This window comes from Leptosomus discolor, chromosome Z, assembly GCF_034619465.1.
Source record: "Leptosomus discolor isolate bLepDis1 chromosome Z, bLepDis1.hap2, whole genome shotgun sequence".
In the NCBI taxonomy this organism is placed as follows: Eukaryota; Metazoa; Chordata; class Aves; order Leptosomiformes; family Leptosomidae; genus Leptosomus; species Leptosomus discolor.
In genome coordinates this window covers 37824933-37897021 of record NC_141419.1, presented here as the reverse complement: position 1 = coordinate 37897021, position 72089 = coordinate 37824933, and positions in this window count along the sequence as shown.

Here is a 72089-nt window from a genome sequence, read left to right as displayed (position 1 = left end):
TGGCTGCAGTGATAATTAGAATTCTGAGTATTTCTATTGTCCTATGACTTCCAAACCCTTTTTAGACTTAGAAATTGTTGGCAAAATTGTGTATACCACTGTATTCAAAAATATGCATTAATTTTTTAACTGCAAATTGTTATGTTTTCTTGAATTATCTCTTGTTCTTGAGCTATGCAATAGGGAACTGAATGTCATCTACTATTTCTCCTCTAGCCTTTACCATTTTTAAAATTTTTATCCTGTTTTTTCTTATTCATTTCCTTTCTAAAATTAAAAAAAAAATCCTTTTTCAGTCTCTCTATAGTGGTCGCCCTTAACAGACTTCTCTTCATAATAATTTCCTTTGTCTTTCACTTTTAACTTTTGGAATATCCTTCACTTTTAACTTTTGGAATATCCTTTTTGAGATGGAGAGACCTATATTGCAAGAGCATTGGAATTTTTAGTTAAGAACCCTACTGCTAATTTTTTACAGTGGTAACATACTATCTGTATCATCCTCTTTACAGGATTTAAAACTCTTTAAAGAAAAAAGCCGGGTAGCAAGTGAAGGTTTTCCTTGGACTGTCCCTTCCTTAACAGTGGGTTTACATAGTATGATCAGATAGCTCTGAAGTTTCTCACAGTCCTTAGAAACACCTAAGTAGTTGGAACGGTGATATTTCAGTAATCACATTTGCTTTTGACTGTATATGTGCTTAAAGCATTACGCAGGACCTCAGTGTGAAATCCCAAGGTGCTGTGCTATCAACCCTTGTTGCCAGGCCTTGTGTGCTTTCTTTTGGCTGATATTGATCCATGATGATATACTGGGTTTCAAATCATAACTGTTTAATTTCTATAACAGCCCTTTTATATAACTTCTCTCCAATGTTTTTGCAGGTCTCACTAAATTATAACTAGCCAATCTTCTCTTTCCAATACTTTACTGAACTGTCCAAGCAATTCAAATAAAGGACACGTAATTTTTATTTGCATAAAAAATCGTATGCATAAAAATCCACTATCAGAGGACAATTTTCCAAGTGTTTTCATTACAAGTTTTCGTATACAGGAACATAAGACATGATGGTGAGGGTAGGGGAGTGTCACAGAATGGGACTTCACAACAAACAGCAGAGATTTTAAGTACTTGGCTGACTCAAGCAACCAATAGGAAGTGTTTCTGATAAAGTGGTTACGAGTCTCATCCTTCCGTGGCTGTTACTCCCTGGCAGTGGGCTTTTGTAGCACTAAATCCTCTTTCAAAAGGTAACACCTAAACTCCTGATTTCAAGGATCAGGAAAGGTCAAATGTCTCTAACAAAAGTTGGAGAAAGAAGTGCTTCTCTACTCAATTGTTTTTTATTGAATAGCTTAGGAAATGTGCCAGCTGAATGAGGTCTGGAGAAACGCTCTGGTGGCACATAGCAAAGAGCCTAGCCTGAACGAGCAAGAGGACCTACCTGGTAGCACCTAGTCATGTAATTCAGGAGACCTAGCACACTTCTTCTGGTGCACTCAGACATTGAGTGCCACCAGCCTTAAGCAGCAGGTAAGCTCCAAGTCAAATTAGCAGGTTTTGTGGTCTTGGAGCTTCAGCCTGGAAGGCGCAGCTTAGTAACAGACAGAAAATGTCTAGCAGACCAGGGAACCAAACTGAGACCATCAGGGTATCTTCCCATTAGAATCCCTTCAGTACATTAAATGCTTTTATACCTTGTCTTTTAGGAGTGTAAAAATGTGACTGTTTCTCTACAAATAGTTTCAGGAAATTCCTGTGGCTTTGTAGCTAACATTTATTTTAACAGATCTTCCAGGTTTTTCTGATTATTTATAATAATGTTATTCTGGATCTAGATGAGGGATATGACCAGAAGAAGCTCAGAGAGCACTCCAATGAGGCTGCAATTTTAAATGGCTTGTGAAATGTCTAAGAGAACAAAAAGGGGGAAAACAACTTCATCCGAACAAAGCTCAGCTCCATTCCATGACTTTCCTGCTGTACTAACTTTTGCTATGTAGTCAGCTTTCTAGTTAATACAAATATTGCTTCAGGATTTGAAAGCAGATAAGGCTGACATTGGAGAACAATGCAGGAAGGAAGCACACAGGTATCCCAGAGACATTTTGCTTTGTGAATAATGATGATGATGATAATTAATAAGTATTCTGTGCCACTGGAGAATTCCACTAATTGGTAATCTCCTGCTTTAAAAGTCCTAATATTTTATTTCTGCTTACTGCTAACTACCAAGTAGAATGCTAGTGGAAATGTGGACGACTGATATTTTAATAATCATAACTGTAATCACATGAACTCTTATAAAGCTAACCTTTAATTACAGTACTAGAAGTAGAAAACTGGTTGCAGTCAAAAACTGCAAGTTATGGTGGGAAATATTTTTCAGTATAAAACCTGAGCCTCTAACATTTTGAAAAGAATAGGTAGAACAGATTTTATGTTGAATAAGAATTAAATCCTTGGGATTTTAAGATGGTTGGTGCCATATTAATGCAAGGGGTAGGGTTGGTAGTGCACGAGTGAAAGACAACAAAAGTAAATTATTACATTTACAGAAGTACACAATCCAGTAAACAATTAACCGGCTAGTCTTATTGCGTGATTTAAATAGCAATAGTTAAATCAAATAGGTGCTTTTGAAAATTTTACTCAGGTAATTTGCTAAGTCAATTTCCTACTCAATTTCACTTAGGGTCAAGTCTTCAAATGGAGATCACATATTAGGATGTGAAAGTCCTTTTGTCTTATCTGCTTTAGGACTAGTTTAGTCTGGTTGAAGACTTCAGTTGGTTCTGAAACAGCTAATATTTGTGTCCTTACAGCAGAGTGTTTGGAAATTAAAGAAAGATTTTGTTTTTCTTACAAAGTTGTCATGTGCATTGAGTCTGTTACATAAATATTACAGTAAGATTTCAGGGTTTGTATTTATTAAAATTTCTTGGCAACTTTCAGGTACTTGGTAGCAACTGGCTGTGTCTTGTTTCTGAATCAGCATGGTTAGGAGTGTGTGTCAATCCTTGTGAAATCACATACCTTGTTGTATATGGTGTTATCAATTAAAAGCCTCTCACTAAGTGCCGTAATGAAACAGGACAGAGTGGAAGTTAGGAAAGAATTGGAAAATTAGAAAAACACAAGTACTTGTGACCTCATAAACGAAATTTAGGGCATAGGATAAAACTGGATGGAAATTTTGGAAACAGTGGCATCTTCACAAAGTCGCAAGTTGTGCAAGTCACTTACAAGCATGTATGAGGTTTTAATATTCCTGCTTTCTTCACTTACATTGTCTCATTTTGAGGCAGGTCTTTATTTTTACCCTGGAGATCATGCTGAAATAAACTGCCAAACATCCCTTACACCTCCATGCCATCTAATTATAGCCTGTAACATTCGAGAATGCTGACAGTGCTGAGCTATTGACTCTTGACACTCTAAAGCACTTAATTATCTTTTCACACAAGCCCCTTTCAGACCTGTCAACTTCTTTGTATTGTTTATGAAAAAAGTTGCATATTAAGATTTCAGGATTACGCACCTGAAGTCAAACTTGCGCATACACATGGACCATTAAAAGCAGAATTTAATAAATGACAGGAGGAGAGACGAAAGAATTTGACCTGATAAGACTTCTCAAATAAGTAAAAGCAGAACAATTTGACCCTTTACAAAGATTCCTGGGATAAATGGAAAGAAATTGAGGCTTTTGATTAATTTTACCAAAGACTAAAAGGAAAAAAAACACCAACAGGTAAGTGGTTTGTATTACTTATTCTTATTCCATGAGATTAGGATCCAGACTTGGAACTTGGTCTCTTCCTAATGAAAACTGCATTTAAGCATCCCAGGCAAAAAGGGAAGAAGAAGCTAAATTTATCAAGATGATCTGTGTTCCCTGGAACCCAGATTAAATATTTGTGGGTAATATATTCAAAATTATGTAAGTGATATAAGTGATTTTAGGCATTTTGGAAGCTTTTCTATGAAGCTGTTGAGGTTATCCCTTAAGTGCCGTTGGGAAACAACATGTCAATCATGACGCCTAAACTCACGTGAAACACTAATTGTCCCCATATATTGTGGTCACTTACACAGGATTTAAACTAAGACAGCCTTTAACTATAACTGCTTGAGGACTAGGTGTATGGAAGACAGATTTTGCAATATTTGTGATTTCCTATGAAATTTGAAGATTTAAATTCAGTCGTGTGATTCAGTATGATTCTACATGAATATGTAGAACTGACTTAGTGTGATGCCTTTGTATAGTATGTTATTTCAAAGAAAGTTACATGCATGTCACATTTAGTAAGTCATGTACACACCAAGCTAGCAAGTTAATTAATCTAGCAGTGACAGGACGCTGAGTCTGAACATCAAACATGTCTGCAAGACTTATTAACTGTCATTTGTTCTCTTATAGTAAAGTAATTTTGAATAGTTAGCATACTTGTACAGAAGCAGCAAGCTCACAAACATTTTCCAAATGACAAAACCAAAAATCTCCCTAAACAATCACATTTTTAGATGCAGGTAGTTCTTTGGAATATAAGCACTAATAATGAAAACAAAAAAAAATAATTTGGGGGTCAAAAAGAAGAAAATTCTCTAGTTGGTTAGTATTTTCTTAGGTATAAATGAACAACTGATCTATTGGAAATAGAACATCCTCGAGAAGCTATGGCCTACCTTACTATGCACATATCAGCTTCCTTTCTTTATCATAAGACTTACTAATCATTCTAACTGTGTATGGGTGAAATACTGTCTTATGACTGAAAGTGGAGCACTTGAAAGTTGGCATTGAGAAGATTAACAGAAATAGCAGCTGCATACCTCAGATGTAGGAGGTACCAGGGCAGCAAGGTTATCCTGCGGTAGCAAAGTGACTAAATGTGTATGCAAACAATCAGGGAGTCAAGCTCATTAAGATTTTTGCTATGTGACACCAAATAGTACATCCTAAACAGGAAGAGGTGGACATTAGCTAAAAAGATTTTCTTCGGGTTTTTTGCACTAGCTTAAATTCCATATGTGTCAAGCAATCCCTTTTACTAAGTACATTTGGAAAGCAAGCTACATGAAAACAAATAAAGTTATTAACTTCAAACACTGAACGCCAGAAAGGGGGAATCCAACGAACTTGAAGCGTCAGTATACTATTTCTAAGCCAAATACTTCTCTACATACTTCAGTTTAGCGCTTCTTCTCAGTTTATTTGCACTAAACGTGAGGCAAAAAGACAGAAGTATATAAGAAGCAATTTTATTAGGATGTTCTAATTATACAACAAAATTGAATATGACATCTACAGCACCATCAGTAATTATAGTTTCTGCCTTTATAGCTATTTTAATGGTGTTTTGATGTCGTGACTTAATGGAATAACATGTGCTCCATAATTTTGTTCCATTGTTACATTTTACAGCTGCCTTATTCTTGATCATGAACTCTTACAGAAACTGTCTGTCTTTCCAGTCTACTTTTTCCTCACATTTTCTGCAATCACTTCTTAAACTGCTTTGGTGACTTGGAAGGCTGCCTCTCTTACGGCTCTGGTGATTACTCTTTTGCACTGTTTCAGAGATTTACTCTACTGCTCCAGTGATTTTTTTTTCCCCTTTAGCATCATTACTGTGGCTTTACCTTTTGCTTTAGCATCAGCAATTGCTTGAAACGTGTGCAGTAGCACACCACTGAACTATAAGATTTGCTTTACCTGGTTTGTCAGTCAGGAGGTGATATTTTGTCAATCAGAGGACCTGAATTTCTGGACATTCCAAGGTTATAAAAAGCAGCAGCCTGTACAGGGCATGGATATATGTGTTATAGGGAATGGACATGCTTGTTGCTTTCTTCAGAACTTTATCTCATCCAGCTGAAACTTGCTACCTGCTCAAATAAACATAGAAACTAGGAGGGACAGAAGGGGTCAGAAAAGCTTCACCCAGTGTACCAGGAGAGGTTTTACTTAAAAAATTTAATTGAAGTGTAATTATATGGTTCCTAGAGTTCCCTATAATTGAATTATAATATGTCTCTTATTTGTAGACAAGCTGGGGCAGGGCAGGAGGTAGGACGGAAAGCTTAGCTTTGTTTTATGGTTCTCCAACCATTCGCTAGGGTCTATATATCATAATTCAATTATAAGCAAGAACCACAGAATTACATATCACAAACATTTATTTTTGAGGGCTATAAGTTCTCCATAAATATTTGCTGTTGGTCAAACTTAGAATATTCCCTCTAATTATTTTGCTTCAGTAATTGTCACATAAATTCATCCTGAATGTGAGCCTTAAAGAAAAAAAAGAGTTGGTTACCTCTTTTCCTGTACTTTGAAAAGACATTTAAGATATCTTTCCTCCATAATTAAATTATCCCCTTTTTACTTTTCCATACTCTAAGTCCCTCTAATCCTATTCATAGAGTAAGCTGAAAGAGCAGTTAGTGACAATGTTCTTCCTCTTTGAGAGAGAAGCAGATTGCATTTGAGGCTATTCCTGGTTTTAGTAGTTCAAATTAGACATCTCAGTCTTCTCTAAAAGAACAAAAAGCTCCTTTCAACAGCATTTCATGTAAAATTTGTTGATTTTTTTCTTGTGGTCATTTCAAAACAAAAACTCTGAATGCGATAAATGTTCCCCAAGCCTGAAAGGCACGCTAATGTATTATAGCTATCTCAGTAGGATTCTTACTATGCATTTAGTAAAATGAAGGCAGAAGCACAAATTCTCATCAATATTTCTAATGTTAATTCATAAAGAGAAATACATTCTTACGGACGTAAATCTTATCCTGTGCTGTATAGCAGAAAAGAGACAGAGGAGAAAGAATAACCAATGAAAATTGTCTGCACATCTGTGTAAGTATTGCATAAGTTTAAAGGCAAGATTATGTTAGAACAGCAACAGCAAATTATCAGCTTTACCCATTTTTCTTAAACTTTGAAACACTATCTCTCACTCATTTCTAAGATAAACTCAACATTGTAGGCAAAGTAAACATTAAAAAAAGGACCACTTTGCCCTTACATCCAACTAAGATTTAACCAAAGCCATCATGAGGAAGCACTTGTCTTCCCTGCAGTTGTCTAAAAGCAACACTTCATCCTACAACATGCTTACTCTCACTTTTCTGCTGTCTCAGCCCTTTTCTCCACAGCTGTAACCAATCTGGTGTATGACAAGAAACACTGCACTCTTGTGTCAGTCTTAATGCCTCAATTTGATCTGCAAACAGTGTCCTGTTTTTACTCTCTGCCATCCTCTGTCAGCCTGTTGAGCTCTTTATACTTCAAAAACGAAACAAACAAATAAACAAACAAACAAAACAAAACAAAAAAATTGTATTGGCAAACTGGAAACAATTAAAAGGAATACAAGAGAGTGATGAACTTAGGAATATGTGTCTCACAGTAAAAGATTAGAGCTCAATCAATTTAAGTTCATTACAAGCAGAAGTGACAATTCAGCTCTAAGTGATCAGTGAGAAAAAATGTCAATATTTTGAAAAAATAACAGCCAAAAGCATAACAGGAAGTGGAAATTGGAAGTTAAACTACTACAGAAATAACATTTATATAGTCGAAGTAATTAAACAGTAGAATATTTTACATTCTTTGTCAGCTGATATCTTTATGTCAAGCCTTAATGCGTCTTCTAAAAGCCGTGTGCTGGTCCAACAGAAAACTACAAACTTGAAAGAGAAACGACTTCATAAATTCTGCAGTTTATCACTGTAGAATCTTCTAGCCTTGAACTCTATTACCTTACTTGCCATCTACTTCTCTTAACTACATTATGCTGCTATGTTTGGGACAGTTGAACAATGCTTTGTATGAAAAGATAGTATTAGCAATGTATCAGATGTGTTACATATAGTTTGATATAACCACGGGGAAAAGGAAAGGAGTTCGCAAGTCTTGAACAAGTTCCTCATAGCTCATGAAAGAGGATGCCCTCAGGTGTTGCAATAGTCAATGTGCAGTAAGTATAACTGCGCAGTGGAGTTTAGCAGAAATGATAGAGGATATAGATAGAGATGCTTGAGATCTGTTTGTAGAATATTTCATACTCTGCATGGTTGCTACGCAGAGGCATGTGGCCCTCAGCTGTTTCTGCAGTACATCTATCTCACAATAGAAAACAAATGTCATGAGAAACTTTGGTTTCCCAAATTAGGTTTCCTTAGACCACTGACAGCGAGGACCTAGTCTGACATAAATTTAAAAAAATGAAAGAGAAAACCCATAGTATCCTTGCATGAATAGTAAGTCTCTATGTTTCTCTTATGTATTTTATTGCATTTTTCTTCCTTGTATAATATTATTCCTTTGATTCACTTAAGCATTCAAAACAGCCCAAGAAAAACAAACAAAGATGAATACTAAAAGAAAGAAGACGAAGACCAGACTCTAAGCATGGCCTTGGTTTGCAGTTTAATGAACTTACGAGGAGGATAATTGTCTATTTCATCTGGGGTCTGTTGCCTTTATGTAATATTTGAATTAATTACATATGGAAATATTGGTACTCCAAGACACAACTGCGATTTTCCTAGAACAAAGCTTAATAGAAACAACTTTGTTAGTACAGACGTGGGGACAAATTTTTTGCAGCTTTTCCTCATTTTTACTCCAAATATTGGCCACAGAGAAGAAACATAATTCAGTTTCTATCAGACAAAAGAAAGTCATCGGAGAAGCTATTTGAATGTCAAGTTTCAAAAACATGCATTTCACTCATTCTTATATTAAAACAAAGAAAAGAGGAACACAGTCATTTAAGTTTTTGTTTGCTTAAGCAAATGTATGTTAACATTATTTTGTAGCTTACACTGCAAATTTTTTCTTTTCATTCCTTAAGAATGTATTTTTTCTAAACTTTGAATCAGTACCTACCACATTCATTGATGTACTTACATCAGGATAGAAAAAATTTAAAAATTATAATAATAAAAATAATTAAATCAAATCCCAGACAAGGAAAGCTAGAATTTTGTTGAATGAGAAGAGATTCCTGTCCCAATTCCAAATATAAAATCTTTCATAAACCTACCTTTCCCTCTCTGGACTTGACTTTTCTTTAATAAGTGTCTATAAAGTACTTACCATTTTACCTATTCTTACTCTTCAAACGAATGACATCATTACAAAATACAGAAATAGGACTCAAAAAATTGGGAGGTTGGCTTTTCCAATAAAAATTAAATATGGGTTAGCACATGCGTCAAGTGGTATATTTAATATATAGTTTTGTGGCTGTGGTCTTTGAAAATTAGGTGGGAGGTGGTGTAAACTTTAACAAGGTAGTCATGCAATCTGAGTGCAAAAAAAAACCAACCAAAAATTGTCCTTGTCCTTGCATCGATTGTTAATTCTAGATTTGACATAATTCAAGTTGAAATACGTAAAGAGTGTCTGTTAACTGCTTTTAATGCCAGTATGTTTTGAAATGTCATGCTTGAAATGGAATTTATAAAAGTAGGGAATGTTAGAATGCATATAACTATTTTTTTTCTTCTTTATAAACCAGGCATTCTGGAAATACTCCAGGAAAGACTACTCCCAGTATGCATTTCTTTATGTGCAAAAGTCTATCACTAAACTGAAATTTGAATTAAGCCTTAAAAATAGACTACAACGAGATAGAAGCACTGTGACCTGCTTTGTGCAAGTAAGTCAAACTCTTGGGTGTGTACATGCACTTGTATTGCTTTTTAAAGTTTGATTTTCCTTATTTTTGTCTAATCAATCCCAGTCTAGCAGGAAGATGAACTCACCATGCTTTCTAGAATTCACTGCTTCAATTCTTTTAATTAGGTAATGACACTGCATAGGTGTGTCCTAATCGTAATACAAAAAAGAGAAACTTAAGTTTTTGGTTTAGTACGGACTAAGCAAGAATTCCTAGCATAGAGATATCGGCAAAGAATGAAATATTGGATAATGTTACATGCAACAATGATTTTCAAGGGGATTAAACATACAGTACGCTGATAGCATTCAGGTAAGTGAAGATCATTGTTGCATATCTTTTCTGTCACTATATATATGTTTATGTTACTTCCAGTGAAACTGTGATTAAAAAACTGAGAGAAGAAGTGTATTAACTGGAGAGTACGCTTACTATTCTATGATTTACTAGGATATATTAGTTTCAGTTATGCTAATTCTTAATAGCACCTAAGCATTCAGCATTTCTCTCTTGTTACTCTGCACCAGATCTGATATTCCAAAAATTCGGTGGTTATGCATCAAAACAGGTTCTTCAAAGGGTCCAGAACAAACAAATTAAGATATTTCTAAAATCTCACCGTTCATTTAAGAGATAAAGAGCCTCATTTTTCAAAAAAATACCTCAAATTTTGAATACACTTGTCGATTCTTAACAAAATGTTCTTAACATAGTAAGCGTGATAAATTGGAAGATAGACTGTTATTAATACCATACGTGGTTGGTATTAATAATGACAATTCACATAATCTTTTCAATACCATGACCCAACAAAAACAAATGGAAACCTCTACACATAAGTAGTTTTGTTACAAATCACCACAAATATGTCAATTTAACATCATCTGTCATTGAAACTACTTTACATCAATTGTAAATTATTTATTGCCTTTAAATACCGTATTTAAGTTCAGACACTTCAGAAATACATACCTATAGATCATAAAGCCATCTTGTATGGTCACTTTCTATAGAAGAACCAAGAATGCATTCACAGACAGCTCTTTCATTCATAAGGTATATGGTGCAATTACGCTGAAATACATGCCATACAAAATAAGATTTTTTTAAAGCAGTGTTATTTAAAATACATTTATTGGAGAAGTATTTAATAATATATAACATATATATTAATATATGTTAATATATTAATATATATTATTTTAATATATATACGTTAATATATATTAATATAATAATAAAATATATTATATATATTATATAATAATATATATAAAAATCAGTTTCACATTTTATTCTAGTTGGGTAATTTATACATATAAGTGCTGTGGATTAAGACAGAAGAATATTTTTTAATTACAAATTTTGCGACATGGGTGAAAACTCCTGCAGCAAATTGGTATTACCATTAAGGCAGCCTGATTCTTATTTATGATGTCAGTAATTAATTAGTCTTTCATCATGTCAAATTAAAACATATACATACAAAACCAACATAAGGAAACCTCTTTGGCAACTTTGATGTAAATTATATATTATATACAACTTCAGTGACCTGAAGTAGTTACATCATATTTAGAATCACTTGCAGAGCTGTCCATTTCTTTTTTCAAAATGAGAAACTGAAATTTTTTCCGCATTTCACTTTACCATCTTGCACGCTAAGATGACAAAGTCTTTCCTTCTCTTTATTACATGATGACAATCCACAGCTAATATTAATCTTGGCTTCTGCATTTGAAAGTATGTGATTGCTGTGTGAGAATTTGATTAGAACTACTGTCAACCAACACCCATTTTTTTAAAATACTTGCCTCATAATACCATGACTGGTTTGTTCAGTTGTGTCTTCCACCCTATCACCCCCAAAAGCCATCTGGTCTCTGGTTTCTATGACCTTGTTGCATTTAAAGCACAAAAAAAAATGGCACAAAATACTCTGGTACTACTCTTACTTCTCCATCTGTGTTCAGTGGATATATACTGCTACTATGAGAAATTTGCTACTTGATTTCAAAGTGCAAGGCATGTAATATGAATTAAATAGTTCTTGAAAATGGTGATCCATAAGCAGAACACACAATAGGCTGATTTTTGATATGTAATTTATGCTCACTTATTCCAAATGACCTTTGTAACTCAATCACTCTGCCACTCATGAATTATGGAGTCATTAAAGCTTATGTAAATAAGATATTTTACATGCTACTGTTATATATAGATTCAAATGGCAACACTGGATTTAAATAGCAAGGTCTGGATTCAAATTTCAGCACTTCCCTTGCTCGTTAATTTCTTTGACCATGATTTTTGCAAGTGAAATTTATGAATTTCAGTTCACAGTTTGTACATTAACCAATGCTTTTTTCCACCCTGCCCATTCAGTCAAGATTTTTAAAATCGGGATTTATCAACATGCACATGCTTAGATGTGTGCAGAGATGCATTCATAAGTAAATCTGCTTTTAAAACAGAAAAAAAATATCCTTCAATCCTTTGGTCTGCATTGTTTGTATCTCCCCAGTATTTGCAAACCTGACACTAGGAGTTCCACAAGACCTCTGTAATGAATAGACGAGAGGTCACTTCCTTGATCTGTCTTTAGACCTTTTGACTTTCAAGATTGTGGGGCTCAAGACCTAATACATCACATGTTTCAGTTACTAAAAGCATATCTGTGTTTCTTAAATTCTAGGGTTTTTTTAGTCTTAAAACAGATATACTGCTACTATGAGAAATATGCTGTTTGATTTCAAAGTGCAAGGCATGTAGTATGAATTAACAATTCTTTAATATGCTGATCCATAAACAGTGGGCATACACCCACTAAGTGGGCTTGGTGTTTTTTCTTCTGACTTCTGACTTGTATGTGTTCATGGAAATAATCATCTATACAGCAGTGAGTGAGAGCAGCAAGTAAACATTTAAATATCCATTTGTTTAGCTAAATTACTCACAGATTGTCTGAGAAATAGTAAAAGGACTTCTTTGTATTTATGATACCATTTCCTGTTACTGTGCACATGCACCTAGATGGTTCCATGATGATTGCAGAAAAGGACCTTGAACAGTTTGTACTGATTATATTATGTGAGAGAAGCAATTTATTATAACAAGAGTCCTCCAAGAGTTGCTCTAGATCTTGTTGTATTGATCAATATATGAATGAGCTTGATTTATACGGAGAGGACATGTCTTTTTAAGGCTAACCCTCAAAGCTCATTCCATTGCTATCCCTAAGAAGGTACCCAAGGTCATGCAGTTGGGTACTACAAAATTAATTTGTAATACAAAACATTATTTTGCTGTGTGTTTCATCCTATTTGTGTTATTTTAGCTCCCAGTTCTATAATAGCAACATAAGCAAAAAACATGTATGTAATTTTTGCATATATGGCTTTAAGTCCATGGTTCGTTTTCATTTTAAACCACAATTCAATAAAATATGCCAGCAAGAAGCAGATAGTTATCCCTTAAAACAGATCTTTAATTTATTCTACTTTGATCTTGGACAAAAAAAAAAAAAAAAAAAAAGTCCAGAAATCATATAACTGTAAGGCTGCTAGCAAAAGTATCTTGCTATATAAAGTCCATAATTAGAAGGAAAGGTTGAAAGGCATCCATCTATGGACTTTTCTGAGGAAGGAGCCCTGGGTATGTTCAAAAAAAAAAAAAAAAGGCAGGAGGGAGAAAACAAAAACATCAAAGGAGAAAATCTCATGCAAATTAACACTCTGGGGATTTGAGACCTTATTTATAAGAGTTAGTCTTCGAGTGAGCACAGGAGAGGAAAAACATCCTGGTTTCTTTAGATAATTTCAGGAAGGTTTTGCAGTGTGATAAAGTCACTATCTTGGTTTCCTCTGGCAGGTGAAAAGTGGTTTACTGCACCTGCCAAAAGTTCCACTTCTTCCAGGACTTTAAAAAAAAAATACAAAACAAGTAATACAATTCATTAAATTCATACTTGAGTAAATTCAGCTTTAAAATTAGCTTGTTTCCAAACATTTTTGCCAAATTATGGCAATATCCCATTTAAAAGCTATGTCAAAAAATATTTTCTAGTGCAACTATGCCAGAAAATAGTTATAAAGAGGGTGGAATTGCTGGAAGCTTCTCAAGTTGAAGTATTTACATTTCACATTGAGCATGGCATAGGTATGACTTTCTTCACAAAACATAGATGTGTTCAGGATGATTTTTGAATTGCTCTTACTAAGTAGTTAACAAAAGAAGACTTCAGTGCTATGGACCCAATTTTATACCATAACTATGAGAAAATATTTTCAGTGGAAAGAAGTCTGAAAGGTTCTCTAAGCCAAATTTATTTATACAGACGATGTGTTTAAAGCATGTGGACATACCTGATAAATAGCATGGACTAAGCACAGTAGTTAGTTCAGTCCTGCACACTCAAAGACATGTTCTTTTGACCCCACTTTTATTTTGATAAAAAGAAACGTGTATCTGAAAAATCAAATACAAAAGCCAGCTTCATTTCTAACCTCCCCAGATCTGTGAATTTTTTCTTACTTGATCAGGAGGAAACAAGTGATCACTATTGATCAATCACTGCAGTTGAAATGGATTTTGAGAATGTCACCAGAGAAATGAAATTGTTGGTGCCTCTTTGCTGTCCAGTATAGAAGTTGGGTACGTATCATTTATGCAACTACTGCTATGTATCTGGGCAACTTGTAATGCATGACAAAACAGTGAGATTAGCTTTAAACAGGTAAAATTCCCTGATCATTTCTTTCCTATGTGAGGGCTGTTTGAGGAATTGTAAGAGCTATCTTAAGAAGAAGAACGGTGGAATAGCAGTGATTACACAGAGATGCTGTGTAGAAACATCTTCACGTGACCTATTGCATACGGAAAACAAATCTTGTTTTAAAGAGCAGGAAATAAAACTGTGTTGGTTCAAATTACAGAATGCAAGTCTTTACAGAACAAAATATGCAGGTGTGATAACTTTCACTTCAGCTTATGCTTGGCGTATCTTATTCTTTCTGGCGGGAGCTCATGGCCAGCTTCATAATTTATAATCAAGTGCTCAGATTTGAAGAGCCAAGCAGAAGTAGCTAGTTGGGACTCACGTGAAGTGGTCACTCAAGACTGTCACGTATGAGGAGTGATCAGTTCATAAGGCACAGTAGGACAGCATGGATGCTGTGTGTATGTGATCATGAATGAACTTTTGCTAAATGCAGGGGTTTAGGTTGTGATTTCACAGATAAAAAGAAAAACAGGTTTTTAAATGCTTATTCAGCGAAAATGTTTAATCATTTACTTTTAAGTGCAAGAGCCTCCCAAAGACCATTGGTAGATGCTGGCAACAGACAGAATGGAAAAAAAACCCAACAGCAAGTAACTTTAATTAAGCCTTCCATCAGCTTGAAACTGTGGCATGCTTTGAGACCTTCTTCCTTGTTTAATATTTTATCATTGTTCAAGAAGATAAATAGTATTATGTCATAAATACATATAATATAAATTACATAATACACAATCTGCAAGAGCTTGTTTACCAAGTTTTCCTGATCTCTCACAAATTTATCAGGATTCATAAAGAAATGTTGGACAAGCCAATTAATTTCAGCACAATGTTTGCAAACCACCTTCTTGCAATCATAGTCTTGAGATGTCTTTTAAAAATAAGCAGAAATGGACACTTCCTCCTTACAAATTTTCACTAAGATTCTTCCTTAACAAACCTTCAGTAATGGTTCATAATCCAGTCAAAGCCTCTTTTTCAGTGTTCATGCATGGCAGTGGGACCTACAGCCCACCAAAGAACACTTGTGGTTGTAATCACCACACACACACAAAAAGCTTGTTTGAGAGGCTCAATAACAATCAGCCATCCACACACCTGCAGACAGACTCTCTAGATTTCTAAGGACCACCAAGCAAATTCATCATGCAGTCCTATCTTTCCATCTATCTGCCACCAGGTCCCTTGTATTTGGAAGTATCTCAACAACTGCTATGTTTAGACTGGTGTACCATCCATCAACTGTTCAGTTGAGGAAGTAAGTGGAGCAACATTCTAGAGATGTCAGGAAATAATTTATTTACCTGTGTATATTTATTATTTTATGATGGGTGAGTAAATGCAGCTGTTTTCTGTGAATTCACCTTTCATCATTATACTGGTTTTATACACGTGTGTTTCTTCTCAATTGCAAAAAAAAAATTAAAAAAATCATTCCTGGGATGTGCCACTTTGCTGAGGAAGAAAATTAGCATTTATCATTAAAAGCAAAGGGTAAATGTTGAATGGAACAAATAGTGATAGAAAAAGTAAAAATATTTTTTGTATTGGCTACATATAGGAAACTCTTCTAATTTATACCAGCTTATAGATCAAGCTGCAACTGACGTGTAAGGACAGCACTGCCTCCACAATTCTATTGATTTTACTATGAAGACTGACAACAGTAATCCTCATGTGGCTACAGCAGAATTTATCTTGGAAGAACTGTATGGTCTAATTGTTTTCACGTCATTCACTAGACTATATGAAAATCTGCAGCAATGACTACATAAAGATCATAGTCCAGGCTTAGAGATAAGACTAGAAAACACTTTTTTAATAATAAATAGAAATTATTCTCAGAAAATATAGTTTATCCCAATGGCTTTTGACTTAAAACGCACATAGTAAATCCACTTTTATTCTCTTCTCAATTCGTTACTGAGAAGCCCAAAGTAATGTAAGAAATGCCAGAACATAAGAGAACACAGGAGAATACAAAAAATACATGTCTTTATCAACTCTGCTATCTTGTTTCACATTTCTAGAATAAAATCTGATCTATGGAAAACCTAAGCAGATCTGATTAAATACTTTTTCAGTGATGGAGCCACAAAGTTTAAAGACTGGTTAGAAATGCTTAGAGACTAGGCAGAAGACTAGGTTCAGAAAACGTACACTCACGTAACTGAGTTTGAATCAACTAAAAATAAATCTGAAGCAGACATATGAGGTCATACGTTTCAAACAGTAAGAAAAGGTGCAGAAGAAAAGCAGTTTTCCTATGTCATGAAGGTGAGACGAAACTATATGGTCCCTCCTTTTCTGAATAGACCACGTGGAGGAAGAAATGAGCAACTAGGACTCTTTTGTCCAGGGACAAATGATTCTGTATCTTCAGACCTGAGCAGAACTTCAGTTTCATTTCATTCAATAATATTTTTGTGAGTTGCTTGAGAGAAATTGCACCCTTCTCTTGATTTCTCTTGAACATCTACCTCTATTCTTGCATTGTTATGTCTGTGTATGGAGAATAGATACGTGCACAACTCTGTGAGGAAGAATTCTTTAAAATAGCTTCCTATTTTTCTGTATGCCAAATTGCCATTAAATGAGCTAATAGGTTGTTGTGAGTTAAAGATGTCATTCTTAATCCATTATGTTTACTTTGATTGCAGACTTCGTTGTTTTACACAGTAAAGATAAAACCCTAAAGAAAGCAGCATCAGTGATGCAAAGCGGTAAACCAGAGCTGCTCTAAGTTTGAATTGTTTCCATTGAATTGAAACAAAAATTAAATCAAAAGATTTTCACTGAGCTACCTCTTCAGCTAAGATACAATGGGCAGAATGCTTATGCGAGTCCTACAGACACATATACTTGACCTAATTGGATCAACACACTAGATTGCCTAAAATATTGAGTTTCTAACTTTCTTGTCAATTTAAGATTCGAAATCCCCCATAAGAAGTCTTAATACAAATCTATATAAAATAATCTCAACTTCACAGCATGATGTGTTAATTTCAATTTGCTTATTTAACTACTTTGAAAGTTTTTTATTTATTGATTCAATTTTTAATTGTGGCTTTTCATTCTGTAGATTAATCATATCTGTATTTAATTGTCTACTTGCTTTTTAATAAATTCCTGGAAAACACACACACAGGCTTACTCCACCAAACTGCAACATGTATTACGAACTCTGAAGACAAAAATTCACTCAGATATTTATATTCTTTTAGGCCCTGTTTCCAAATCAATACCAAAGTGCAACTGCAACTAATTTAAGGACAATTCAGGCAAAAGCACTGCTGGATAAACTGGAAGACCATCATTACATTTTCCTTCCATATCCAGTAGAAAGAGATGTTAAAATTTTAGACACTCATATCAGCTCTGGGAACCTGAGACGACTTCTCATCCTAGAGAAAGACATGTGAGGTTAGATTTACACTTGGAGACCTTGTCTACTCTTGTAGTACTGCAATGAGTCTTTCCAGTGGTCTGACTGTTGAACTTTGCTTAGTCTTGCGAAAAGCACCAGGACAGATTTGCTTTGAGGTTTAGTTATCTCTGGAAAACATTGTGCTTTCAGATGGAAAGTGGGACAAGTAGTGGTGGGTCCACTCAGTTTCCTCATCTCAGAGCACCAGCTGACTTTGACGACAGAAAAAAAAGCAAATTTAGAAATTTTTAGAGATATTAAGAGATCCTTATGTCAAACAAGACAGTCCCAGTACTCCTCAACCCTATGCTTCTCTTCCCAAAGCTGCTGCTGCCCAGCTATTTATGCTTAAGGAGGAAAGTAGCGATGATGAATCCCATCAACAGCTGCTGCTTGTGACATGTGCCAGGCCAGAGTGTCAAGAGCCTCTGCCACCTTCACAGCGCCAGCCCAGCATCAGTCCTGGTCTCTGGCCAGCACTGCTAGAGAGAGAGGTCTTTGATTTTAAATCCAATCACCAAATGTCACCTCTGGCTCATTTTGACTCTGGGAAATTAGGTTATGGAACAAGGCCTAGCTCCAGCTTTTGCTGCCATGCCATTTATTTAAACTGATTGTACCTGAGATAAGAGGCTAAGGAAGAACTTTACAAAAACTTGTGTCTTTGGACATTATTTCTTTCCTCCTTCCTTTCTCTTGTTATAGAGTCAAGCAGACACAAAATTAAAAAAGAAAAAATAAATTAAACAATTCAGGGTCTGTTCTTAGAAGATAAAAGGGAGCAGCAGAATTTCTGAGCACTCTAGTAAGTTCTAGAACCAGGGTAAAGCAAAGGGCCTGAACACGATGAAAGGTATTACAGAATTGCTGACAGTAGCTGTAGGTAGCCAAAGCTTTGTCTTTTTCCCTTTGCCTTCTGATCCTAGACCAACGGAGAGCTGCATGCTCCTCAGCTGCACCAGGGAGGAAGATTGTGTTGCAAAGTGCTGCCTGTGGCAACTTCTGCATGGCAGTCATTTCCGCTAAGTCCATCAATATCCTCGATGATGACAAGTCTGAGACAGGCAATGCCAAACACCTTTGGCCACAGTGGAGCTTTGGAGAAGCTGCCTTTTGGCTCAGGTTCCCTCTTTTTAATGTTTCTTTCTCCATTTTGAAAGCTGATGGAAAACTGCTTAAAAATGGACAGATCTCTGAAGAAGCACTGATTTGCAACCTGCTGCCACTCAACCTGAAATGGTGCTGTGTCTTGTGAAACAGTCTATCTTGATTATCTAAAGCCATTAAGAGGAAAAAAAGTCTGCCATATGATTAAATGTACCAACAACTGCTGCCTTCTTAGGTCAACTGTAAGAAAAGTCTAGGAAAGTAAGAAAGAAAATGAAGAAAAATGAAAGAACTGAAGAAGTAAGATATTTGTTGTAATTTCATAATTTACCATATCTGGAATATGGTAATATCCACAACGTTGGAGTGGTAGAGTGTATCTTCAGGATGTTCTTCAGAGGAGAGGAGAAAAGACATTCAGGACCTATTTTAATTCTATTTAAGTATTTATGTGTAGATTTTGGGAAACTGCCTGACTTTTAATAGATTCCAACTACCCTCCACTTGCAACAAGTTCAAAATTTCTCAACAAGCTTTCAGGTTGGAAGCTTATTGAAGGGATAGAAGGTGATGTTTCTGGGGTTGGAAAACCTTCTATTAAGAGTAATTAAGTTCCTTACGTACAGATTGAAAGAAACACTGAAAAGATTTTGTCTTTCCAGACCTACATATATCTTTTAAAAAACTTACCTGTATTCTATCCAATGTGAAGGTATGTTTGTAGATTTTCTTACGCATCTTCCCAAGCATATACCTCTTTAAAAATAAGCATTTTGACATAATATCAGCATCAACTAGCGGTTTATTTTTTGGTTTTTTCCTTAAAGAGGAACTCTATTAACTCATTAACATCCAATACATTTAAAAGTTCTTTCTTTTTAGAGAGAAATTAAAATCCCAGTCCACTCACTTTTGCACATTTACAACAAACACTTTTAAAGTGAACTGTTGAGTGCAGTAAATCCTAAAGACTAATGACACATTAGGATCAGAATTTGCAGTAAATCTCTGTTGTCTTCTTTCATAATGACATCAAAAAACATTCTTCTTTCCTCTCATTTTTCCACATTTGTTTGTGCATACACTTGCACACCCAGACTAATCTCTCTGCAGTGATGGAATTCTAAAACAGAGAAGATAGTTACAAGGTCAAGAGCTTCTACATAAGATCTGCCAACTCTTGGACTAAAGTTCCACCTAGCTTAGCATCCTGTCTCTGTTGGTAACCAGGAGCAGACACAGAGGGAAAAATAAAACAAAGAAAATATGCATAATGTGAATCTTTTCCCTGTCATATCTTCACTGCATTGGGTGACTATGGTTGACAGACTTTCTGGTTCCTGTGTCTAATAGCTGTGTTGGACTTATCCTTCACAAATTTCTCTATTGTTTTTTGATAAGCATGTATGTTCTTAGCCTCTATCAGAATCTGCAGTGTTGAATTCTACAGAATATTCTTTATCTCCATTAGTTTAATCATTATTTAATTAAAACTTTCCAATTCATGTTTTTCAGAACTTCTATTTGCTAATAAAAGGTGATTAAAATGTTTTACATTTGTTCTTTTATGTCATCATCTTGTCATAAAACTACTCCCCCAATAGCACCGCTCAATCCCATGAGCTCATTATTTTGTTGTATAGACTTCTGGGATAAAGTTAGAAACAGACACAACATTTGGACTCAGAGATAAGTAAACCCTACAATTTTCATTTTCAACAATGTCAGGACTTTCACTTAGACCTATCTTTGCTGAACTGTTCCTCAGTATACTACTGAGCAATAACGTCATCTGACATACTGGACTAGTATCTCATTTTGAAATATGCTGGTATCTCCCACCACACAGAGATATTGGAACTTCCTAAACTGTTGCCCTTACTTTGATTTGATTTCTTTCTACCAAGAATTATTGTCATCACAGGGTCTTGAGAAGAAATGATGACTCAGCATCTAGAGTTACAGTATCTACTGCTTGGACTCAGATTGAAGACTAGCTAAGGATTAAACCAGGAGACAAACAAAGTTGCTGAGCTAACTTGAAACCTTCTGAAGCCCCAAATATATATTTAACAATGCAATATGAGTCATAATTAAGATTTTTTGAAGGGACAAAAGGAAAGAATACTCCAAATCATGTATTTAACAAATCGATTCAGGTGGGTTTTTTTTCTTTTGTGAATTATGAAGAACTACCAAAACTATTGTAGTTTTAGAAATATTATTTTGTCTGGAAACTTTGCAGGAAACACAAAAAGAAAACCCACACCTTTAGAACCACAGAAATTAGAAGATGTCTAAAAAGATGTTATTTACTTATTACTTCAGAGACCTTTCAGACTACTGTATTATTAATTGCATAGGCACTGTAAAGAATCCTTTTTATTATTCTTTCAAAAGCCTGTAACAACACTGACTAAGACATTTCAGTTTATTGGGTCAAGGCTTGTACTGAACATCTTTAGCTTCTGGATCACTGATTTGGCAGACGGTAATAGCTTCAGCCTAACAGGTCAAAGTCAATGTATCAAGCCTCTTTATATCCACCTCTAGGGGAAAAAAAACACCACTATGCCTAGGAACAGAAATGTGAGCCAACAGTGTGCACTTGCAGCCCAGAAAGCCAACTATATCCTGGGTTGCATCAAGAGAAATGTGGCCAGCAGGTCAAGGGAGGTGATTCTGCCCCTTTACTCTGCCCTCAAGAGACCCCACCTGAAGTGCTGTGTCCAGCTCTGGAGCCCCCAACACAAGAAAGACATGGAGCTGTTGGAGTGAGTCCAGAGGAGGGCTACCAAGATGGTCAAAGAGTTGGAGCACCTTTCCTACGAGCACAGGCTGAGAGAGTTGAGGTTGTTCAGCCTGGAAAAGAGAAGGCTCCGGGGAGGCGTTCTAGCAGCCTTCCAGTACCTGAAGGGGGCCTACAGGAAAGATGGGGAGGGATTTTTTACAAGGGCATGCAGTGACAGGGCGAGGGGTAATGGCTGGAAGCTGGGAGAGGGCAGGTTTAGACTAGATACAAGGAAGAAGTTCTTCACCCTGAGGGTGGTGAGACACTGGAGCAGGTTGCCCAGAGAAGCTGTGGCTGCCCCCTCCCTGACAGTGTTCAAGGCCAGGCTGGATGGAGCCTTGAGCAACTTGGTCTAGTGGGAGGTGTCCCTGCCCACGGCAGGGGAGTTGGAACTAGATGATCTTTGAGGTCCCTTCCAACCCAAACCATTCTATGATTATATGATTCTATGTCCTTCAAGTATTTAAGCCATATTTCAGCCTGGAATTATATCATTTCATTAGGTGACGGTTCACCAGTAAGATGTTTTATAAGAGGAAAATTCAAATATGGCATCACAGTGCCATTATATTAATGTCAGTACAAGGACAATGATTTATTCATATAAGCAAAGCCAAACAAATATGTTGCCTTTAAAAGAATAGATACAAGGTTCTGCTTACTTAAAGTTGTACAAAGTTTTCCTGTTTATTTTTGTATAAGTAATCAAATATGATTTGGCCTTATAAATTACTTGGTGATAAATTACCTAATAGTCACAGAATACATATACTACCTTCCACTATAGACATGCTTGGTATTCCCATTTGCTAAATGCAACAGTAATACAGCCCTTTTTCTAGGATAATGGCAAATATTTACCCACATGAACCTTCTGTAGTGCTATACCAGGACAGTTACCTAATATAAGACCTTTACATAGCTTTCTCCTTCCTCTCTCTTGGGCTGTCACAAATAACTTGGTGCAAAACATGATTTTTAAAAGAACCTCTGATACCTTCTGCCAGCCAAATCTGCCTAGCAAAGAATCATCTTTGCAGAGTATAGCCTTGCTCCTCAGCCCTACAAATATTAGGACAGCTTTCAGCCCCTTGTTAAGCATCACAAACGAACTGGCCTAGAAAACACGCATGCATACCCATTATATATTTGTCCTCTAAGCACAAATATGTATATAGCTGCATCTTCTGTGGATTCCAGAGCTTGGTGTTGCCTGTATTTCTTTCCAATTTCCCTACCTGCATGAGATAATTTCTCAGTACCAGTATTTAAAGAAAAAAAACCCAAATAATAAATTAAGCAAGATCATAAATCATTCAGCAAACACCCCAACTCTATTCATAGCCATACATATGTTGCCAGTAATACAGATAAATATAGAGTCATAGAAATGTACACACAGACTTTGAGAAAATATGCCTCTAGACAGAAGCATATTGTGCATATGCAAATAACTGTCTGGCACTGAAGCTTTGCCCTTTAGCATTCACTTAACTGTATCTCTTTCCTATGCCTGCTCCCTCCCATTTTTCCATCTGTTTATTTTTTTCAAACCTTCACTTAAGAATAGAGTACAACCTCTCAAAAATCAAGAAGTATGGTCCTGCAAATATAACTGCCAGGTATAGCATACAATATTGCTTGTGAGAAGGAAAAAAGATATAGAGGAGGCTACATTCAAGTTTTCCTGCAAAGGTTAGGGGAAATGGGTTTTATCCATTGCATCCAAACGATGTTGATTCCTGGTTAGATTTCAGGTCTGGTTGCTACAGTTTGAAGAAATTGTATAATCCAGGCCTTGTGATCAGCTTTCTTAATTTATTTCCCTGAAATGACAGGCCTGGCAAAGGCAGGCTGGCCTCTTAGATGTCTGGATTACACTGTAGCTATGGAAACAGGTGTTAAAGTGCTATGAATTTCAAGTTACGCTGATATTCTGCACATCACGTTCTGTACTGATGACAGGTTATTTTACATGTGACCAATACAACAGCATCCATCTTACTGATTTATAGAAGTCTATCAGGTAAGAGAGTCTCCACGATGAACTTGTGGAGCTTTCCTTATGTTTCACACTCAGTGTGCTCCTGTGCACATACAGGCTAACACATATGCATATGCAGGAGCAGTACCTGCTACCACACTCTCCAAAGTCTTCAGGCCAAGAGGTAGAGGTGCCTGAATTTGACTTACAATAGCTTTTCCAGCTTAACAAGTATTTACATTTTTTTTCTTTTTCGAGGGAAACTAGCTTGTAGTCCATCCTCACATGAGCACTACCTCAGGGCTGAAGCCCTCCAGTCCTTTCCACAGGTTTGCATGAGGCCGTATAAGAAAAACAAAGCTGGGAGTGGGGGAGGGGAACATAATCAAATAAGTGCCTTTTGCTTTGGTACAAAGTTGCCTGCGCTAACAGTGATCGCCCTCCCTGCCCCCCTCTGTGACTTCTGTAGCAGCAGCAGTGTGAGGGACCAGGCAGAAGCCTACTGCTATGTCCTGTTGCCCTGCAGAAAATTCAACTCAGGAAAGTAGCACATTGCGCTATTACTCTTCCTCAGCACAAACATGAAGTCAAGAAATAGTTTCTGTACAATTTTGCATCCAGGCAAATAGCTACAGAAATAAAAAATTTTCGGAGAAACATTCCTGGTCTCCCCCATGCTTAATCTCACTGTCTTTTGTTATGATACACCCCATGTTGTCATTTACCTTCTCCCTTGCAGTCATGTTGTTTTGGTGAGAGATTTATGCTGCTCATGTGTATAGACTTTCCCCAAACAGCTCAACACCTGCTTCCTCCTTTGTGACACGCAGTCAGTCCAGTCCCTGCTGAACCTGCCTCCACTGTCAGCGGGGCCTTTTTCTTCTTTCCTGTTACGTATTTCTTTTTGATGTCTCTTATCAATAACAATGCAAACACTGATGAAGTCAGATTTGGTGTATCTTTCCTCCTCGAGGTTTTGTAAACTGAAAAGCTTTTTTTTCTCTCCTAAGAGCTGGAAAACCTCTTTAGAACTAAGATTGTGTAGGTTGAAAATGTACACTATATTTCACATATAAAACAATCTCATCAAAGTTTAGTCTTCGGTTATTTTCTAAGGTATGATGAAGCAATAATCACCTTTAGGTGATTTAGGAAACGTGAAGGTTTTGCTATATAGTTATAAAATTGCTATATAAAAATATCAGGGAGAAAATATAACTGAAATTGATCCAAAAGAAATAAAGTGTATTAGAAACAAGGTAGCAAAACATGTAAACTACATTACCAATGATGATATGAGCTGCAGTCTGAAATCCCCTATCCAAAACCACAAATAGAATACATAGCCTGTAGAGCTGTGAATGGTCATACCACCTCATAACAGTTCCAAGACATCGTATTTCTTTTGCGCAACACACCCTTGGAACAGCTCAGTTATCTATTTTATATAAACACAAATGAAATAGCATAGAGGTAATTTTTTCTAAGATGGGTGCCTCTTCACAGAGAATTGAAGTAAGGCAAAAGACTTTTGTACATGGCATAGCCTGACTATTATACAAACAGATTTCCAGGCATTTGTAGTCTTGAACTGATTTCAGGGTAGAGGAAAAAGTCTCTGCACACTAATAGAGAATGTCAAAGTTATTCAATTCTCTGAATAAAATATTCTATAAACGAAAAGCAGAAAGGATTGTTTCCAAGACTTTTAAATATAGAATCATAGAATACCAGGTCAGAAGGGACCTCAAGGATCATCTAGTCCAACCTTTCAAGGTAAAAATTTAGTTTAAATGATATGGCCTAGCACCCTGTCGAGCTGAGTCTTAAAACTGTCCAATATAGGGGAATCCACCACTTCCCTTGGGAGATTGTTCCGATGTCTAATTATCCTCATGGTGAAAAAGTTTCTTCTGGAGTCCAATCAGAATCTCCCCAAGAGTAACTTGTATCCATTGTCCCTTGTCTTTTCCATGTGACTGCTTGTAGAAAGGGAGTCTCCGCCTTCTTGACAGCCACCCTTTATGTACTGGTACACGGTAATAAGGTCTCCCCTAAGCCTTCTCTTCTCAAGTCTGAACCAACCCAGTTTTCTCAGCCTTTCTTCATATGGCAGGTCTTCCAGTAGAGTGGTATAATGACTTCTTTATGTCTGTTGGTGATGCAACCCAGCATCCTGTTGGCTTTCTTTGCTGCTGCGGCACCCTGTTCACTCATGTTGAGCTTGTCATCCACCAAGACTCCCAGGTCCCTTTCCACAGGGCTGCTCTCCAGCCAGGTGGATCCCAGTCTGAGCTGCATTCCTGGGTTATGTATTCCCAGGTTCAAGACCTTAGAGTTGTCCACGTTGAATTTCATAAGATTCCTGCTAGCCCACTCCTGCAGCCTGTCCAGGTCTTCCTGGAGGGTGGCTCTTCCTTCTGGAGTGTCAACTACCCCACTCATTTTGGTGTCATCTGCAAACTTCATCAGGGTGCTCTTGATCCCAACATCAAAATCACTTATGAAGATATTAAACAGCACTGGGCCCAATATCAATCCCTGGGGGACCCCATTTGTGACTGGTTGCCAGTTTGAGAAAGATTTACTGTCACCCTCTGGGTGGAAAATATGTGTGCTGGGAAGTCGAAGCTAAGGTGAGGATAGTTATTGTGTTTGCTCCTGTAATTTCAATCAAGAAGGATAACACGACAATTAAAAACAGGATGAGAGAAAACTTGGTCCCTATTGCTCATGTAGGCAATATCATGCAAGCAAACTGAAGACATAATTATTAAATTTAAACACTGTTTATATTCAGATTTACATTATTAGATGAAAGGTGTTTGAAGGCCTTTCTTGTTTCACTTCTTTTTTAAACCCACTCTGGTTTTACACCAGCTGGGGCGTTCACTTATTATAACAGAAAGAGTATGCAAGACTTCCTTACTGTATTAACTAAAAATAAGCTAGTGAAACACAAGTTTTCAGTAGTCACAGCCTTGTCTGGTGATATCTGTGACCTCTCTAAGCTAATGATACTGGTTCTCCCTCAGCTATTCAGATTTTCGAAGCATTACCCACATGACACAGCAGGGTCTGCTTTGACTGGTCATGGCAGGAACAAGCATTTAAAGGCCAGTTCAATTTTCAGATTCTTTTCCCCATCCAAAGTCTTAAGAGCTGATGTTTAAAAAGGTTTCTGCATACAGACAAAAGATCTTAGATCTGCTGCCTCTATGGCAACTCAAGTCCTAGAGAGAGCTCATTCCTTCTAGGCATAATCCATCTGAATGACACTTTTTGCATTATTATATCAAATCAGGCTCTTCCCTAAGGAAAATCTGATTCTGTTATGTCCAGTCAAAATAACCACACCACATGACACGTGGTTTACTCCAATAATTCTCCATTAATCACTCTACCTTGGTTTTAGGTACAGGTCCCAGACATTAATGAATGGATCATTAAATCTACTGTGCAATCAGTCCCCCAGAATACGCCCGTTCTTTGCCACATCACTTGTTTAAGGAACCATTCTGCTTAATGGAAAAGGCAGAAATTATAAACTTTGGAGCAGATGATGCAAACAAATAATCTACTTTTTTAAAATCTTCTCTGCAAGTATTCGGCAAAAAGAAGAGGCAGGTGAGAAAAAAGTCAGGGAAGAATGATTTTGAAAGGTTATCATAAACAGGTTTAACTTTTTTCTTTTTTTTTTAAAGACAGTTATTTGATCTCCCTCAAACACTCACACCCATTCCCTGTAGGAAACTGGAGATGCCTGTCTGGGTTGTAAGAGATCTAACACACACATGTAGTGTTAAGTATCACTGGCTCCTGCACAGAGAATGTCATCTTTCCCACCTCCCAGTTTGCATCTTTAAATAGTTCACTTTATTTATGGTGTACATAGTGTTAATGTCCTTCAGTTGCTCTGTTTTCAAGGATGGAAAAGCAGTTGCTAAGCATTTCTAAATGACAGCCCCAGGGTTCATTAAAAATATGGCAAACATTTGCTAAGCTCATTAAGTGCAATTTTTGTGCGTGTGTGTATCAGATTCCTCCTCTGCATGTTATGCGTGACCAAACATCTATTAACCCTAATCCCATTGATGAGTCTGATACATTCAAACCAGCAATTAGACAAAACAAAGGGGATATTTATTGAGAGACTCATAAATGGGCTTTCATATTGGTCTAAGCTGTTGCAAAATGACAGTTCAATTCCCTTCTGTTAATCCCCACCTACTAGAGTACTCCCTTTGTTTGATTATAGGTTGTCAGATTTAGGGATTCTGATTGAATCAAAATTTGAAGTAAACTAGAAACACACAATAATTACACTTGCTAAGCGCTGCTGTCTACTGTATAAGCAGAGTAAACACAACACAAGTTTAAAAAAATCAAAGAAAAAAGGATTTCAAGAATTAACTATTTACAAAAATAAACGTGTGTATATCCTCTATTTAAATACAGGAAAAAAATTACATCTATTTTCCTGTAGTATAAGACCCTTTGATGCTATTACCTGCTAAACACAATTTTTCTAGAACCAAGGCTATTCCTCCACAGCCACAGGGGAGGCATCTCACCTTTCTTCAACAGAACGACCTTTCTAGCCCTCAGGCATGCCCTTCTCACATGTCTTTTCAACCATTGTGAAGCACAGACATTACTATGAACTCCGCAAAATATTTGCAGAATAAACTGTCAGGCAGAGAGCCCTGTATGGAAGAACTCAGAAATATTTGTTAAGAAAACATCTGCCTGTTTATTAAGTGGTCCTTACAACACTATTGCAAGACTTGTCGGTAACACTTAAGGATGCAGGAGCTGGTGCTGATCCACAAAGCACAAACTAGGCCGCTGCGAGTTAGTAAGGAGGGAATATAATTTATGCTGTGACAAACTACTATGAAGTTTTCACAGCACAGTGACAGTCCTTTGCAAGTGAAAACTTCTGAGCTTTACATAGCATAAAACAAAAAAAAAGCAGGAAAACTCAATCAGTAACTGTTTCTTAAATATTTTGTCAAGAAAAACTTGTTTTCTACAGAAGGGATTTTTTTTTAAGGGAAAAAAGTCATGGCTGAATTTTATGCCTACAAAAAGAAAGATCATTAATAATGTGAAGTCATTCTCAAATAATCTCTTGTTTTCCAGGAATCCCACTTCTTACTAATCAAAGCCTTATGAAAAATGATCATACAGGCAACCTTCAGAGGGAAATACACTCAGCAAAGATTTTTAGTGAATTATTTTAAGTACTATTAAAACAGGAGGAAAAGAGTTCCTCATCTCAGTGAACTGTAATAATTATCTACAGAGAAAATGCTTGTCTGTATATATAAATAAACACAGAGGTGGTGTCAAAGAAGCATTTTCAATTGTGTTTTATAACAACATTTTTTCCCCAAAAGCTTCAATGAAAAGGAAAATAATTTGCTTTCCTTTAGAAGATGCTGCTTCTACAAGATTCAAAGCTATAAAGTAGTCCTTTCAATCTATTAGAGTGTACTACTGACCTAAATCTTCTATTTAGCTATTCAAAAGACGTCAAACAGAAAAACACTACCTGACATTTCTATAACCCACTCTATATTTTCAAACCCATCGATTTATCCCCTCTCCAATGCTGATAATTCAGTGATTCCAACAAATCACCTGTACAGGAACACTTTCCATGTAAGTCACCAGGTTCTCTTTTCCTCAATACAAACAGTATCTTACTATTTCATAAGCACATTTTCAGAAAAAAAAAAAAAAACCAACAAAACTTTACTACATAAGAAAGGCAGTGGAAAGGTCCACAGTGCAAAGGGACTCCCTGGTGCTGAAGTGTGTATGCTTGAATATGTTTCAGCCTTAAAAAAATTCTAGATTCGGGTTGCCATACTTCATAACTCAACAGGAAGGAAAACAAATCATCATGGATTTTTTAATAACCTAAAATCAATAAGATGCAGTGAGCATTAATGACTTAACATTTACTGCATTAAGTAGTAGCTTTTGTGGCATAAGAGCACAAATGTGCATTTATAGAGCCTTATGATGAAACAGTGACAAGTAAACAGCTCTTTAAACCCAAAAGCAACAAATCTTTAAGTCCCACAATTTTGAAAACTCTGAATTATTTTTTCATTAATTAAGCATTTTTATTAATAACTTGCTTACTCTTCCTTGCCTAAAGGTTTAAAAATTGTCTGGGTGTGCTTTGCCTTAACAGATACTAAGCTATACACAAAAGCAAACACGTGGTTTTTAGGGCTGGAGAGTATATTTGGAAACATTTGGGTTTGAAGATGATGAAGCTGATGCCATTTTCTATTCTTGCAATGGTATGTGCTATGGCTCCAAATTCACTGCTCAGAAAAGTTTGTCTTTGACATAACTCCCAGCACAGAAGAAGAGAGTCCAACCGCTCCTGAGGAAAAGAGGTGCCAAGGGTGATCAATGCCTCAAAGGCCATGAAATCCTTTTTTCTGGTACTTTTGGTTTTCCTTGAGTTTTAAAACAAAATGAGAACCAGAAACTTCACTGGATATTCTTTACATTCTTTACTAATCCTTTATCTGTATTTCATCTTAAATAGAAGTTTCAAGCCAAGAGAAGTTATTTACAAAGTGGATTATTGCAAGGTAATAGAGGTATGTACAAGTAAGGTCATGTCAGTAACACTGAGAACAGGATGCGTAATTGCTGTTAAGAGTTCAGATTACAGTTCAAATGTCTTCTATTGCCAGTTTAACTAGTCTTACCCACATCTCTTTTACTTTCTTATTTTTTAGTTTTTTCTTTTTTATGACTTGAAGGAGGTGGGCAAAAATGAAAGAAGCCTTCAATCATACAAAATTACCTAAATGCGAAGTTCAAATGACATAACAGTATCTGTGTTTGTTTAAACAACGAATTTTTCAAATTGTTTACTGATACAACTCAATGTTTGAGTTACTAGGCACCAAGGGGCAAGCAAAGCTTCCAAATGCTACACACTTCATCTGACAGAAAAGAAATTATGAGATTTTAAAAGCAAAAACAAGAGAAGGCAATTTTTGCATACAGCACTTTTGTTTCAACTTACTCTTTAGCCACAAGCAAAATGTTCCAGTAAGAAAAATGAAAAGCAGATTCTGTGTCCATCTTTACCTTAAGACATCTTACATCCTTGGTTGTCTGTTCTGCCAAAAGCATACAGAACAGAGGATGACACAGTGCCAATGTAGTAATTACCTCGCTCACTTTCTGGATGTAGTAAATAATGAATTGGCCTAAATTAACTTACCATGAGATTGTCCCACAAGGAGGTGGAATATATAATAAAGTTCAACAGAAAAAAATGGATAAAATGCTTTCACTAATTTTCATTTCCTCTTCCTAATATTTATCTTAAAAATAAACTTGTGAGGATGTAGAAAGATTGAATCGTAAGCTTACTGTCTCCTGGAGTCCGGAAAATTATTTATAACATATAATCTTAAGAAAACTTATTTATGGACACACTTTCTCTTGTTACGCTACTTTAACAGTAAGAAAAACAGGTTTTGGTGGTTTCTAATGTCAGTGCTGGTTGTCAGTGCTCTCACGTCTCGCTGTTTCATTTTTCTTCTTTGTTTTTCTTTGGTTTAGAACATTTTTGTGAAGTATTTGCCATGGGCATGACTGACTCATAGTACTACTACATTAGACGTTCCTTTCCACTGAGGCTGTCCTTAGACTCTCATAAAATTGTCAACATATATTTTTATGGGCATCATCAAAATGTAAATCATAAAGATACATCACTGCAGATAGTTTCTCAGAACTAAATATTTGAAAATGTGTGAGTTAGTGTGTTGGATGTCCCCTCCCTTCCTACTAAAGATTCTGTTTATTACCAAAACTTTTGTGAACTGGCTTTCAAATATTTATAAAGTATATATTCAAATATTTATAAAATATCTGAGGCACCATTCCTAATCTTCTAACAGAAACAGGATTCAAAAAATGAGCAAGTATGTATTCTAATGGTTTTCACACATATGGAGGTATAAGAAGCACCACTGAGGACAGACAAGAACTGTTCTTGAATTCTACAATTGGTTTGAAAACCAGTTTCTGTGCCTTTCTTGGCCAAGAGAATAGTGTTCACTAGGCTATTATACAGCTTTCTCACGAAAATCTTCGCATTTCATGTAATGTTGTGTTTGACGCTATAACTCACTTTCATCTCAGTAACAGAAGCTTTTAAACAGGATTTTTAAACTCTTCTGAGTCGGCTTGGGAACACTACAAGGGTAAGAAGAGTATACACATACATATATGCATACATAACTCACCTGTTCAGCAAGTGGTGAATTTTGAACTGCCTTCTGTTTCCCTTCTTCCCAGATGTATCTGGGCATATTATCTGAAAGTAAGGGATTTTATTATTGTAATGAATGAGTGCCTCACATTTAATTGGGAAATTTTCAGCCTTCCTGTGCATATCTCTGCATTAGAAGTAGAGCTGTATTAGAAGTGTTTCTGTAATAGATTTTTTGAGGGTCAGTTTCATGTACTACTGGAATCACTTTTCAAAACAATTCACAAAATGTAAATGTTAGAAAAAACACAGCAGAAAGTAAAAGATCCACCTCCAGATCATTTGTTTCAAAAGAGCAACATACTGTGATGTGGGGAAGTCCCCCTTTGTATCTCCGTACTGATGTGTCTGCAAACCACTATGTGAAGTCTGGCTATTAAGAATAACTTTTTTTTTTTGCCCCCGCTCCACCCCACCCCCATGGTTATAGTGCAGTTTCCTAGCAAAATATAGAAAAACAATTTTTTTTTTTCCTAATAGCAACAAAAAAGTTGCATTGCTTTAAAACAGCAAAGGAATGCCTAAACAATATTTGCATGCATTTATTAAAATAACGAAACATAATTTTACTTTCTGCAATATCTTATATTAAGATGCGTATAAGTTTTCCTTCTAAGAATGGTTTCTGTAATTGTTCCTCAACGAGGTAGCTTCCACAGAGACCTTTGAAATTCTCCTTGACATTAATATGATATAAGCTGTTCTTTCACAGCACCTCTCACACAGTGCTACTAGTCTTGAGGCACTTTACAATCTCAGAGTAAAAAAATTAAAATCTATTTCACTAGTTTACTAAGATTCTTGAAGCATTCTGGGCATGTCTGGCTTCAATTACATAACAGACTTAAGAGATTTGCTTTTTTTCCTCTTTCCTAAGAAAAATGCATTTTAAAGGAAAAAAAAAATTAAAAAAAAAACTTCTGGAAAATTCAAGTTTAGGCACTGAATAAAAAGATAAAACAAGTAGCATTTCAAGAGCTAAGCTGCAAATGGAAATCTACCTTTTTTATCTATGATAAAACATTAACAACAAAACCAAACAAAACCAGCCAAACAAACAAACCCCAAATAAAACAGCACTGAGACAGGTGTCGTCAAAGAAACATTAAGCTTTAAACCCAAACTTTGGAAATAACATCTTTCTAAAATCATAAGTGTGGAAATACTATGTTAGAAAGGAAGGAAGGAAAAATAATAGGATTTATTTGCAATGTTTTACTGCTAGTGGTGTGTCAGAAACGAAATATCTACGTTAAATACATGGCGTTCTTTGCCAGCCTGCATCCAGCCTCTAAGCCCTTCAGGCCGAGCCATTCAGGCAGGGTTTGCAGATTTTCCCCTGGATTACTGAAAATGATGCTAACATGAGTACCCTTCAGCTCACAGAGCTCCAATTTAAATGCATATCCTATTACAATGGAACAGCAAGTTTCTAGATCTAGACCATGTTGGCATTTGCTCCAGAGAAAGACAGAACAAAATGGTCCACAAAGGTCCCATTCATGTTAAAGCAGCTTCTGCTAAAACCACAAGTGGCTTGTTAGTCACTGAGTTACGCAGCAGGAAGCACAGTCAATGAGCTTAGGCTGCACCAGTGTGTGTCAAGACCACACTGTTAAATCTTCAGCTAGGTGCTTGAGAAGCCTCAGCTAACCTAGGCAACTTAATAAAATAAAGAAAGATAAAAAGCTAAAATTAGATACAGTAGCAGAACAGGACATGAATACAGTTGCTGTTTAGATACAAATGTAACATTTCAGACAGACACATCGCAGGTTAAATTTTTCTCAGAAACGTGGACGTGGAGGGTTAAACATCAACAACCAGTCCCAGTTACTCTAATGTGATTTGTGCACCCTGCTTTGAAAATGTAGCCCTTTAGGCCGCTGTTAGCACACCAAGTAGCTGCTACAAATGGCCAGGAAGACGGAATATGCAATTAAATAGCTGCGTTTTCTGAATCAATATGAATTGATTGAAAAACAAACGCTTGAGCTTAATCTATTATTGTCATATAAAATTGGCCTTCTTCCTAAGTGGCATTATGAAATTTGGCCTGACCTCTTATGTCTATGTAGATGTCTTTCAAAGAAACGAAAATCTGCAAACTCTGTATCCTCCAGAGTAGAATAACAACAAAAATTGCATCATATGACTGAATTCAGGGCTTTATTACTCAGCATATTGCCTCTATTTGTGGACTTCAATTAACTGTGAGCCACCACACTGTTTCACCAGGAACAGCATATTATGTCTACAAGCCCATCGGGCCAAAAACCCCCTACTGTATGAAATTTCTATAGCCCATGGTCTATTCATATGATGTTCAAACCTATCCTACAGAACCAATGGACATGCACTTAAAAAATCAACGATTTCTTCACAAGTTTGAGAACGGAGTAGATTTCTGCTCTGTATAGGAGATTCCAAAGCAGAGTAGTGATCTGTTATATTTATTGTGCTTACCTCTTTCAAATCGGCTGACAGGCCTTAATGGCTTCATTACTTCTTTGACTTCACAAACTCATATCTGCAAAGGCAGTTTTAGAAAGCATAATAAATGCTTATTAACATTCATACAGTTTTAATATAACATCTGACTTTGGATGAGTGGCTAAAAATAGAGTGAAAAGAAATACAAGTGAGGATAAGAAGTAGCTGTTTTTCAGGTCCCATAGCGAGATTTTCATGTATTTATGCTAGTTATACAGGGAGTCAACCCTCAACATTTACCGTATAAAACCAGGCTATTTTTTCCACTCCCAATGAAAACCGTGCCTCCCTTCTTGTTTGCACTTAAATATTACAGAGAGGCCTTATATTATATAAAGAGATACTTGTATAAGTATAAACTCTTATTGTATAAATGCAAGGCTTGAGTACAATTTCCTCTTAATTGTTCCTCCACAACAGTTCCTTCACAGCCATTGACAAGCTTTCCCCATGGACTGCGAGGATGTGAACAGGGACAAGTACCAGCATGCATGCAATAAAATATAACGGATGAAATGCCTGCAAACCCTTGCACTCCTCTACAAGCAAAGCTCCTGCAGTCCTTATTCAGATGCATTCCCACTGAAGCCAATTTGCATTTCGCAGGTCAGAGACACTGCTGTCCTGGGGTTAAAACAGAAAGTAAGCAGCTTGTGTGTCCACTCTGAGGCTCCCAGACAGGAACTTTACCCTTAGTATAATCTCCCACACTGGTCTGTGTGATACTGGAAAAACAATGTGGAAGGAGTTTCTGTGCCAGCTCTCCACATGTTTAGTCTCTCAGAGTAACTGGGGACTTGAGCTTCAGGAATTTGTGACTACTTTACTTTTTTATTAGCAAAATCCAAGTTGATTTTGCAATTTTTTAAAGCTCAATTAAATCTGAAGCATGCCAGGATCACACATGAATTACTACTGCACTGAGAGTACATATTACATGCAAATCTGTAAGAAGAGAAGAATTATTTGTTAATTCACAGAAAATGCAGAGAAGTAGCATTCAAAACACTGCACAGAAGCATAAGAAAACAGCTATATTGCCACCCATATGTATGTGAATGAAAAGAAATATTTATGAAGAGCAGGAAAGGGCATGGTCAGACCAGAACTGCTCTGGTGTAATCACACAAAGCCAAATAACTCTAAGGGACAGTACGGCTGACTGTAGTTTTTGGCAGGTGAGATAAGGCTTCAGAACTGCTTCCAGGGAAGTTCTGGAGCAAGGTCAGGACCTGGGGCTCAGAGAAGCAATTTGGCGGTTCTTAGACAAACATGATCTTTCACAATCTGTTGCTTCTGTATTCCTGCCTTGCACTAGGTGCAGTGTTCTTGCCAAATGCTCTCTTCCCCTCCAAAACTCTGAGGTTTTGGCCTTTTTTTGGCTTAACTCTCATACAGAGAGTTCCTCTGCATCTGCTTCCAAGGCCCTGCATGACAGAGTCCTCATTGTTAGTAACTCAACTACATTTATCCCTATAAGGGGCTGTTTTGAAACAGATTTTACTAACTAAAACATGAGCAGAGTAAGAATTTATACCATTTTATTACATAACTGGAAACTAAGATTTAGGTACACATGGGTAAATGTAGTGCACACTGACATTCCTTGAGAAAACAATGTTCCCAGTAATATTAACATGTCTTTGAGGTCTTTGGAATATGTAGATTTAAAACAGAGAAATGCTCAAAGACAGGTTTCAAGGAGTAAGCAACGCACTGGTGAAAAATAAATATATGGAAAGATCACACACACAAAAGGATGGATTACCAGCATCATCAAAAGATCAAACACAACATTTTTAATTAATACAAGTATGGAGGAAAATATATGTACAGTACCAAATCGTTGCCATACCAGATAGATGTTAGTGTCATAGTATTCAGTGAAAGCTGTATGCTGAGAAGAAATTCTCTGGTGTTGAACTGATTGCAAATGTACCAGTCAGCACATTCCATTTCCCTAATAGTCAGTATGGGTACATATAGACAGAAATTATAATCAAGCGTAATGATGACAACTTTTTATCATGCCTGCTATATCCAAAGCCTTGTCCAATCTGAACTCAAACAGGGGTTCCAAGGATAGGGCATGCACAACTTTTCTGGGCAACCTGTTGCATTGTCTCACCACCTGCATCATAAAAAAATTCCTCCTTATGTCCAATCTAAAGCTATCTTCTTTCGGTTTAAAACTGTTGCCCTTTGTATTGTCACTACAAGCCCTGATAAAAAGTCTCTCTTCACCTTTCTTGTAAGGCCCCTTTGTACGTTGAAAGGCCTCAATAAGGTCTCCGTGGAGCCTTCTTTTCTCCAGGCTGAACAACACCAGCTTTCTCAGCCTTTCCTCGTAGGAGAGATGTTCCAGCCCTCTGATCATCTTTGTGGCCCTCCTCTGGACCTGTTCTAACACATCCATGCCTTTCTTCTACTGGGAACCCCGGAGCTGGATGCAATACTGCAGGTGGGGTCTTATGGCAGCAGAGGGGGAGAATTACTTCTCTTGAACTTGGCCACGCTTCTTTTGATGCAGTAGAGGATATGATTGACTGGCTTTCTGCCCTGCAAATGCATATTGCTGGCTCATGTCCAATTTTTAAACCACTAGTATCCCCACGTCCTTCTCCACAGGACTGCTGTCAATCCATTCATCACCCAGTCTATATTGATACTGGGGCTGCCCTGACCCAGGTGCAGGACTTTACACTTGGCCATGTTGAACTCCGTGTGATTCACATGCAATCAGTTCTCGAGCCTGCCAAGGTGCCTCTGAATGGCATCCTTTCCCTCAAGCAAATCAACTGCACCACTCAGCTTGCTATCATCTACAAACTTGCTGAGAGTGCACTCAATCACACTAGCTATGTCACTGATGAAGACATTAAATAGCATTGGTCCCAGTATGGTCCCTTGAAGGACACCAGATGTTACCGGTTTCCACAGTGACATTGAGCTGCTGACTGTAACTCTTTCAACATGGCCATCCAGCCAATTCCTTATCTATCTAATACTCCATACATCGAAACCACACCTCTCCAATTTACAGGCAAGAATGCTGTGGAGGATGGTATAACAGGCCTTACAGAATTCCAGATATGTGACACCAGTTTTCCTTTCCTCGGCTTCTGATGGAGCCACGCAATCATAGAAGGCCCGATTTACCTTTAGTGAAGCCATGCTGGCTGACCCTCTAATCACCTCCCTGTCTTACATATGTTTTGACATGTCTTCCAGGAGGAAAGTATTCCATCTTACCAGGCACTAAGGTGAGGCTGATGGGTTGGTAGCTCCCAGGGTCTGCCTTTTCACCCTTTTAAAAAATGGATGAGATTTTTCCCTTCTTTCTTTACTGGGTACTTTGCCTGACTGCCATGACTTTTCAAATACAGCGGAGAGTAGCTTGGTAACTACATGAGCCAATTCCCTCAGGAGCTTGGGATGTATCTTGTTGGGTGCCATGACTTGTTTATGTGCAGGTTCCCCAGGTAGTCTCGAACATGATCTTAGAATCATAGAATCACAGAATGCTTTGTGTTGGAAGGGACTTTGAAGATCATCTAGTTCAACCTCCCTGCCATGGACAGGAACACCTCCCACTAGACCAGGTTGCTCAAATCCCCATCCAATCTGGCCTTGAACACTGCCAGGGAGGGGGCAGCCACAGCTTCTCTGGGCAACATCTTCCAGTGTCTCACCACCCTTCTAGTGAAGAACTTCTTTCTAATAGCTAATCTAAATTTCCCCTCTTTCAGTTTGCAACAATTACCCCCCCAGTCCTATTGCTACATTCCCTGATAAAGAGTCCCTCCCCACCATTCCTGTAGGCCCCCTTTAAGTACTGGAAGGCATCTATAAGGTCTCCCCAGAGCCTTCTTTTCTCCAGGCTGAACCCCAACTCTCTCAGCCTATTCTCATAGGAGAGGTGATCTGACCCCCTGATCATCTTTGTGGCCCTCCTCTGGGCCTGCTCGAGCAGGTCCATGTCTTTCTTGTGCTGAGGGCCCCAAACCTGGTCACAGCACTGCAGGTGGGGTCTCACAAGAGTGGAGTAGAGGGGAAGAATCACCTCCTTCAACCTTCTGGCCACGCTTCTTTTGATGAAGCCCAGGATGCAACTGGCTTTCTGGGCTGCGAGCGCATTTTGCTGGCTCATATTCAGTTTTTCATCCACCAGTACCCCTAAGTCCTTTTCTACAGGGCTGCCCTCTGTTCACTTATCACCCAGCCTGTATCTGTGCTTGGGATTGCCTCAACCCAAGTGCAGGACCTTGCACTTGGCCCTGTTAAACCTCATGAGGTTTGCACAGGCCCACCTCTCCAGCCTGTCCAAGTCCCTCTGGATGGCCTCCCTTCCCTCCAGCGTGTCCACCACACCACACGGCTTGGTGTCGGCGGCAAACTTGCTGAGGGTGCACTCAATGCCACTGTCCACATCACCAACAAAGATGTTAAACAGCACTGGTCCCAGTACAGATCCCTGAGGAACACGACTCATCACAGGTCTCCTGGACATCAAGCCGTTGATCATGACTCTTTGGGTATGACCATCCAGCCAATTCCTAATCCACCGAGCAGTCCATCCATCAAATCCATGTCTCTCCAGTTTAGACACAAGGATGTCATGCAGGACAGCATCAAAAGCCTTGCACAAGTCCAGGTAGATTATGTCGGTTGCTTTTGCCTTATCCACCATCACTGTAACCCCATCATGGAAGGCCACCAAATTTGTCAGGCAAGGTTTGCCCTTGGTGAAGCCATGTTGGCTGTCACCAATCATCTCCTTATTTTCCATGTGCCCTAATATATTTTGCAGGAGGATCCACTTCCTTAATCTTGCCAGGTACAGAAGTGAGATTGACTGGTCTGTAATTCCCAGGGCCTTACTTTTTTCCCTTTTTAAATATGGGGGTGCTGTTTCCTCTTTTCCAATTGGCAGGATCTTCACCAGACTGCCATGACTTCTCAAATATGATGGATAGTGGCTTAGCAATTACATCCACCAGTTCCCTCAGGACCTGTGGATGCATCACATTAGGTCCTTTCGACTTGTGCACCTTCTGGTTCCCTAGATGGTCTCGAGCCTGGTCTCCTGTGATTGGGAGGGTCTTCATTTCCTCAAGTCTCTGTCCTAGTTTTGGAGGCTTGAAAGATGTGCGAAAAGACATTGTCATTAAAAATGGAGGCAAAAAAATTGTTGAGTAGCTTAGCTTTCTCCATGTCAGTTGTCACCAGCTCTCCTGTCTTATTTACCATGGGGCAGAACATGTTCTTCAATTTTCCTTTTCTGGCCAATATACTTGTAAAAGCCATTATTATTATTACTATTACTAGTGCTATTGTTGCTATCCTTGAACAAACTCAGCACAGCTGTTCCTTGGCTTTCCTAATCCCATCTGCACACTTCCAGGCACCGTCCCTATATTCTTCACAGCATACACGTCCCTGGTTCTACTGCCTGTGCATTTCCATCTTACACTTTAATTTGAGCAGGAGATCCTCCTGCTGGTCTCCAGTCATCCTTGCCCAATTTCTTACATGTGGGAATTGAGAGCTCTGGTGCTCTAAGAAAAATGTCCTTAAAGTGCTGCCAGCTCTGTTCATTTACTATGTTCCTGAAGGCAGTTTCCCAGTGGGTTCTATTCAATTTTTCCTTAAAAAAGTGAAAGTTTGCTCTCAAAATATAGCACCCTGCCTCTACTCTTCACCTGGCCCATTTCCACAAGGTCACTGCAGTTCAGGCTGCCACCAATCTTGTTATAGTTTGTTTTTCCATGCTGGTGAGCAACGGGTCCAGTAATGCTTCTCCACTGGTCTGTAGTAGAAGTCTGTGGAAGACTGTGGTAAGGTCTTCAAATGTGAGGTCTTCATTGCTAAAAATGGGAAGAAAGCACTTAAAAGGACAATTTTAGACAGATTTCAATTGGGCTACTTTTTATAATGCAGAGTTTGCACCATGCAATAGATAAAGGCAGATTTGGGGATTTTTTTCCAGTAAAAATCTATATACAAAATTACTCGCAAAACATTATATTGAATTAATTGTGTGTGCTTTAAGTAAATAAATTAATATTCCAATTTCCATTTTCAAGTTAATGGAAATTGTAAATCTAAATTTTAGGATTGTGTGTTTCCCTGCTCTTATAGCAGCTATTATTCACAGAAATCTCAGGCCTTTTATGCTAACTAACATCTGATTTGCTAAGTTACAGAGGCTTTTCTAAGAGCCTTGCTACTACAGAAAGCCCTCCTGTAAAGTATGGCCTCAGGCCATGTACCTCGGATGTTTCACTCTTGTAAAAGACAGAAGTGCTACCACCTTCAAATTAACAACCTTCTGGCAACAGAATCAAGATAAAGGCTAACATTCCATTTCAATGGGATTTTTTTTCTGGTGGTAATGCAATTGCTTTCGTGAACAATAAAGTCACAGAGTTAAGTGAAGTTCAATCATCTAAAAGAATAAAGTATTTTACAGTCTCACAAAGACTTTTCTTATTTTTCGATGTCTGCAAGACCTACTTGATGCAAAGCTACACTTCATGAGATTTCCTACACATGAGATTTGGTGTTGCAGGGACAGGAAGACAGAACTGTGACTGCAGGAAGAGTACAGAAGCAACAGCTACAAAACAGTCTCAAGACAACTCCTTCGAGAATGAAAACCTTTCACCAATGTTAAAGTCCCATCTACAGGTCTTCACAGAGCTGTTGAACAAGAATAACAGTTCCTACTTATCTCCACAGAATTCCTGGGTGACAGAAGGGTGGCAAGAGACATTAAGGTTTGGGCTAGAAAATCAAAAATTTGCTTTCTTTTGCATTGTTTATCTTTTTCCATGTCTCAAAAATATTCTTGATTTGATTCAGATTTTTATTTCTATAGTAGATATATTACAATATATCTATGAAATGAAAATTACAAACATATGTGTTTTGTCTCTAGAGGTTGGAGTCTCCATGCCAGTCTGAGAGGGCTTCATCTTCCAAGGCAGAGGGAAACTGCAATGTCTGCCCATGCCCAGTGGAGCAGGAGGTGAGGGGGAAGCAAGAGTCATTGTGGGAGCTCTGCATATTCCCGTCTTGGTCATGTCATACTCAAGAGTTTTCTTGGATGTACCTTTTTGCATGTATCCAGTTATTTCTTCAGTGGGAGAAATTAACTGCAATTTGAACTGATCATTTAGACAAATGCAATTTATATTGAAAGTTTGTCTGAGCTTAAATAACTTCAGGGAAAAAAAAAGAGAGACTGTGTGTTAGATCACCATTATTACCTTTTCTGAGTGAAACATTTCTACTTCTTAAATCTGAAACCAGTTTTCAAAGTCAGATTAGATTTATTTTTAGGAAGTGTTAAAATTGCAGAAAAACCAAAGCCTTATTTCATTTCAGATTAAATAAAGCATTCTTATTGGGTGATTGAATTTCTCCTTGGCCTCATTTGTTTTTTTATGTTTGTTTCAGTCTACATCATAAATAAATAAACAACTGAATTTGCATGGATCCTGAATTCACCATGACCACTCTGGTTAGGAAAAGAAGTTTTTGGCAACTTTCTTGGAGAGTAGACATGCTAAATGCCACAAATTCACAGACACAGCTTGTATCTAATTTAAATAAGGAAACATGCATAGCATTTAATAACAATAAAAGGATTTGCTATAGCTGTGATTGTCAAAGCATAAAAATGAGGAAGGATTTATAGTGTTGGTGCAAAGGTGCTGAAGGAGTGGACACAGCCCTCTTCACTGCTTGCTCCCCCTACAGACCAAGAAGCCCCTGGCACCACAGTCCCGTCCCAAGGACCATGGGAGCCTGGTTACCTTCACGAGTAGTCACAAGGGCCGGGGGCCAGGGCAGCCTTTGGGCAGATGAAACAACAGCTGCCTGGGTGAGCTGACAGCCTGGCTGAGCCTCGTCTGCTTAACACTTGTAGTGCACAGCCACACCAGCACACCTTCAGTTTGGGAGTCCTCAGTATGGCTAGCCCCCTACCAAGATTCTCTCCTTGCAATTTTAAGTTCAGCAATAAATCTGTTTTTCATTAATGAGAGAATTAACAGGAGAGATAATCTCATTTCAGACCTATTAAAAACAAAACTAGGTACATTAAACAAAGTATATAAAGTGCTATGGGAAACTTTTTTCACCAATAACCATGACTGCACCCAGAGTAATCCAATCTAAATTGCTATTGAAAAACTGCATCCCACAGTTTTCCTATTTCTGAAGGTCACTGGCTCCCCGAGCCTAGCCTTACATTAATTTCACTTGCATTAGTTTTACAACAACACAGGTGAATGGCCTTCGAGAGAGTTACTTCTTTCATAAACTCATTTTAATAAAATCAGAATCGGGTTAGGTAGGTTTAATCACACAGATGCAGTTCTTGTCTTATTGACTCTGGTAGAAGTTTGTGGTGTAAAGCAACCCAAGAAAAATCAGAACCAGGATTGCTGTTTGCACTGTGGTGCAAAGCATGTCTGATTATGCTGAAAGGGCTTGTAGCTTAGGTAGGAAATGCTAGATAGCAAGCAGAATATTATGTCTAAACATGACATGTAATTCATTGCACTTTTCCATATCTCACCTACATCTATTGTCAACTCTTGTTTTTTTCTTTTTTCCTAGTTAGAATAAGGAATAAAGATGTGGTAAAGTCAAAAGGTTGAATTTTAAAGTCACAGTTCTTATGCAGATGTGCTCATTTGTTAAAGCTTAGCATTTAACCACAGGCCATGACTGGAATTTATTAACTCACTAAAAAATGATAGTATTAGGTCCTCAGCCATTGTGTAGTGACTGCTTGCTTAATTATCCATATCTAAAGAGTTAAAATGGTGGCTTTTCCTGATTTAATATTCTTCCACCTTTCTGCTAGTGTGCAGTGTACTGTGTATTAACAACACAGGTCATTGAGCACTCACTGAAAGCTCACTCTGGAAATACCTGAAGGACACATTGAACTCTTCAGAAATCTGTGTCATAATACTTTATGTGTTAACAGAATATGTGGCACAGTGATGCATAGCAAAGGATCAGCACAGGGTGGGCATTTAAAGTGCTCTGTCTTGCTGCTGAATGCTAGAGTGAAGCATTGTAATTTTATTCCAATTATACTTTTAGTGCCATGATGTCACAGCATAAATTTGTACTTTTGCATGCAGCTCATGCTGGTGTGATGACAGCTCTTAAAATATTGAGTGATTGTGGGCCCGTCAGCATAAAATTATTCTAACATGGTGCCTTTATTAGTGCTTCAATAAATGCCTTTTTTCTTGTGTTCCAAGGTGGCATTTGCAAATGAGCTAATTTCTCAGCAGTAAAATAATTTTGTTGCATTTATTTTGTGAGATGGGGGTGGAGGAGGGGGAAGAAAAATGCTGTTACATAAAAGGGGTTCTTTTGCCATCAAAACTACATTCACTGTAGTTAGGCAAGTTTAAAAAAGAACACATTAACTAAATGACTGTACAATTATTTAAATGAGCTTGGTGTTTTATAAAGCCATAGCGGGGTACAAACACTTTTTCAAGCTGTATACCAAAAGATGTGACAGCCCTCTCACAAGAAACATTTCCTGAAAGTCAAGCACAAACTATGTTTGCTGACTGAGGACAGATATTTTGGTGTTTCGAACACATCTCTTTCAACAACCTAAATCCAAACTGAATGTCATCTAATTTAATTCACAAGAAAAAAATTATAAGAAATTAAGATAAATGGGGATATCAGGTTTTAAGTTGTACCTGTTGCCTTTTACTGTTTGTGTCATCTAGAAAATAGACAAAACAATGCAGAGAAAATGACGCATAAATGAAACTTGTGCGATCATAGTGCTAACTTAACAGGAAAGCCTCATATTCACTGTTTAATTGATGCACACACTCAACAATTTATTTTAGAAGATTTTATGACGTGATATGCTTTTGGTTTCTTTTTGGTTATTTATCCTTAAAAGAAGAACTGACTTCCCAAAGTGGTGCTCAGTATGCATCACTCCATGTTGACAAATCTGAAATCTGTTCAGTCACTGAAGTATCTAATTTTAAGCATATTGTTTAAAAAGATCTCACCACATGCATTTTATATCAGTTATTCCATAAGCTAAGCTACAACTGTTTTCAATGCTGTAAGTCACCCTTCCTTTCATTCATCCATTCCCTACTAAAAACAAAAAGGTTATTAAACTTAGAATTTATTCGAAGTCAACAGAAGCTGCTACTAAATAAAAATTAAAAGGTTTTAAAAATCCTTTACTGGAAAGAGACTTCTATCCAGCATTTGACAATGAAATATTTAATAGTAGCTGTTTGGCTGTCCTATGGGTCTGAATTTCAAGGATCTCAGTGTTTTTAAGCCACAGCTATTCAGAACGTACCTGCAGTAAACGCACAAGTGCTTCAAATCGAAAGCATCTTAAAGAAATAAATCAATTAAAGCACATTAAAGAAGAAAGTAGCACATTAAAGAAGAAAATGGAAGTTCAGTAAATAAGGAGATCTGTTTTTCCCTTAATGGTGCTTAAGAAGTGTTTCTTTACTTAAAATATCAGATGTTGAATAAGGTTGGATTTAACCAAAGCATACAACGGTATTACTTGCTTTGTAAGAGTCAATTACATTTAGACACAACCAAGCACAGGCATAAAAAGCAGAGAAATAGAAAGACACCCAACATAATATGACTCTTGCATAACCCCAAAATTACAATGCCTCCTACAGAAGGCTTTTTGTGAGAGAGCATAGGAGTCAGCTACCACATTTTAAGTGTATTTTTTTATCTAGCTACAGCTAGATATCAGAATGATTTGCAGCCTGTAAATGTCTAGGTATTTTAAATATACAAGCAAACTGATCAGGAACTTACATTACTGTTTAATTAAATTGTGAGGCTTTTGCTACTAAACCTGCAACAACAGAATATGTTAATGACATCTTTTATAAAGAATTTAGCTTTCAAATGAGTGTATCAGTTTCATAAATATCTGAAATATTCCAGTTGCTGGTAACAGTAATACAAATGCCTCTATAGCGTACAACAAGTGGCCATGAAAGAGTTTCCCAAAACTGTTGATTTGTGACTGATTTGTCCCTAAAAGTCTTGAAAGACTTTTAGACTCTCAGCTACCAGTAGCAGAAACATCAATAAAGAGTGACCTTTTCTATTTCTATCAGTCAGTCCAAATTGACCTAGGTGAAGGGACAGAGTGTACCCTCAGCAAATTTGCTGACAGTACAAAACTGGGAGGAGTGGCAGATACACTGGAAGGCTGTGCTGCCATTCAGCGAGACCTGGACAGGCTGGAGAGCTGGGCGAAGAAGAACCAAATTAAATTTAAGAGGGGCAAGTGTAAGGTCCTGCAGTTGAGGAGGAATAACCCCATGCACCAGTACAGACTGGGCGTTGACCTGCTGGAGAGCGGCTCTGCAGAGAAGGAGCTGGGAGTCCTGGCAGACAACAGGCTGACCATGAGCCAGCTATGTGCCCGTGTGGCCAAGGAGGCCAATGGTGTCCTGGGCTGGATCAAGAAGACTGTGGCCAGCAGGTCGAGGGAAGTTCTTCTCCCCCTCTACTCTGCCCTGGTGAGCCCATATCTGGAGTGCTGTGTCCAGTTCTGGGCCCCCTTGTTCAAGAGAGACAGGGAACTACTGGAGAGAGTCCAGTGGAGGGCCACGAAGATGATGAGGGGACTGGAGCATCTACCATGTGAAGAAAGGCTGACAGACCTGGGGCTCTTTAGCCTGGAGAAGACTGAGAGGGTAACTTATCAATGCTTATAAATATCTACAGTGTGGGTGTCAAGAGGATGGGGCCAGGCTCTTTTCAGTGGTGCCCAGGAGCAGCACAAGGGGCAATGGGCACAAGCTGGGACACAGGAAGTGTCTTCTTTACTCTGAGGGTGGCAGAGCACTGGAACAGGCTGCCCAGAGAGGTTGTGCAGTCTTCTCCTCTGGAGATATTCAGAACTCACCTGGATGCATTCCTGTGTGCCCTGCTCTAGGCTAACCTGTTTTGGCAGGGAAGTTGGACTAGATGATCTCCAGAGGTCCCTTCCAACCCTATCATTCTGTGATTCTGTGGTTCTGTGAAATAAATCTGTCAGGGTTGCTATAGCATTTATAATATTCCCTGTGCAAAAAGGGTAAATCTTACTGATTAACATGTAAGCAACTACACTATATACAAGTGCAAAGCCACTCAGGAATTTTCTTTTGACAAACTAATGAAATAACAGATCATCTCATGTCCTGATCTCAGTTAGACGCCTCCTGAATTATTTTTGTTGATTTCTCTCTACATTTAACAGTATTTTAGAGCTGGGCTTGTGTACAGGTGGTTTAGTATCCACAGTGGCGAATTATCTGAATAGCAAGTAAATTGCCTTTTTATTACCTGGTGAAAAGATCAGAGAAGGTATTGGTCCCTTCTGTAGCCGAGGAAGACTTGGAGACCAGGGGAAATGGGACATAGGGAGGATCAAAACAAAGACGGAACACCTCTCAGGGGCAGTAGGATTACATTAGAGAAAATTCTGATCTTATTATTCATATCCTCTACTCTGCAAACTGCTTAAAAATAGGCAAGGGAGCATGAAGGTCATCAAAGAAACAAAGATAGGGAGAGCTTCAGTCAGTGGCTTCTTGCAAATAGGAAACAAGGGACAAGGAAGAAAACAAATGCGTAGCATACATGATTGGCAAGGCCGAAGTATAGAAGATTGACACAGTCACATGTCCTGGCAGCGCACTAATCCTAAACTTAAGCATAATGCATGATGATTATGTATATAGAAATGATGAATAGGTGAGATAATTTTTAATAAAACAAAATTAATAAAAACTAACATTTTTCTTGGAGTTGGAAGGAAAATATGAAAAAATATTCTTCAGATGAAACTTGACTTTTTAATCAACGCATACAAAAATGTTTCATTTAGCTTTCATTTTTTAAACTTCTTATTCACAAATTCTTCTCAAATTTTATTTGAAAAATTATGACATGTTTGATTCTGTAAATGCTGAAGTGAGATCTTCTGACCTTTTCAAAAGAAAGTCAAAACAATTAAAACTATTTGCATTGATTGATATTTGTTTGTGAACCTATTTTCACTGGAGTGGAATCTATCATTTTTGATAAGTAATTTTTCCTGCTGAAAATGTTAGTGAGCTTTAGTTTACAGAAAAATAAATCTGTAGCAGAACTAGCACAAGACTGAGAGAGCTTGGACTGTTCAGCCTGGAGAAGAGAATGCTTGGTGGGAACATATCAATGTGTACAAACAACTAAAGGGAGGGTTCAAAGAGGACAGAGCCAGGCTTTTTCCAGTAGTGCCCAGTTGCAGGACAAGAGGCAATGGGCGCAAACTGAAACACAAGAGGTTCACACTGAACATTTCACTATGAGGGTGGCCAAGTACCGGCACAGGTTGCCCAGAGAAGTTGTAGAGTCTCCATCCTTAGATATATTCAAAAGCGGTATAGACATGATCCTGGGTAACCTGCTCTATGTTGCCCTGCTTGAGCAGAGGTGTTGGACTGAATGACCTTCAGAGGTCACTTCAAACCTCAGCCATCCTGTGATTCTGTGATTCTTTGAACATGGGGAAAGGAGTCCACTCCAAAGCTACCAGATTATGGTATTTACCAGGAAAGCTTTCCATTCCACTAACTTTTAAAAAGAATAAACCTATTTATGACTTTCAAATGTTAAGGTTTAAGTATGAGGGTATCTGTAATTACAGATTTTTTTTTAGTCCCAGGGCTGAAGATATTCATTAGAAGTTAGAGGAAACTATAGAATCCATCCATGTACCTCTTAGAGAAATCTCGTTCTTTGAAAATTTCCCTTGCTTTGAAAAACTGGAGTTTCTTACTATTCAACAGGAAGAGATGCTCCAATATGCAATCCAAAGTAAGATGACCACTGAAGGCCCTAGTGATGAAGTGGTGGCCCTCTGAGGCCACGGCAGGCCATTTGCAAGCCTCCTTGCCCAAAATATTAGTGGAATAGGAGGGGATTCCTTTGGGGAAATACGGCACATGGAGGAAAAGAGAAGGCTAAGCCATCGATCCTTAGAAACTAGGGACTTCTTGCTGGTCACTGACAGCTGAGACACATGTTTAAGACAAGACTCATCTGTGGTGAATTAAGGGTATCTTTAGGTGACTGAAAAATACCTAATGAAGAAGCTTGCTGAAAGAGAGAATTTAGACAGGTCAGAAGGAGAACAGTGTGAGCCCTGAACAAGAATGACTGTTTACAGTCTAAGGAAAGAGTGTTGTGAAATCCTGAATTGCTGAGGATCTAAGTTTCTTAGTTTGTAAAAGATCAGAAACACTGGTTTTAAAAGCTTAGATTAAAATAAACAAAAATCCAAAACCAACATTGCTGAGGCTCAGACATGAAATACAATCCCAAACTAGGAAGGTCAATCTAGAATAGACTTCATCTGTAAGCCACGGCCACCTTCTAATATACATATAGTCCTGTGTTTGCAACTGATTTACTGCATACAAGGAACAGAGAGACTTAGCAATGTCACTTAGCAAAAGGAAATATAAACTTCAGCTCCGCAGCTGCAAGGAAAAAGGCACATGGAGGAGCAGTCTTATGGCACACATCTCCAATTTCCTTGCTATTAGTACAAGAGCCACAGAGACATTGTCCATTTTGAAGACAGTATGATAACCTCAGTCTAAATTTTGCTCTAAGGAGTATTGTGGGCCTACTTTTTCTAGCAAAGTATAAATTAAAATAGCACAGTATTGCAATGAGCAGAAAGATGATTCTCAATCAAATTCTTGGTCTTGTCTTCCCACCTGAACCTCTTAGGAATCCACAAGTCTACTTTCCTGACCTATTGTATTTAATCCCTAAGATATTTTTAAATTAAATGGCTATTACTCCCCACTAGTACAGCTATGAAGAATTGTCTTCACAGCCAGGTTTTACATTTCTGACTTTTTATCCCATCTGACATGCAGAAATTGCACACCCATTTTATAGGTAGAATACAAGAATGTCCCCAGTTTCCTTCATGCTGCCAAACTGCCCTACATTCACTGAGCACATAAACTGAGCCACCTGAAGGCTGACATCTCCCAGTACCTTCCCAGAGTTTTCTCTTTACTCTTCTCCCCAGAAGAATAAAACCATTCTTCCAAGACTCCCAGAGAAAGAAATATTCACAGGAGCCACTGGAGCAGGTCAGATCAATGGTTATTCTAGCCTAGTAATATGTCTCTGACAAAAACCAATACCGAATCTCTGAGGAGAAGTATAAGAATTGGGCAAATATACTTCATCACAATAATCCCTTAGTTCCCACTGATTTGCAGTCTCAAGACTCCATGAACCAATGGTGTTATCTTGCTTTTTAATAACCATATTGAGTTTTTTATGGACTAGTACTGCAAAAATACTCATGGAGCTACTCAATTTACCACACCAGCAAGACTCATGAGGTATGGCCCTCAAAATAAAAATAAAAATCTAATAAAATAAAATAAAAATTTAAAAAAAAAGAAAGGACCATGGGATCACTGAGAAAAATATAATTAAGTTATGGTTTCTTATATCCAGACTAAGTTGTTTTGACAGCTGACTGTTCATCTTAACCGTGCAAGGTAGATATATTTTTTTGGCAGCCACCATTAAACAAACAAATAATTGTGACATTTGAAATAGACTGTGGCATCTCTCTAAGCCTTCATTTTCAAAATATAGAACATTCATAAATACCTTCCAAAGCAGTGTGATCAACAGTTGTCAATAATTTACAGAATAAAAGGGTCCATACCCCCTCAGTTTTTCAGGCCAGACATTGGAACACAAGCAGACAAAATGCAGACCTCAGTGTGCAGAAACATGGTTGAAGAAGTGAGGATCAACAGCAGGCAGAGAGGAACCTGACTATTAACTCACTAATGAAAGCCTTTGATGTGCTATCTTAGAATCCATTCCAGTTCTGTGTCTGGAGGAGTTTTGCTTTTCTTAGCTACCAAGTGCCCTCCACCTTCTTGTTCAGATTTCTCCTGATACGTACATCTTTCTGCAGTTCTTCCTCCTTAATTTAAATCATGAATAATAGTCTGTACACACTGCCTTTCCTGAACTGTTGTCCTGTGTTTTGATGTGAATTTCTCATATTTCATTTAGACCATAAGCTTTTGAGATAGGGCATGTATCTTGTAAATTTATGGTGCTGCATGTGTGTTTAATGCTAATAATGTACAGTGACAGGGCAGGGCAGATTCATAAGCAATGCCCTGAAAAAGAGCCAGCTATTGAATCCATAATCTGACACTTCATATTCACAAGAGAGGAAAAGGCTGTCATCTCAGAATAGGGGATCTGCTACAAAAGGAGTGGGTTTTTTGCACTAATGGTTATCAAGAATTCATACACTCCAATTCATTATCACTTCTACATAGTAGTGACTATCTCCTAATGTTCCTCATACCATAAAGCTGTTGTTTAAGTCCGTTTGATCACTCCTATATGTTAAAAGAAGTGTTTCCCAAATAAAAAATAAATTGGATCCAAGGCGTATGAACAAAACGCCCACATAGTCCTGCCCATCAAACTTCATAGTGCAGGGAACAAAACAACTTGGTATGTAAAATTAGGTAGACGAGTACCTCAGGAACACTTAAGAAACATGTGAGTCATACAAGGAGGGAGAAAGGAAACAGAGTGCTGAGTGGGCTAAGCAAGAGGAGTGTTTGGGAGCTGTATTTTTGGAAGATGAAAGTCTCGTGGGAAAAGTAATCTCTTTACAAAATTGTTGAGGGCCAAAATACCATTTTTGAATACACCATTTAATTGCAGCTCTGATCTTACAGTGAGTTGAGTGCTCCTGGCAAAACACTCACATTTTTACTCATTTTTCAGTGGGGTTGGCAGCTCCAGGTGACTGCCTCTTCTAAGGGCAATCAAAGAATTTATTTTAGGGTACTGGTATGCCTTGTGAGTGTGCTCAGATGCTTCTTAAAAATAGTAACTAAAGATAGCATTAAAATGAATGACTCCAAGAAAAGAGGTTTGCATTGAGTCAGGATAACATAACCACAGACAGAATTTATGTGGAGACTCCATGGCAGAGAACACGAAATTTGACATGAAAAATATCCCCAGCTACTCTGTGTTTCTTGCTTCTGCAGGAGCGCTTGTAAGCTCACTTGCTGGGGCTCCAGAGGCAGCAGATACAGCAAAAAATACCTTCATCTGACAGCTTGATCACCTGCTTGCAAGCCCACAGGAAACTTTCTTATAGGTTCCCCGCTCGTATCACCCTTCCAAGCTTCCTCTCCTCCTTGAAGAGAGAACTTGCAGGAGACCCCCATAAACCACACTTCCCTCAGCCCTCTTCCTTAAACACATCATAACAGAGATCCTGAGACTGAGTGTGGCAGTACACAAAGCTGTGATAATTGTATTGCGCATCACACCTATGGCATTAACATAATTTTTTTCCCCATTTGTTTTCATTCCTCTCCACTCTGCTAATAGCTAGTCCTCTGGAGTAATCAAGCTACAGCCAGTTGAAATTTCTGTGCTATGGGATAGTGCAAGCCAGAGAAACATGGAATCTAGTACAGATCTTCCTTTTTTCTTTTTGTTTTTGATTTGGTGGGGGTGGTGGGATTAGAGTAACTCTCAAATATAAATCTGGCATAAATTTAAAGAATTTCTGGTATCGGTCCGGTTTTCTTGCCCCCAGATCAAGCTAATAATTTGAATCCTTAAAGAAGCCAAGGACAGTAATTCCAACACATGATCTGTTGATTGGCATCACTAACCAGTTTAGAATATACTGTACCTCATAGGTACAGTTTTTATTCCCATTGCATATCATATGTTTTCTAAAGAAAAAACTACACAAGGCTAACAACAACAACAGGGGGAAAAGGTATAAAAATAAAGAAGATACAGTAACAAAATAGGAAAAAAAACAGTGGATTGCAGAGGTAGAAGAATTAATTTTCATATTTCTCACAACACTTTCACACTTCCTAAGTTATCCCTCAGGCTTTCTGCCATGATTGTAGTAGTCAAGAACCAATAGTTAAATACAGAAACTGTCTACTTTTCTCTGTCTGTACCTGTGTTTGGTACAAGGAGACTTCGTTCTTGCCTCTTGCTTGCATGTCACAGTAATAAATACAACAAATATTTGTGGTCAGTGAATAGTTTGTCAAATCTCCGCCATTAACAATACACTCTTCATACAATATACCGAGTGCATCAGTCAGTCCCAGGGGTATAACAGGACAGGAGCAGAATTTGGTTTCAAAACGTGTCTTCAGGAAGTATAGGTATTACCAAAAGAGGCACCACAATTAAACTTTAAAGAAAATAGTTGCCCCCTCTCACCTTTGTGGGTCAAATTCCACATCATGCAATGACTCTCCAAAAATGTCTTTCTGTATGCCATGAAAATATGTTCATAAATAGCCTTGATTTTAGATGTTCATAAGGTAAAAAAAATGAAAAAAAGAGGACCTCTTTTTCCCTGACATAGGGACTGTATAAAAATAGTCACATAAAAGCAGAGAATTTTAATTTACAACAAAGTTTATTAGAAGTCAAAGAATGAAATTTGTGAAAGTACTGTCCCTAATCCAAATGAACAAAGTATCAAACAATATTTTTATGCTGAAAAATATACCCACATGCAACAAGAAGATTAAATCCATTTTCACAAGATTTTTTTAAAGTAATATTTTTTCACCAGATAAATTAATAAGCTCATATCTATACTTCTGAAGGAAATATGGAGGGAATTATTCTCCAAAAGAAGGAGTAACTCTGCCATCATCAATTTTTTACTCTTTCCTGAGGTTAAATTATGCTATACTATAATATTCCACCTCCCGCAATCTACCTTCTCTGTGTTAATTAAGATGGAAACTAAATTTCCTAGAGACAATACCTAAACGAGAATACTCAAAGTGAAAGTTGCTTATCTGCAGAGGTCTGCAGATGCTGGGGTTGTGCCACGCAGGACACAATCTTTTACTGATCTAACTGACACAACCAAAGTTGTGTAAACAGCTAGCTTGGTCTTGGTAGTTCACTAGGAACAGTTCTTGTCTTTCAGTTCAGCACAGCCAGCCTGTACTCTTGAGCATAACAGGAAAAATTTTAAAATGCAGCAAAAGCATAGCTAAAGAATGAGGTAAAAAACAGTGAATCTGTTCAAGAGAAGAGAAGTCACAAAAGATACTTATCTTAAAAGGAGCCATCGATCTTTCCTTGGCTGGGAGTTTAGAGCAGCCCAATGAAATGCTTCGTGAGCACGAAAAATAGAGCAGGCAGTGGAGAGGGCCTTGGACAAATCCTAGCTTATGAGAGAGGTCTCTTTAAAAGGGCAAAAGCTTAAGGACAAGTTTTAGAGCATATTTAGGAACTGCATTAGGATAAGTCTGGCCAAGAGTGGTTTGTGGTCTGAAATATAAATCAAGCAGAAGGGTCTTGACATTCTAACTCTCTTCTTTTGAAGAATAAAGGGAGATAAACCAGCTGAGGTTTAGTACATGTGACAACAACTATGGGCATTTTTACTGCTGAAAATTCCATATGAAACTTTTATGACCCTTTTCACGCTAAGGGGATTTTTTTCAAGGCTGTGGGTGAGATACTAACCACACAGTTAACGTCAGTGACAGCTGAGCAGCTGCTAGTAATTTCCAGTTAGTTCCCAATAAGAGTTCGTTCTGTGGGAGCCTCTTCCATCTGCAGGAGACCACAGAATAAACCTGTTCCTTTTAAACTAAAACAGAGCAGGAAATGCTGATTTGTTTTCCTCCTTTTTATGGAAGGGACTTCTCCCAGAAAGTTAAAAAAGGAGTGAAGGCTTCTTGGCAGTGTATTTTCCTGCTCTGTTAAGACTCATCATGTTACAGAGCCTCAAAAAAAACTATTTCAGAAAGGCTTCTAAAAAGCTAATCTGTCCCAGTCCAGTTTTCAACAATAAGTCCTCTTAACACAAACTCAAAACAGAGGGTAGAGCCAAAGTCCTCTGCTTACCAACAAGCCATAGTTTGTGCTACTCCCTCCTGACCCAGCCACCTCTCAGTGCTATTGCATCTTCCCGAGTTTTTTTCCCTAGGTAGCAGCTTCTCCAATCTCTCCTCTTTACGAGAAGTAACCTTTCACTGGATCACTTTTTTTTACTCCATCCCTACTTCCTCCCTCACAAAAATTTACCCTGGCATTTTGATTTAAACACGACAATGGTATAATCTGTGGACGATACAGACACTGAAATGTAGTGGATCAGCTGCCCTGTGACTAAACTAGTCGTGTAAGAACTAACAACAGATCAACAAGCTGGGCTTCCTAAAAAATAAAAAGGGAGCTCCTCCTTGCAATAGAAATATACAGCAAGTAGTGTTGAACAGTATTGCTCTGCTACTCAGAAGTGAATATTCTTTCGAGCAGGTACAGATATGTACAGTCATCACTGCCATTAGAAAATAAACATGCATGTGGACAGGTTGTTCTTTTTCTAGAAAGCATCTATGGCTGCTGTGCGTTTAGTTAAAATGTTGTGTCTGTATTTTTTTGAACAACTCTTTAAGTTTAACGAGGTTTTCAACTTTGAGGGATTCAGTTAAGAAATCCAAGTGCAAAAATAAAATGTGTCTTTGTGGTCTTTTCAGTTCTCTTCTGATAAAGAAAAAATATCTATAGTGTTGCAAAAAGTAATGCTTTTAATTAGCATTGACCTAGTCAGGTTTTCCTAAACAAAATGAGAATATATACTTATGAATATAGTTTACAGAACATCAAGAAGCAGCTGAAATATTTTCTTCTTCTCTAAAGAAGTGTAATTCTGATTTTATTTAGCACCATGTCAGAAAATTTGGCATATAACGTCCTCTTTTGCTGCAGAGTTATTTGCATGGATAGTGAAATGAAAATTCTGCTTAAAATGTACAAAAGAGGAGTTATGATTTCAGTAATTCCTCTTCTCATTCATTGCACTAAATGAACTGGAACATGTGCATTTATGACATTACAACATAGCCTAGCATTAGGTGTAGGGAAATTTTAAATATTGTTCAGGTTCAGGAGTGTTCTTTATCTGGTTGTAAGCACCATAAAAAAAAAATTACTTAAAGCCATGGTGAAGGGTAAGTATATAATAAGTAAATCTGAGCTAAGGTGGGATGACAACCCTGAAGTCAACAAAGTAAAGATGTGCTCATAGAAATATAAACAATCAAGTAAGAACATTCTCAGAAAGTTACTGTCTCTTAGTAGACATATGGTAAGTTGTTTGAGAGTCTTTTATAAAAAACAATGACAATTTAACATAAACCATTTTACTTTGCAGCCTCAGTAGACTAGAGGCACACAAACTTAGTCATATAATGGGTATCAGTGTAAAGGAATGAACCTCCTAAAGCAGGTAGATGAAGAAGTCTAGTGGTGTGAACTTTGTGTCTGTAATTATGTGACTGCTTATGCTCTCATAGGAGGATAAAAACCTCTACTGTTACAAGTAGAGAAGGGTTGAATATCTTGTTTGTATTATTTTTCCTTCCTATTACTTTTAGTACTTCATTTCCCTTCTCAGTAGTCCTACTTGAATAAGATATGCACCCATGATCTCATCTTGGGACTAAGATTTCACCATTGTAAATATCTGGGAATCAGCATGGCTTACAAAACTCATATTAAGTTATTTTAAGGCAATGTTGAACCAAGCTCTGAACTTTTCCCTGCAGTCCCGACTACAGCATTCCTGTGTGTCCCACACAAAATGATAACACATTTCTCATCTCACAATTTCATGTCATGCAGATTCTTCAAACACCCAAAGGCTGGTTTACTAACCTGATGATGGAGATAAACAGTATAATAAAGGCTGTAATATTGCACCCATCTAAAGAGATGTCACACCGTAAACTTTCGCCCGAAGGCAAGTTTGTCATCCGTAAGGTCTGTGCTGTCAACGAATGGAGGGGTTAGTATTGAAATGCACTGTCTCCCACTATTATCAGCTCATGGCTGGAGTATTTCACTAAACTACCTTAATTGCTAAAATGTTGCATTTCAATCCTTTATAAATACTGCCTAAAATCAATTTGTTGTCACGCAACAGCTGCAACATTCATTGCAACTTGTTCCAAGAAAAATAGTTAATTCTGGAAAATGTTATTAGCTTCAGCCTTCAGCCAAAAGATTTAATAATAAAAATTTTAACTTATTCCCCCTTCCTCCCGCAAAAAAGTTTTAAGACAGGTTAACCTGTCAAAAGGAGCATCGCTACTGATCCAGCTGAGGCAGAGAAGGAGGTTGTATATCCTCATTATTACCATAATTGGCATTTGGAATCTGTTCAAAAATCCTGATTTACTTTGTAACAGAGGATTATGGCTGAATTTGAAGTTCTTTATGGTCTGCAGAGGCTTGTGAAATTCAAATATAAAAACTGTCAGTTAAACATTTCATGAAAAGACCTATCTTATGTTAATCCAAAGAAACATGAACAAGTGCTTGAGGGGATGAAAATCCACAGTATGTTTTGGTAGCTAACCACTTACAGAAACATTAACATTCTTGGGCAGGGTCGCTCTGTGAGCTTCTGAAGTAACTTAGGAGCCAGCAGGATTCAGTTCTTAGCAGAATTCCGACACTCTGAAAAAAATAGTCAGTCAGAAGCCTCTAGTATTTATGAATTATTAATGTTGGCTTTCTCAGTTTTTTTCCTTTAGTTTTGCTTTTATGCACGTGTTCAGCTGAGTAATTCAATAGACTGATAGAGACATGAATAGATATGCTAACTAGCACCAAGACTAACCTTTAAAGTTCATTAAAGCTGTCAGATTTCAGTGAAATATTTTAATTTTTCTTTTTCTAAACTGGAATACAAACATTATTTGTACACTTGATGCTAACAGGGGTGCCCTCATGAGTCAGTTTTTAAGATTTTTTTTTTCAATGTCAAAAACAGGTTCAAGAAAGGTGTCAACTTTACAATCCTCATTTACAGTCTATGTCATGGGAACGTGTTCATGTTGTGCCAGTAGTTTCTCCCAGTTCTCGTTACAATCATCGTCATCTAAACAAGAGATTTGAATATCTCACACATCTTGAAATAGCAAGATATGAGGGTGGAAAAAAAAAAGAGAGAGGAAGAGGAGGGTTGGGGACCTGAGATGCTACACTAGTATGTGTGCTGCAAGTGGAAGGAAATTTTCTTACATTTAAACAACAGTCCAAAACCATTTTTGACCAACTTAAGAAAGAACAAATTCACTTTACAGTCACAATTTACTCTTTAGATTAGTTCCTTTCAAAGAATTTAATGTGTGAGAAGAAGAAAAGGATCTTGACAATCCAGCAGTTAGCTACTCCTGTTGCATCCTTACTGATCATTGCTAAACTGTAAATATAGATAGCCATGAAACCCAAGTATTTGAACCTACAGTCTAAAGAAATCTCAGTTTATTCCTATTTGGCTGAGTCAGACACCAAAATACAGGGAATGGAAGCAACAGGGGCAAAGTTACAAAGGCCAAATTCCAACTTCTGGTAAGAGATAACTGATCTCTTCCTCTTTTTTATTTCCTTTCCTTCCTCATTTTTCATTATATTTGAGTAAGAATTGTCACCAAACTTCTCCAAAGTTCAACACTGCGATGTCTGCATTCCTGTTCAAATGAATGGGTACTCTGAAGGTACCTGCTTTGAGATTTGAGATTTGAAGATTTACAACCTGCTTTAAGATTTGAAGTTGCTCATTCCTGTGATGGACCCAGACCCAGGTGTTTGGATAATACCTTTATTTTAGACCCATCTCAAATTGCAATTGGAACACTTGGAAGGAAGCCTGAATTTTTTGTTACAAACCTACACTTCTGGTCAGGTTCACAAATTGTCCTGGTTTGAGCTAGAACAGAACCAGTTCTCCATTCAGTGATTTTACTTTTTAGCTATGTCTCTTCTAAGTAACTGCACTTCCTGAAATCAGCAGCATGTTTTTTCCAGACAGTGTCTGCACACCAAGGAGCGGTGTGCAGAAAGGCTCTTGCTTATACTTGCTCCTGTAGAAACTAAGGTCACTGCTAAATCTTGTTCCCCATGTTAAAATGCCACAAGTAAGAGGGTTGTAATGAAGTAAAAAGGGTCACACCTGCAGGAAGGAGCGAGCCAGACAGGTGATCCAACCTGACCAACTAAGTGTTCCATCCCATATATGTCATGTTCAGTGTAAAGCTCAGCAGTCAAGTAGGACTCTGTTCTTCTGTCTTTGATCCTGATCTGTGCACTGCTGAGTCCAGTTCTAGAATCCAGCTCCTGAGTCTCATTCCTATTTGCCACTGAGTCCAGCCTAGGACTTCACCAGTGGCAGCCCTGCAGTGTCAGTGGTGACCTACTGTCATCAGGGGGGCTGGGTTCAGTATCGGTTTCATGTATATTTGTATATATTTGTAGTATTTGTGTATTTTTTATCATTTTCTTATTGGTATTATCATCTTCACTTTTTATTGTTATTGTTTTGTTAGAACTGTTTTAGTTTTCATTCCAAACCCATAAGTCTCTCTCCTTTGTTCTCTCTCAGTTCCCCTTCTGGAATGAGAGAGGGGTTAATAGAGAACATTTTCCACTTGTTAGTGGCCAGCCCAGCCCTGACCCATGACACAGATAGACTGTCTAAAGCAGCTACAGCTTGGACTTTTTTGACTTGATTTTGGCATAACAATTTAATCTTTGTAAAATTGAGAGATTGTACTCAATAATAGTGATAAAAATTGTGGCTTTTTTTTTCTTTTTTTCAATAGAAATTAATTTTATCCCAGCAGGGTAACTACATCAGAGAACTGATTTACTGCTTCAAATGAAATAGTCAGATTTTCAAAGTATAATATACATGATTTTGATCATAGTTAGGCACAGCAATCAGACCTCCTAGGGCCAGGTGCTGTAAAGACCTCAGATAGCAATACATCAGACAAGGACTAAAGTCAGGACCTGAGACAACATGTAAATATAACAGATGGACTGGTAAAGTCTGGGGTAACAGTAAGCCTTCACTTGACCACATTACAATCTCTATGTAGTTTTCCTGTTGCAAATATTTTTAAGTTGATTTCTGAGAAAATAGTTCAAAATTGAATGCCAGTCTTGGCTATCTTGTAATCTGATAATCAGCATATTTTACAGAAATAAAAAATGTGTCATTACACACTGTTTATGACACAAAGTTCTCATCCTGAAGGAAGTCTTTCAATCCATGAACTGTGCTATAACATGGAAATGCAAAATGTGCATACTATATTACATAGAAAAGAGTATCTCAGGAAAAAAGTGTCTCTGATACCAAGTGCATTAAAGATATCTTCCAAGTCTGAATTTCTTTGTGTGTAAGAAGAGGGTGGGACAGACCCCAAAGAAATTAAGGCTATTCTCATGCTCAAGAAATAAATTGTTATTACTCCCACTGATATTCATAACATACGACTGCAGTGAAATGAAGGTTTACAAATGAAAGTTCTGCAATACTCATCTGGCTTCTTTCCCAGCGTTATTGGTAACACAAAGACTCATCTTTCTCAGCACAGTTTACACTTTATCTGCTGACCAGGTCAAGTTTGCCCCATAATTTGTTCTTGATGTTTCCTCCAAAACAATGAAGAAATGTCCTTTCCTAGTCAAATGTGTACCATTTTGCTAGATGCAAGGTAGTTGCTTCTAATGACTTGTTTGTAAAGGATATCCTGACCTTTAGTTTGCTCATGTTTGCTGTGGTTAATTGAAACAAGTCAAAAAATCTGGAAAAGACACCTGTCTTCTCATAAGTGATGTGCAGTGAACAGCACATCTGTCTGTACATATATATGATCGGTCACCTAGTCCAGTAGACAAATTTTCCTCTCTTCTTCCGATGTATTTTCTCTACATTAGTATGAACAAATCAGTCCAAAACAGTAAACCCCAACCTATTTTGACTGCAGATGACACAGGCACTTCTTAGGATCTAAGCCTGGGTAGCACCATCCAGGCTTTCTGGGGATATTTAGCTGTTGTATGAGTCTTTTATTGTTTGGTTGGGTTTTTTTTTTTAATTTTTTTAATTAATACGATTTAATCTGTGCTCTCTGCCACCATAAGAAGTATCTAAAAATACCGTATATTATTGGATCAGCTAACCAATTTATGATAGTTTTTAGGTAATTACCTCTTATTGTCCCTTAATTTAATTTTCTTGTTTTATATAAACAAAAACAAAAAAATCAAAATCACAAAAAAAATCCCAACAGTATTTTTTAGTGATTGCATTCTAAAGGTTGCTATTTTTATAATAATGTTCTGAGTATCTCAGGTTTGTGACCAATTTTGTCTCTCAGCTTTATTTATTATTAATATTTCCAACAAACAAATGACATTTTGCATTATGCTCTTCCATTCAGTCACACCAGGCTGGAAAAAAATATTACTCTTTGAAAGATGAGAGAATCTTCTACAAATCCTACACTGTGCAGAGGATCCAGCAAGGTCTTTAAACCTCCTTCATGCCACTGGTCACAGAGAAGGATGAGAATGGAACTGGTGAGACTGACTCAGAGCTATCAGTGCAACTTACGTTTGTGCACAGGCAAAATATAGGCACATATGAAACTAAATGTTACGACATTTTTTGTCCTTATTAATACACAATATTAGAAGAGACGGACAAAACTCATAAGACAGAAAACTTGCATGAACACAGAAAAGTTATTTGACCAAGATTCCTAGCCAATTGCAAAGCCAGGAACACACTGGACAAGCTTGAAATCAAACTTCCCTGTTGCAACCATTCCAAACCACTGCTCCAAATAGTCAAATGTGAAATACATTTAAAACTCTCACACTACTCTTCCCCATGAAGAATGTAAAAGACCATATATTTCCTTTATGAAATATAAATGTAACCTCTTCACTTAAAATGATGAAGTTCCAAAGCTAGAAATTAAAAGTTGCTAGCAAGATCAAACACTACATCATGTCCTCATTTATTATTTTAGTTAACTGCTATGATCTTTACTATGAATTTACATCAATGACGGGAATTTCTCTTTTGGAACAAGGAATAACTCATATTTCATATATCTCTGTGTTATACCTATATGCAAATCTTATGACTTTTACGGTAATGACCACATTATTTTGCCCATATTTTATTTTGCAGAATAAGTCCCATACCTGCAGTCAGACATCTAAAGTAATTGCCGATTCTCTAATGTGACTTGAACTCTTGGCCCTCCAGAGGCCATCCAAAGCTATATGAGCTAGGAAGTGGGTAGCAGTGGGAAGATTAAGAGTCGTGAAGTCATAAAAGTCAGTATTGTTGTGGAGTGTTGCAAAGTCACATAGATATATGTAGAGTTCAAGTATTCTCTCTCCTGTCCTGCTGCATCCCTCGAAGTCTCGAGACTTCACCAAAGACATAATTTTTAACAACTGCAGTCCCTTGGACAATAAATTTGAGGAATTTCCTCCTTCTCTAGCCCAGAATGGAATAATTTACTCTTTCATTGTTCTACGAATTTACACAAGATATTGCCCCAATGAAGAATGAGTTGAGGACAGGTTTGTTGAGACTGAATAATCCCTTCTCACTTTTCTTTTCTCAACCCTTGTATGTCTGCTTATGTCTGGGAAGGTGCACCAGTTGATTGGGGTTTTGATTTCTCACCTCCCAGGGAAGCACTGAGTTTGTGAGTTTGTTTTCCTTCTAGAAATGTTATTGAAGGGAAATTAAAGAGTTCACCTCTGTCATTTGTGATCAGGAACTTGTGTTCAAGCAGAATCACTTAAAATAGAAATTGCTAATTGACTGTGCATAGTTATGAGCAATAATTTTCAGAACCTACAGTAATCTTCTACAAGTTCCAGATGGGCACACAGTATTGGAACACTATGGCTGTAATACAGCATTAGCCAGGTTTGTAAATCATCATAAAACCCTACATATATTTAGTTCTATGAAAATATACCACATTAGGGGGGGAGGCAATGTATAAATAAATACATTACACTTAAACTCCATCACAACACTAAGACTTCACACAGCAGGTCACAAGAATGAGCAAAAATGTTTGATTGCTAGAATGCTGCTAACATTTGAGTTATTCAAGAAATCTCCTGTTCACTCATCTCTCTTGTTAACTCTGACCTTCCAGACATTCATTTAAAATCAAATTGTGTTATTCTGATCATGCTATCAACATCAACATTGCTATTAAGAAGAAAAGTCATTAGTCTGGCAAAATCTCAACATTAAGATCTCCAGTCACACACGCTTTGTACCCCTCTAGTGTATTAAATGCTATGATTTGTTATCATTCACATCGTATGTAACAGTTATAGGTTGCAACTGATTTGGTTGCAACAGCAAGATGGATGAGATTAAGGGACGAAAAGTGTTCCAGTATCAGTAACCGAACAAAGTCGCAGCAGAAAAAAATATGTTGTGGGTTTTTTTTTCTCTGCCAAAACCTGAAGATTCATAAACCTTTCCTTAATGAAACCCTCTGCTGCTTGTAGTGGACAGGCATGGAACAGGGTGGAGCAAGTGTACGAATGGACTACCAACAAAGGAAATGTATGGGTTATTTGTACAAGGAGGGCTGTATTAGCAAGAAGAGAGATTTGGTACTTGGTTCTTAAATGAAAAACCTAAAGAAAATTTCTAAACATGGACCAAGAGGGAGCCAGGTGCACTGAAAAAAAAAAGACCAAAAAAACCCAAAAGAGTGAATTAGAGCATAATCTTATCAAATGAGAATCAGTGTCACAGGTGAGCTCTGTAGTGAAAGGGGCAACCTCTGCTGGTCAAGCTAAGAGGGCTTTCTCCCTGAAAAAGGTTATAGAAGCTGGGCTGAGGTCACCTCACATCAACAAAACTACATTTTGGTCTTTAGATATCCTCTGGTGATGTTTGCATTGAAAGGTTGATAAATTTCAGTCTGAATAATTACTTTCCATCTTTCTAAAATCCTCCAACTGTACTTTCAATTAAATATGGTAGTAATCGTACTGCCTTGTCTCCAGGAGCTACTTTGCTCCACCCAAGCAATGGTTGCATTTCACTGATCAGGAAAGTTTAATTGTTTAATGTTCTTTATATTTTCCAGAAGAATTTTCTAACATTTAGGTTGGTTTTGTAAATCACATTATAATCTTACCTACAAAACACACCACTTTAATGTACAGTAATATGTAAATGTACTGGGTACATAAAACTAAGAACAAGAATGTCATAAATGACTGTACATATTCCTTTACATAGAAGCATATTACACATTGTATACATGAATGTACATTATTCAGTTTGAATGTACAGAAAAAAATACACAACTTAATAAATTAAAATTACATATAAACAACTTAAAGTTACGTATCTAATGATCTTAGTGGATTTATCCATAGAAATCTCTCAGTAAACTAGTAAATTGTAACAAAATACTGCCTAACAAGAACAGCATAATTTATACATATTTCAGTTCTTGTATTATCTTTTTCACACTTCTTTTGCATAAGACAATAAGAAACTGAATGTACAGAGATTAATTTAGGTAACAATTACCACAATTCACAATTGCATTAGCACCTATTAAGATTCATTGTTCTGTGGAAATTTTAATGATACATTCCTGAGTGAATAAAAGCAGAAAATTATTAGGAATAAAATTGTTTCTATGTATGCTGACAGGACTGCTGAGCGTAATTATACATTTCTAGGGCGACCTGTTTGGAGTTTACTCCATAATTTTATGTAAATTTTGAATAACTTCATTTTTTCAGGTTAAATGTTAATGTTATTTCATTGCACACTTGAGATGTATGAGTATTAATGGACACATATTGCGATTGATGGAACTGGCATCAGATAGAAGTCCAGGGTGTGTCAGAATGATGGACTTTTAATCCTTTGTTTTCTTCTGCCACATTTTTCTTCTTGAGTGAGCTGCCAACAACTTCAGTTAGTTACTGGATATTAGCCGTATTATACATATTCAAAGCAAAAATCCATTCCAAGGAAAATATTCTTTAGGATTTTGGGTTGTTTTCCCCTCCTTTTCCTCATTTATTTACTACATGATACAGGCTTAAATCAGCTTATACAGCTTCATGCAAAACGTTTGCAGTTAGCTATAAAACATAAAAATGCAAGCAGAAAAAAAAAGAAAAATTGAATACACTGAAGACAAATGTATGTGGGATTAGGGCTGTGCAAATTCTGGCTGTTTAAATTTGTCCAGGTTTCAATGAACCATACAGCAGATATCCTGGGAGAATTGGTTGATTCTCTTTTAGGTTCATATTTGAAGCAAAAACAAAAACAAACTTCAAGAAGTTTGCAGGTTACGGATATGAAACCAAAAAGAGAAAGAAAAGGAAAGAAAAAGTGAAAGAAACAAAGAAAGAAACAAAGAAAACACACTACTTTGTACCTCTTTTCTTCAGTTCCTTTTCAACTCCTAACCTTATCCTCACACTTTTCTTCAATCTCCTCCATACTGGGCTTTTATCTTCTCAGGATGGATGCCCACTATCCACAGCCTGACAGGAAGATCACACTCTTGCCTCCCACCAGAAGAGATGTGCACATTTTTTTAGTGAACAGGTATCACTCTTGTTTCTCCATATCAACCTCATCTTGCCCACCTTCTACAGCTTCTTTCAGGGATGGAAAGGGAAGGAGAAATCTGCAGTAATAAACTTGAATTTCTCAATTATTATTTGTTATTAGGATGTTCCAGACCAAGTGTAACAGCATTGCTCAAATCTCTGTAACCTGAATTCTGTGTTGGACATCATGAATTAGCAGACAAGCCTTTCAGCAACATAAATTTGACTACCATGAACATAAAGGAACTGAGTTACACCTTGACAAAAAGCTACGGAAAAGTCAGGAAAATAAGACTTTAAAAACTGTAAAATTTTAGACTACACAAGGACACCATGTGAAGCCCTCCCGGCAGATGCTGGACAGGAAAGATCAGTCAGTTGCTCTTTAGGCCTTCATGAAGAAAGGGATGATCAAAGTCACTGGACAGGGAGGCTGTGGGGAAGTTTCCTTGTGCTGAAACTCAGTGATTTCTTCACAAGATTTTTCTTTACAATCTGTGGGCTTCTGGTGTCTCCTAATTATGTGTTTGTCTGTCTTTACCCTTTTGCTACAAATGAATCCAGGAATCTTACCTGTCCCAGTAGCAAACAGGCAAAGACTGTGGGTTTTTAAGTCTATCTAGGTCGGATTATCTATTTTACTGGAAGAGATATGATGAAGTGAAACTAGTTTGATAAATTGGGTGAATGAATAAGCAAGCATACAAGTGTAAATATGATGCCTACTACAAAAACAACCTATTTCCCCTTAACAAAGGAAAAATAAAAACAGCAGCTTAGACATCAACGGCTGCAACTGTTCAGTAAACAGGAAAATGGTTTTGCTTCCCTAAACTGTAGGGTTTTGCCTTGTGACATAGGGTGGATCTGCAGTTAAAGTTCAAAGTTGAAATCTAGCTTTCTCCAGCAATTAGTTTCAACCCATCTGCCACTCACATGATCCTAAAGTTTATAATCATGATTGCTTAACATGGCTAAGAGAGGTCATCTGAAAACTGAAAAAGAAAAAAAAAAAAAGGAGAATAAATTTTTCTGTCTTGCTCCAATTCTTGTTCAAGTAATGATCTGTATAATAAATAAGGTACTAGGTAGAGAAGAATATTGTTCATATATGAAGCCCCTTTCTAGAGAACTAATTTCAATTCAATCACAAAACCTCAAATTATTTCTAATTCTAAAAATTGTGTTTACTAATATCACAACAGCCTCATGACAGGAATTTCTAGCTAAACTTCCTACCTCTACCCCTTACTGGTATCCACATGGAGCTGTCCCCTTTCTTTAATTCCATCTCTACTTCATGTAGTACTTTAGTAAAGTAAAGTAGTAAAGCACATTTACTAGCTGTGAGGATTTTTAGAGATAATTTGATTTTACCTTTAGTCAGAAACAGAACAGATTTATTGGTATGGCTGTTATCATGGACCTTAAAGAAAAATCAATTGTTGGTAAAACTGCTGTGGAATTGTTCAAACGTAAAAGCTTCTTTGTGGACCAGTAGGCAGATGATTGATTGGTTTGAATGGAAACATGAGGACACATATCAGAAGAAGCTAATGTTCCTAGGACTTTAAAAGCAACAAATAACATTTTTAATTATTTCACAAATATTTCATCACAGCAAGAAAAAGAAAAAAATATCCAAATACAATATCTTGATTTGCTCATCACAAGCCCGTTAATCAGTGACTTTTATTTGGTTTTGGTGTGGACTCTAGTTTAAAGTATGTTGAAACAAACAGATGTCAGTTGTTTAATTTCCATATAATATCTTTATCTTGTTTTTTCCCCTTCTGTCCTCATTCCTGAACCCTTATTTAATATTTAATAATACAAATTAAAATAAAGTTCTTTGTTCCATTTTAACTCCATAAACCATTTCCATGTATTTGTCATTCCCTCTTTGCACTTTGTTTGGCCTCCAGGCAGAGAGTCATCAAACAATCCCAGCATGATGACCCCAGTGATTTTCTAGCCCATCCCTCTTCCAGTGTCATCCCTGAAAGACATTCTTTAATCTATTTAAGAATAATCAGCAAAACTTCACAGATTCTCTAGTAAGTAGTTTGTTTTTTCTGATATCCAGCATGAATCTTCCTTACTCCAATGCTGGACTACTGTTTCCCAGTCTGTCTGTCAGCCCGTCATGCGCATGTAGAACAGATTACTCTGCTTTAGAAATATGAAGTCTGTTATCACATCTTCTCTCAGCCTCCTCTTCTGAGGGCCTCTCTGGGCAACCTGTTCCAGTGTTTGATCACCCTTACAGTAAAAAAAAAAAAAAACAGCCTTACATTTAAATGGAATTTCTTCTATTCAACTTGTACCTCTTGTCTTGTGTCCTGCCACTGGGCACTACTGAGAAGAGCCTTGCACTATCTTCTTTAAACCCTCCTATCAGGTATTTATGCATTCTGTTAGGATGCCCCTGAGCCTTCTTTTCTCTAGGCTGAAGAGTACCAGTTCTCTTGACTACTCAACATATCAAATACTCCAAGCCCTTTACCTTTGCTGGACTCACTCCAGGATGTCCGTATCTTTTTCCTACTGGGGAGCCAAGACCTGTACACAGCACCCAGATGTGTCTTAGTGCTGAGCAGAGATGAGGGATCATCTCCCTCAACCTGCAAGTAAGGCTCATCCTAAAGAGGCCCAGGAGGCTGTTGGCCATCTTTGCCACAAGAGTGCGTTGCTAGCTCATGGTCCACTTGTTGCCCACCAAGATCCCAAGGTCTTTCTCTGTGAGCTCTTTACCATCCAACTGGCCCCAAGCTTATATTTGTGCATGGGCTTATTTCTCCGTGCGGTAGGACTTTGCATTTTCCCTTGTTAAATTCCATGAGGTTCGTGTCAGCCCATTTTTCCAGCCTGTTGACATCTCTCTGTTTGGCAGTACAACCATCTGGTGTATCAGCCACTCCTCCTAGTTTTGTACCATCTGCAGACTTTCTGAGGGGCCACTCTGCATCAGCATCTCGCTTAGTAATGAAAATAAACAATACTAGATCCAGTATTGACATCTGGGCCACAGAACTAGTGCCTGGCCTCCAGCTGGACTTTGGGCCACTGATCACAGCCCTTTGAGACCCACAGTTCATCCAGTTTTCAGTGCACATCACTGTCTACTTATCTAGTCAACACTTAATCAGTTTGTTACGGGAGGCAGCGTTGAAAGACTTCATTTCAACTTGTGATCAGTTATAACCCCTAACCTTTCTTCCGTTTAATAATTGCACTCTCCAACTTTTCCCAGTATGTGTACTGTTGATCGTTCCTTCCCATTGATTTGCACCTTACGTTTTCTAGCTGTTCTTCCACACTGACAGAGGTGTATTTGTCTCAGGTCATGGTTTCCCAGTAAAGTTTACATCTCCTTTCACTAGTGTTGTCTAGGCCATGTGTACCGAACGTTTTTATTAAAATGTGATGTAATATGTCCAAAGTCTTACCATCTCATTTTCTATTTGGATTTAAGAGCAAATATTTGTGGGTTAGATCACTGCTCTTTCCAGATAGACAGAATCAGAGGCTAGCAGCCCTGTTTCTCTGTAGCATGATCTAAAAAAAGAAGGGAGTAAAACTCATTTTTGTAAAAGACATTTAAATTACATCTTTAAAGACAAGCAAAAAGTAGGTCATGGAGAAGGAAAGTGTGTACAATATTACACAATATGAGTGAATACTAATTATGTGATGACAGCATGCTTTTTTCTATAGAAAAAAAAAGATAATGTGGATAGTTAGAAATTCTTTACAAACTTTAGTTTTGTAAAGCTCTATCTCACAATACATTTCTTACATACCTTGATGGAATGACATGTTGGCAAGATGCAACACAAACAGAACTTAACTGAGGCAGAAAAATCACAGGACAAGCTTGCCCTTCAGCTGCAATATTGAAAAAAAAATTTAAGAACCCTCAGAAACTTTCAGAGGCACTATAATAAAACCACCACTCCTAAGACCTGTAAATCAAATGAGTACAGCTGTACACGCTGTCATTGCTGTCATTCTGAGCCTGTCAGCATTTCTGCTTCCTCTGCATGGTTTGGATATGCCACATCCCTAGAGCTGAAATGTGGCACACAGATGGCCAACTAGGACACAATTTTCTCCAAAAAGGTCCATGGATTTGTTTTAATGGACTTACCTAAGGGAAAGCTCTGTTCACAAGGAAAGAGTTAAAAAATGTTCACTCATGGTTACCATTAGGAACCAACATACTACCAGGCAAAACACTGTGAAGGAACACAGAGTGACAGAGGATTTCTGTGACAGAAAGTTGTGTGTAGATTCTCAGCATCTCCTGTGAACCTTTGAATCTGTATCACTTTTGCGTAAGCTACATACAAGAGATGAGCTCCTAGAGACAGGGTGAAGGGCCATCTGTGAGTCTATGATGATTGTACAGGTTCAGCTACTACATACCTAGACTTAGCAAAGTCACAGATCAGGCTCACTTCAATACTTCCCAGAGAATAACAGAGGAAATTTTCTCTGAAGTGTAATTTTTCAGTTTCTTGACAGAAAATGAACACACAAACAAACAAACAAAGCCCCACAACAATAAAAAAACCAAAACATCAAAACCAAAAGCAAACCCTGAACTTCCTGGTTGAGTCACTTCAATGCTTTTGGAAAAGAGGAAGGTGTGATATTTTTTCTGTAATACTTACAACAATGCAGCCCTGAATACAGATTCATGAGAAGGACTGAGGAATTTTTTATGCTGATGTCACTCATTGCAGAGGAACCTGCACACTCTTGCTGAAAAGACTTATAATATCCTTGTGTTTTATAATAGTTTTTCAGACTGCCTCTGGACCAAAACTGTTGATTCTGACAAATAACACTTACGCAGTTAGGTTGCAAAGAAAACAGTTCTAGTATTTAAATAGTCAATTCATCTAAAATGCAACTACACATAGAAATCGATGTTTGCCAAACATAATTCACATGAATCTGAGAGGGCATGCAGGAATAATGAGCAGAGGAGATCAAGACGGATCACTTTATCTTCTATTGACTTGTATTTAAAGGGATGAGATGTCTCCAGTCATTATGGAAAGAGGACCCTCCAAACAATAAGTACAAGACATCCAGGATTGCCCACCTCATCAGCCTGAATCAGCCTCGTCACAAAGTATCAAGTTCATTTCACCAAGCCTTAACACACATATCGTTGCCTCACATCATCAGTGCTAACTACTCAGTGGTTTAAAGCATGGTGATGAAAAGGGCAATATTATATTGTCACTTATGTAAAAACCGCAATGGACAGGTTGTAGGAGAGAGTGGGGAGATGCAAATTATTCTGACTAGATCCTGAGTGATGTACAGTGGAAAAGCAGGGTGTAAATGAAGAACAGCTTCACTTTTCACAAGCTTGAACAAGCCAGGAATCAGCTTTCAAGCTTTGGGAAACACTAATGGTGTATATGAGCTAACATTTCATACTGAGAGAGGACTGTACATCACCATCAGGTGTGCCACTGCATGATGCCCTGCCCCACACAGCCTCATAGCTTACAGTTCCTGATACTCAAGACAACACTTCAGGGACATATTTTTTCCATGACTTTCTGTGTCAGAGGTGGTTCACCTCCTGGTCCTTGAAGCAGAGAGACTAATACAGTTTAATGAAAACTGCAACACACTATTTAGCAGCTTGGGGATTTGGGGTTTTCTGAGTGTGAGGAACACTGACTCAACTACTATTTCCCTGTGGCCCAGGTCTGCTGAAGGCTTTGGCAGGAAACTGGTGGTATTTGCATTTCAGCCTAATTTACATTTCCTGGAAGCTGGGACTTGTAAGAGTGCAAGAAAACATTACAGCTTGACCTTGCTCACACTGGCACTCAGGGTGCACAACCTGAAGAAAGAAAGAGCTAAGCTGGACTGTCTGTCACTCTGTGTAAAGAGCCAAGGGACAAGCCTCTGCCTCCCTCTTTCACAGTGTCACTTAAACTTTTCCTGAAGAAAGCATTCCTAGGAGAAATGAGTGAAATGTCTATTCTCAGTGTTTGCAGCTCCAGAGCCTGAACAGTCCACTTTTGGTCCCTTTCCCATACTGTTTTTTTTTTTTTACAGGCTGATGAAAGGGATAGGGTTATCCTGTGAATGAACCACGGGAGTGTCCCTCACTCCCTTTCCCCTGTCCCAGCATGCACAAACACTGGACAATACGAAATGTTAAAAAGAAAAAAAATCAAACAAGTATGACCACATTTCCTTACCAGTTGTCAGGGTGCTCACATGTCTTTAGCATTGGCTGTGGTTCAGGGGAGTGGGTGGAAAAGACTAGGCTGAAAGAGGATGTTGGAGCAGGCAGCTTTTGCTGTAAATGCTATGAGTTGGCAGAAGCAGTTGATCACTCCTCCAGCAATGTGAAAAGGGGGAAAGTGGCATATCAGATTTCCTTCTACAGGCTATTTAATAAACAGTCATGTCCTTGTGTTGTAAACAAGCAGTAAACATACAATTTCCCTGCTTCATAAAGGGCCTTATTATGTTAAAATAATTTAAGCAAAAGACTCGAGGTTTTTGTTTTGTTTTGTTTTGTTTTGAAGAACAATGCTAAACAAAACAAAACACAAAAGCAAGAGAGAGACAAAAGCTTTGCTGCAGGCACCCCAAGCAGTGCAAAACACAGCAAGAATACCAATAAAGCCTCACTCAGGTTGCTCTGCCTGCAATTGGTGACAAACAAGCTTTCAGAAGCCAGTTCAATGAGGATGTGAAAGGGATGTTTTTAGATCCACCCATTTCAAACAGAGCTATCTTTTGTCTGTCTAAGGATTACATTACTTTAATCGTGACTTCATAAGGATGAAAAGTAACAAATTCATC